Source organism: Rosa chinensis, chromosome 4 (assembly GCF_002994745.2).
Source record: "Rosa chinensis cultivar Old Blush chromosome 4, RchiOBHm-V2, whole genome shotgun sequence".
In the NCBI taxonomy this organism is placed as follows: Eukaryota; Viridiplantae; Streptophyta; class Magnoliopsida; order Rosales; family Rosaceae; genus Rosa; species Rosa chinensis.
Window position 1 is genome coordinate 58,443,881 of NC_037091.1, and position 55,377 is coordinate 58,499,257.

General features: G+C 37.2%; 5 protein-coding genes across 8 annotated transcripts; 4 read left to right on the forward strand and 1 right to left on the reverse strand.

The window, feature by feature from the left end:
• Positions 1-2,370: 2,370 nt before the first annotated feature.
• LOC112197797 (zinc finger protein BRUTUS) lies at positions 2,371-9,060 on the forward strand. 3 transcript variants are annotated; one of them, XM_024338651.2, is made up of 14 exons: positions 2,371-2,911; positions 3,149-3,358; positions 3,855-4,049; positions 4,132-4,451; positions 4,910-5,135; positions 5,308-5,476; positions 5,594-6,835; positions 6,971-7,163; positions 7,261-7,482; positions 7,583-7,720; positions 7,859-8,093; positions 8,189-8,248; positions 8,366-8,437; positions 8,528-9,060. In XM_024338651.2, exons 1-14 carry the CDS (start codon positions 2,621-2,623, stop codon positions 8,666-8,668), a joined length of 3,714 nt encoding a protein of 1,237 aa, XP_024194419.1. In that variant the 5' UTR covers positions 2,371-2,620; the 3' UTR covers positions 8,669-9,060. The 3 variants fall into 3 exon arrangements, with proteins under 3 accessions (XP_024194419.1, XP_024194420.1, XP_024194421.1); XM_024338652.2 differs by having other exon boundaries at positions 2,372-2,911; positions 6,986-7,163; XM_024338653.2 differs by having other exon boundaries at positions 2,748-2,942.
• A 2,096-nt stretch (positions 9,061-11,156) lies between these two features.
• On the forward strand, positions 11,157-15,664 carry LOC112199896 (chaperone protein dnaJ 15). The gene is made up of 11 exons (XM_024340875.2): positions 11,157-11,649; positions 11,899-12,022; positions 12,607-12,689; positions 12,763-12,874; positions 12,953-13,057; positions 13,185-13,235; positions 13,517-13,606; positions 13,744-13,852; positions 13,963-14,111; positions 14,192-14,245; positions 15,154-15,664. The coding sequence occupies exons 1-11, from the start codon at positions 11,519-11,521 to the stop codon at positions 15,394-15,396; spliced, it is 1,251 nt and encodes a 416-aa protein (XP_024196643.1). The 5' UTR covers positions 11,157-11,518; the 3' UTR covers positions 15,397-15,664.
• A 217-nt stretch (positions 15,665-15,881) lies between these two features.
• On the forward strand, positions 15,882-18,278 carry LOC112200105 (chaperone protein dnaJ 15). Of its 2 annotated transcripts, XM_040518855.1 has the most exons (11): positions 15,882-16,038; positions 16,139-16,196; positions 16,274-16,356; positions 16,439-16,550; positions 16,632-16,736; positions 16,826-16,879; positions 17,132-17,221; positions 17,297-17,387; positions 17,485-17,633; positions 17,755-17,808; positions 17,889-18,278. In XM_040518855.1, exons 2-11 carry the CDS (start codon positions 16,179-16,181, stop codon positions 17,949-17,951), a joined length of 819 nt encoding a protein of 272 aa, XP_040374789.1. In that variant the 5' UTR covers positions 15,882-16,038; positions 16,139-16,178; the 3' UTR covers positions 17,952-18,278. The 2 variants fall into 2 exon arrangements, with proteins under 2 accessions (XP_040374789.1, XP_024196890.1); XM_024341122.2 differs by having other exon boundaries at positions 15,882-16,196.
• A 16,483-nt stretch (positions 18,279-34,761) lies between these two features.
• LOC112198437 (zinc finger protein GIS3) lies at positions 34,762-35,922 on the forward strand. Its single transcript, XM_024339561.2, has one exon. The coding sequence runs from the start codon at positions 34,902-34,904 to the stop codon at positions 35,760-35,762; it is 861 nt and encodes a 286-aa protein (XP_024195329.2). The 5' UTR covers positions 34,762-34,901; the 3' UTR covers positions 35,763-35,922.
• Positions 35,923-44,261: 8,339 nt separating this feature from the next.
• LOC112197962 (cysteine--tRNA ligase 2, cytoplasmic) lies at positions 44,262-48,309 on the reverse strand. The gene is made up of 9 exons (XM_024338947.2): positions 48,061-48,309; positions 47,855-47,918; positions 46,902-47,063; positions 46,598-46,768; positions 46,233-46,514; positions 46,005-46,130; positions 45,302-45,535; positions 45,076-45,186; positions 44,262-44,986 (listed from the first exon to the last, which is right to left on the reverse strand). The coding sequence occupies exons 1-9, from the start codon at positions 48,219-48,221 to the stop codon at positions 44,765-44,767; spliced, it is 1,533 nt and encodes a 510-aa protein (XP_024194715.1). The 5' UTR covers positions 48,222-48,309; the 3' UTR covers positions 44,262-44,764.
• Between the last annotated feature and the right edge of the window lie 7,068 nt (positions 48,310-55,377).

A 55,377-nucleotide genomic window follows, 5' to 3' on the forward strand; every position in this document is an offset into this window, starting at 1 on the left:
ACAAACTCTGATGGGCCCACCACGTTTCTAAAACAACATATATAAATTTATGAAAGAGACATATGCAGATGCAGACTCTAACAGACCAAAACAACAAAGGGGTACTAATGGTAGGGATTTTGAAAAGACGGGTAGGTAGGAAAGAAAGTGAGAAAAAGTTGTGTAAAAGAGAACAAAAATAATACACTGGGGTGTATGAGAAGTATTTTCCCAAATTTGGGGTGTATGAGCATTAACCCTATATTAAACTAACAAATTGATAGTTTTCAAATCTCTTACAAACCATTTCAGTCAAAATTCGCATTCAAGCAAGTATGTAATACATAAAAGAAAAATTTTCATAGTTAGGCGAACTATTACTAACATGCTGGTGAGCTGTGATCTGTTAGTAAGTTATAACTTCAATATTGTAAATATCATAGATTCGATTCTCACCGACATATGTAAGAGTGGGGGTGGGCTAAGGGTTAAAAAAAAAAGGCGAACTATTTCAAACATAAGTCGAGTGAGTATACAGTTGTAGTGAAACCCGCCACTTCTTAAAGAGTAAAAAAAAAAAATTAATGTTATAGAATTAAAACCAACATAACTCAAATAATCATGATCGACAGATACAAACTAGGCACATCAAGCTATTGTCAATGGAGTCAATTAGGATAACAGGATTGCTGGCTAGAGCCCCACGTGGCCATGCCCACATATTTGAATTAGCTATATCTGTTGGAGAGAAAAAATCTCACATTATAAAACTAACAAAAGATAATATAACTTATAAATTGATGGATCGCACGACCTAATTGCACCGATATCTTTTGTGATTAAAACTCAACACCTAATAAGTGGTTGAGTTGGGACCAAATTAGTAAATGATAGGTCACGGGCCACGCTTGTCACTGTTTAACCACTTATCCCCAAACCCAATAGTTATTGCTATGACCTAGCCGCACTGCTAGGGTTTACTCGTTGGCCTATTGTCCTTGATAAAATTTCCAAACCTATGGCTGCTGCCTCAATTTTCTTCTTCTCCGGCGCGTCGTTTGTTAATCTGGGGCACGCTGCTGGTCGTGTTTTTATGTCTTTCTTTCTTATTTGTAGTTTTGGTGGAGGTTTGATGGATCCGAGTATGGATCTGACTTTGGGTCATGCTGATTTGGGTGTTGGAGGTACTGAGGACTACCAAATAGATCCTTGGAGGTGGAGGGGGTGTCTGCCCTCTGGTTTTCACGACGCTATCATTCTAGGGAGGCGGCCTTGGTTTTTGTCTTCTGATGCTTGTCTCGGAGACGAAGATGCTAAGGTTGGTTGCTGGGTTGTCGGCGGGAGAAGGCGATGCATAATCCATGACGGAAGTCAGCAGGTCAGTGGACATGGTGTCGACGGGGGTAGCTACAGGTTTCTGGCAGCTTCCATTGATGCACAATCTAGATCTGGATTCAACTGGGTCCTTTGGGCCTGCTGGGTTTTGAACTTCAGTTGGGTTTCACCGAAGAAGAAGAAGGTTGGGCATCCCAAAGGGAGCAAGCAGGATGTGAAAAAGCTGCGTAAATATAAGCGTCGGGGAAAAGCTTTGAGTTTTGACTCAAACCTTGAAGATTCTGATCCTGACAGGGTCCGTGAACAGGCTATAGTGCTAGAGGGGGCGAATGGGACTACTCATTCGTCAGCGTCTACTGCTGTGGAGGGATCGGTGGAATGTGATGGCTCACATTCTACCAATGTTTTAGTTTAATTCTGTTTTGGGTCGCAAAAATTAGTGCCTTAGTTGGAATCCTTTTATATAAGCTTCGAGGTTTCTTGGTTTTTGTTAGAATAAAGGTGCGTAAATTTACCAAAAGGTGGGTGTACTCGGGATTTTTTGGGATTTTATTATTCTAGAATAAGGTTTCATGAGGTTCTAAGGAACGATTATTTCTGTCGACTTCAAAGGGGTGTTTCGTTTTTGTATTGCTTGCTGAATTATAATGAAAGGGCTGACATATTTCCATAAAAAAAAAAATTAAAAAAAAACCACTTATCCCATTCATTCTTCAAATCAGTATGTAATATCTACGGTGTTAATTTAATCAGCTAACTAATAGATAATGGCTCACAGATAAAAGAAGAAGAAGAAGATAAATACCTACTGGTCACTTTCACTCATCACAATTCCCCGTAAAGGTCCACCTCGGCAGCCTGATACCGGATTCTTCGTGACTGAGTGGATGCTTTCGTCGTCGTAAAACGACAAAAATGACCGTGGTGGAGGCTACACATGCGTGGAAAGCACGTGTACTACTCATAAAGCCAGAGCCATTAGCCAAGCCGTGGTTAGTACACCGTGGTCAGCCACCGACACGTGGACAACTAGAAAATGCCCCTTCCCTTATCTAAAGCAAAGCAAAAAAAGGAAAGCAGAGCCTTTTGCCCCCCTCCCTCCCTCCTCGTAGAAGCACACACATACCACACTCCGCACAACCAAACAAACCTCCCTGCTTCGATAATGTAAATGTATCCATTTTGGTGACCAAACCAGATTGCCCCAAATAATCCTGCTCTCCCTTAGGGTTTATGGAAATCTGAATCTGAAATCACATTTCCAATTTGAGCACTCTCTTCTTCTTGTTTATATTTACATATAAATATGGCGGCACCATTTCCAGGCGGTGGAGGAGGTGTCGCGGTAATGGCTGGTCCGTTAACTCCGCTCGATCCGTCTCCGTCCAAGACTTGCCTGAAGCACTCGCCGCACAAGTCTCCGATTCTCATCTTCTTGCTGTTTCACAAGGCTATTCGCTCCGAGCTCGACGGCCTCCACTGTGCCGCCATGGCCTTCGCCACCGGCCGAGCCGCCGGCGCCGGAATCGAGCCGCTGCTGGAGCGCTACCACTTTCTTCGCGCCATCTATAAGCACCACTGCAATGCGGAGGACGAGGTGCGTTTCCGCTCTCAACATTGTACTGCTGGTAGTGTAATTCTGGCTTTTTCAAATTTGAACTTTTTACAGAATCTGATAACTGTAATTGATTTAGTGTTTTACTTACTTTCGATGCGATTTTTATTCTATTGTGAAGTATCAAATTGAAGTTTATGGATTGCATGAGTGTTATTGGCTTATGAATTATGCAAATTCTCTTTTTGGTTGTAAAGAGTTGTTGTTTGGGCACTGTAGGTCATTTTTCCAGCTCTGGATATTCGTGTGAAGAATGTGGCTCGAACTTACTCCCTCGAGCACGAGGGAGAGAGTGTTATTTTTGATCAGTTATTTGAGCTGCTAAACTCGAATATGCAAAATGAGGAAAGCTACCGGAGAGAGTTGGCTTCTTGTACTGGAGCTCTTCAAACATCAATTAGCCAGCATATGTTCAAGGAAGAGGAACAGGTATTGTTCGAATCACTCATGCATTGATCACTCTACACTGGTCACTCTTTTTTCTGTGAATGCTGAGTTAGATGCAGTCGATATTCAAATTTGATGGATTTTACGAGCATGGTTGATAAGACAAAAAAATATTTACAGCTCTCTCCAGAGTGATTTATTAAATGGCAATAAATTGAAATTTTGGGAGGTTCTGGCATTTTTTGTTTAGTTTTGTTGCAGTAATTATTCCAAGTCATTCCATTCAATCTTTATTGTACTTTATAACTAAGCGAATTCCACTTAGCTGTTCCTAGCTTACCAGAAAGTTAGTCAACTTAACACATTGGAATTTTTCTACTTGTGACACATTAATGCTTTTCTAAGTGGGCCAATTATTATGGTATGCTTCCAGCGTGTTAATAATTTAAAAGGGTTGCAGGAGAAGTTTTTCTTGGGTCGAGACTTTGGTTCCCCAATTGCAGTATCTGGACGTAAGTTTGTTCTTTGAATTTTGCAGGTCTTCCCATTGCTTATTGAGAAGTTTTCATGTGAAGAACAGGCATCGTTGGTCTGGCAGTTTCTGTGTAGTATTCCTGTTAACATGATGGCAGAATTTCTTCCCTGGCTCTCGTCTTCCATATCATGTGATGAACGTCAGGATATGCACAAGTACTTGAGCAAGGTAATACCAGAAGAGAAGCTTCTGCAGCAGGTGAGGGTTCCTTTTCATGGGTTATCATTTTAGGATGGTTATTTAGAAATATTACGTTGACATCAAGTTTTATCATGCGAAGGTTGTATTTTCCTGGATGGAAGGGGTAAAAGCTTCTGCTTGCAAAGATAAATCCAAGGGTCAATTTCAAGATTCTGGAAAGAAGGACCAGTGCACATGTCAGTCTTCCAAGACTTGTAAAAGGAAACGCATGGAGCTAAAATCTGAACATTCGAATTTAAATCCTATAGATGAAATGTTACTTTGGCATAATGCTATAAAAAGAGAATTGAACGACATAGCAGAGGCAGCCAGGAAGATACAACTTTCCGGTGATTTTTCTGATTTTTCAGCATTCAACAAGAGGTTGCAATTTATTGCAGAAGTTTGCATTTTTCATAGGTATGTTATTTACATATTTTCTTTCCTCTCCAAGTGTTTTCCTTTTAGCAGACATCGACATACTTCTAATTTGAGGTGTCTGATTCAAGTAATAGTATTCTCATCCTTGTGAATAGGAGCGATTAGAAGGGAATCAGTCTGTAAACTGCGTATACTGTGAATGCTTGGATCAATATTTTTTTTTTCATTAAATAAATGTTAAATTCAATGAATTATGTAAGTTCTCTTGTGTATGTTGTAGTATCTTTAATTTTTAACTGATTGATTCTCTGCCTTGCCTTTTCTTTGAGCCTTCCTGGGTTCTATGCAATCGGAGTATCTGTTTGGGCTTATATCTATGAAGGAGCACCAACTATAAATACTGAATGAAGATGTGTAGGAATAACATGCCATTTATACTGAGCATCTTATGATACCGTGCATCTTATGATGTGAATTTCTCTTGCCTCTGACTGCAGCATTGCTGAGGACAAAGTTATATTCCCTGCTCTGGATGCTGAACTCAATTTTGCTCAGGAGCATAAAGATGAAGAAATTCAGTTTGACGAGCTTAGGCGCCTCATGGAAAGCATCCAGAGGGCAGGAGCTGAATCATCTACTTCTGAATTTTATACGAATTTGTGCTCTCACGCTGATCAGATAATAGATAGCATACTGAAACACTTCCAGAGTGAGGAACTTCAGGTGAGTACTGATTCTATTTCCAATATGAGTAGGAGCTGAGCTTGCCTATGGTATAGGGTTTCTTGACATCATAAGAGGATATCTGTTAAAAGACATCATTTGGGACTGTTGGATTGTCATTCTGATCAACATTTATTCTGCTCAGAAGCCATCTTATTTCTTGCATTTCTAGGTGCTTCCACTTGCCCGAAAGCATTTTAGCCCCAGAAGACAACGAGAACTTCTGTATCAAAGCTTATGTATGATGCCATTGAAGCTGATTGAATGTGTCTTACCATGGTTGGTAGGATCACTTAGTGATGAAGAAGCAAGTTCCTTCCTTCAGAACATTTATATAGCAGGTTTATTATCTGTTAACTTATTATTATTGTCCTTGCTTTCAACAAACTGTGTGGTCTGCATACCATTTTCATTTCTCTTTTATATTTAGTCTGACTTGCAGAGTCATCTAAATGCAGCTCCAGCATCAGATTCAGCATTGGTCACTCTTTTTTCTGGTTGGGCATGCAAAGGTCGTTCTAAGAACATTTGCTTTTCTTCAAGTGCAATTGGTTGTTGTTCTGCAACAACATTGACTGAAAGTGAAAAAGTGAGTAGCGAGAAACCATTCTGTTCGTGCACCTCTATGTTTTCCACTAAGCAAAGGCCTCTGTGCATATCAACAGATGGAGAAGATGATAATCAAAGGCCATCCAAGTGTGAAAGTTTGGCGTCAACTGTGGAAACTATAGCAGGGCAGCCTATAGACAATGGAAATACCCTTCATATATCTTGCAATAACCAGACATGCTGTGTCCCGGGGTTGGGAGTAAATGACAGTAACTTGGGAGTGGGTTCTCTAGCTGCAGTAAAATCTCTTCGTGCCTTAACTTTTAATCCTTCAGCTCCTTCACTCAACTCTAGTCTTTTCAATTGGGAAACAGATTTCAGCTCTGAAGATACTAGTACTGGAACACGACCTATTGATAACATATTTAAATTCCATAAAGCTATACGTAAAGACTTGGAGTATTTAGATATTGAATCGGGAAAGCTTAATGATTGTAATGAGACTTTTATCAGGCATTTTTCTGGTAGGTTTCGTTTGTTATGGGGTCTATATAGAGCTCATAGTAATGCAGAGGATGATATTGTGTTCCCAGCGTTGGAATCGAAAGAGACTCTTCATAATGTTAGCCATTCTTACACACTGGATCACAAGCAGGAAGAGAAACTGTTTGAGGATATTTTTTCAGTTCTTTCTGAGCTTGCGCAACTTAGCGAGTTCATGAGCATTAGAAATATGTCTGCTGATTCAGGACGAAGTAATTATGATTCTTTCGAGCATAGTGATTCTTTGAGAAAGTACAATGAGCTAGCTACAAAGCTTCAGGGGATGTGCAAATCCATTAGAGTGACATTGGATCAACATGTTTTCCGTGAAGAACTCGAGTTGTGGCCATTGTTTGATAAACATTTTTCTGTGGAAGAACAAGATAAAATTGTTGGCAGGATAATTGGTACTACAGGTGCAGAGGTTCTCCAATCAATGCTGCCATGGGTAACTGCTGCTCTTACTCAGGAAGAACAGAATAAATTGATGGACACATGGAAGCAGGCGACCAAAAATACCATGTTCAGTGAATGGCTTGACGAATGGTGGGATGGAACTCGTGTTGAATCTTCACATACAGAGACACCAGAAACTTGTACTTCTGTAGGTCAGTATAATACTATTGTGACTGCTGCATTACATTGTTCCTTAAAAAGATTCCTTATCTATATATAGACTGTGTATATGTGACAAAGGTAGAGTTGTTGCTCTCGAGATCCATAACATTCTAATTGGGTAATAGATTTTTCATCTACAGTTTCAGATGCGGATGCATATGCTAGCTTGGAACAGAGTGATGAAACATTCAAACCTGGATGGAAAGATATATTTCGGATGAATCAGAATGAGCTTGAATCAGAAATAAGAAAGGTTGCTCGAGATTCAACTCTTGATCCAAGAAGAAAAGCATATCTTATTCAAAATCTAATGACTAGGTATGCTCATGTCTTAAGCATTTCTTGAACTTTTTCTTCTATGATTTAGATCAATGTTCCAATTTACTTGTTCTGATCATGTAATGGGTCATGGTAGTCGCTGGATAGCTTCTCAGCAGAAATCACCTCAAGCAGGTGCTGTTGAAGGTTCAAATGGTGAGGATTTGCTTGGATATGCACCGTCATTTCATGATTCAGAGAAAGAATTGTTTGGCTGTAAGCATTACAAAAGAAATTGTAAAGTCCGCGCCAGTTGCTGCGGAAAACTATTTACATGCAGGTTCTGCCATGATGAAGTGAGCGACCACTCAATGGATAGGTAGCTTCATGCTGTACTCTTGAATCGTTTCTATTGATAGGGCATGCTATGCTGATTATGAATTTATGAGTGGAAATTGACTGTTTATGCTGATATGCAGGAAGGCTACATCTGAAATGATGTGTATGCGCTGCTTGAAGATTCAGCCTGTGGGACCAGTCTGCACAACATCTTCCTGTGGTGGATTCTTGATGGCAAAGTACTACTGTAACATTTGCAAATTTTTTGATGATGAAAGGTACAACTTCGTCAGAACTTCCATTCTCCTTGTTTTCAGCATTTTGTTACCTAAGCTATATGAATGCCAACTTTGTTGGTGGGCAAATCTGGATTTGGTCAAAAAGATTGATTTCTAACCATATCTTGTTTCTATCAGGACGGTTTATCATTGTCCTTCCTGCAATTTATGCCGTGTTGGGAAGGGACTTGGTGTCGACTTCTTTCATTGCATGACATGCAATTGTTGCCTGGGGATAAAGTTACTAGACCACAAATGTAGGGAGAAGGGCCTAGAAATAAACTGTCCCATCTGCTGCGACTTTTTATTTACATCAAGTGCAACTGTGAGATCCCTTCCTTGTGGCCATTACATGCATTCAGCTTGCTTCCAGGTTTGTGCTTTTGTTCAAAAATGATCTACAAGTCAGGAACAGTAGGCGTGGTGAAAGATTGATATGTAATTCTGTTACCTTATTCATTGTCTCAGGCATACACTTGTAGTCACTACATTTGCCCAATCTGCAGCAAATCTTTGGGAGATATGGCGGTAATGATATATTGGAATTACCCACCCTACTTATTCCCTTGTGCACACCTGGTATCAGAATCTCTTTATGATGGTCAGTAGAAGTTTGATCCAATCTTTTATTCCTTCAACTTGTAGGTTTACTTTGGCATGCTTGATGCACTACTGGCTTCTGAGGAACTCCCAGAAGAATACAGGGATCGCTGTCAGGTAAACAAACTGTCCCGACTGCTTTTATCCCTGATTTTTTGTATCCTTATCTTCATTGACTGAGAAGTGATTATTTTTGGTTTTCTCCAGGACATTCTCTGCAATGACTGTGATAAGAAGGGGACAGCGCCGTTCCACTGGCTGTACCATAAGTGTGGCTCTTGTGGATCCTATAACACGAAGGTAATCAGGGTTGATTCGAGCAACCACTGCTTAACATCAGGCAACTAAGATGGCATTTCATATGGACTTCCCACTTTACCAGTTCTCAAGTTTCATCTGCCTATGTGTATATACAGTTTCCTTTAGGCACCACACTCCTTTGTAAATTGCACTCAGCCACGCACCCTGTACTATAGCTTATTCAGTTTTCCTAATTTTCATTTTCATACCCCTGAAAAAATAATGGAAGGTTTTATTACATTTCAGCGCGGGTATGATATATCGTCAAACCTTTGTAGTGTGTACTTCCTCTGATAAATGCAATGAGGTGTTGAGGTCATGAATTTGTATCTCTCCCGAGTCTAAAGAGGCTCCCGCGCTTATTTTTGGGATTGTAAACACACTTGGGATCCAATCGTGCCTTCGTGGCGTCACATTCGACAATAAATTGGGATTTTCTACTCTATATTGTCAAGCTGGTGGCTTTCAAAATTAGACCATTGTATCGAATAAGAAAGTATAAAAAGTAGGTGACAATCTTGAATGCATGGATATATAAGCTTGATTCCAAGTTTGGGATGAATTAAGCATCGCGGATCAGCTAAGTGATGAGTGAGGGTTTGCATCAGACTGTCATCCTTAAATCATACATGAAACCTTCCAAGATGACAAAAATAAAAAAATCAGGATGAGTTTCTTTTGTCTGGGGTGAGTCCTCATTTCTATTCAACTAACCTTCATTCTCAACATTCCTTTTTTACGTATTTAGTTTAGGTCTGGCAAATTGAACTAAACATAATTTTGAGTCACTATTTTTTTATTTAATATTTACATTTAAATAGGTGCGGCTATTTCTACCCTATCATTTTCTTTGTTCACCTAGTTGCTCATTACACCCAACTTATGTAACCCATTTCTATTTCCAAGAATATCCTTATATGACATATCCAATTAAAAGAGAATTTTTTTAATGAAAATCTCACATTTAATTTATGCCAATAAAAAAAAACTATAATATATTAAAGTTTCCTAACAAAATCATAATCTAATTTACTTCCATTTTTTTTAATTTTTTCTTTCTACTTCAATGTTCATCTATTTCAATCTATATCAAAATATTAGTTAGTTAACAACTATGAGCAATGAAGAAAATATTGAGATTTTTCTTGCGTGTTTTAAATTTTTACTTTCAGTGTTCACAAAAGGTATTGCAAAGATTTTGATGTAGTTAACACTAATGATTTTGTGAATTAAATAACGAATTCATGATGAAGAAGTAATAAAAAGACAAAAAATTAGTAATAAATGCAAATTTGGGTGGAGAAGATGAAGATTAATGTTATCCAATGAGAAATTAAATAATTTATTGGTTATTTATTTATTTTTCTTTTACAAATTTAGATTTTAGAAAATTAATGTACTTAGTAGTCATTTTACACTTGGATAATATAGTCTTTTAATAATTCAAATGCTTGTATGATGAACTAATAAAATGGTAGGGTGGTAATAGATGCACCCATTTTAAATCCACACCCCTAATCACTTAATACACATCCCTATTATTTTATATTTCAAATTAGATTTTGTAGGTGGATTGACCAAAACAGACATCTATGCATTAGAAAAAAAAAATAGTCATATTTTGCTTATATATTTATGTATAAATAGTTAGATAAACACAACAAATTTCTATACATGGCCTCCTAATTTAGTACAAGAATAAAGTTAGAAACTATCTAATTTAATTTTTTCTTAAATAAATTGTAATTAAATGAGGTTAGAAGCCATAATATTTAGAATTGCAAAATCAATGGTATTAAATGTTTTTAAAATGGATCGTTTTACTCCCATTTTTTTAGTTAATTTCCTTTTCTTTCTTTTGTCTAAGAGATACGATTAATCCATTTATTTTCTAATATAAAACATCACGGGTGAAAAAACTTTGTAATTGTTAATCTGTTTGGCCCATCTAATGACAATTTTGTAGTTCCACTATTGTAGAGAAATTAGTGATATAGTTTTGGTTAAATGTTCAACTCATAATTTTATACTTGATCAACCTCGTGTTTGGTGGATGAGAACTCAAATAATATAAAACCTATTTATATGCATCTATTTAAAGGGAACAATAATAAATTTTTATGGATTTTTGAATAAGTAACACAAGTAATCAATATGATCATTTACAAAACATCAATATACTAGAATATACTAATCATATTAAATAGTAGCCTTAATATGGTCAAATAATATGATATTTTATGATTTTTGAGATTTATGATATTTTAGATACTTTGGATTGTGTATTTAGTAGAATATTAAAATGAGAAATTAAATAGGTCGTGTATTAAGTATGTAGTGTGTATTTAAAACTTTATCCATTTCAAAAATAAATAAATTTCATTTAAAAAAAAATAATAATAATTTTTTCTCATACATTTTCCCCATTCCATTTCTCCAAAAAAAAAAATTCATTTACGGCTTTACCTAGAAGTCACGATCCCCACTGCGTTAAGAAGAACCCTTTAAGAAGGCAAAAAAAATAAAAATAAAAAAATAAATAAAAATTAAAAATGGAAAAGGAAAAGGAAAAAGAAAAAGAAGAGAGCGTTTTGGGATTTCAATCTCCAATTCCAGCTCAAGTCTCTGCGTAATTGAAACCCCTCAACCCTTTTTCCTTTTCCGATCAATTCCCCAATTTCGCCGATAGATTTCAAACCTTTCCGTCTCCTCCGACTTGTTTATTACAAATTTCTCATTGTATCACTCCTCTCCGTTTTCCGAGATTTGAAAAGGAGAGAGAGAGCGCGATCCAACGAAGCTTTGAATTCCGGTCCCTCGGTGATTACAGAGCAGGGATTGCTTTTGTAAAATAGAGAAGCTTCGTTTTGGGAGAGTGAGAAACAGAGAAAGAGAGAGATGGGCTCGGGTTCGAAACTGGAAGGCACATCAGCTTTGCCTATACGGCGAGACCCCTACGAAGTCTTGTGCGTTTCTAGGGATTCATCTGATCAGGAAATCAAAACCGCCTACCGGAAACTCGCTCTCAAGTAGGTTCAATTTCGGAGTTTTTTCGTCTTCGAAATTCATTCATTTCATTGTCTTAGGTAAATTAGTGGTTTGCTTTGTGTAAATTCTTGTTAGGTTTTGTTAATTGTTAGTGTTATGCTTTGGGAAGGCTAAGTTTCAAGTGAAATGGCCAGAAGTATGGTAGTCAATTTATTTAGTGGAGTAATTATGATGCTAGTCTTGGACATGGTTTCAGATGCAATATTGTTTTGAACCAAATTATGGATTAGGTATCATCCAGACAAGAATACGAACAATCCGGAAGCGGCAGAACAGTTCAAGGAGGTTGCGTTTTCGTATGGCATTTTATCTGACCCGGAGAAGAGGAGGCAGTATGACAATGCTGGATTTGAGGTGATTTTCTTCTTTTGTTCACTCTCGCAGTGTTTTGTTTTATAGCCGAGTTTGTATGTGCCTGCTCGAATGTAAGATTGTAAGTTGTTAGGTTTGGCTTGAATGAAGAATCATCTAGTTTATTGACTTGGAATCATATGTTATGGAGATACCTGGATTTATTCAAATAGACCTGGAGTGGCTAATTTAGAATCCAAACTGTAGTAGCATTCCACCATCTTATGGCCAAAGTATTGCATGTTACATTTGTGCTACTGCATAGACTATTGAAATGATTCTGTTTGGCTCAGGATATCTCTGTTATTACGACAATCAACCAGGCCAGGTGAGGCATCTTTACTTTCCTTAGATGGAAAATAGGAAGAAAAAAAAAATTGTATAAATGAGACCATCATCGGTGGTTAATATCCTAAATGTCCTAGTGCGTTGCTATTATGTTTATCAACCACTTTACAAATCACATGATCACACCCCAGAATCTTTGACTTGCCACCATCCCTCCTTGTTTAGGCATTACTATCCTTATCCATTTGTTTTATGTCCTGGAGCATTCCAATTGTTAACGGTTCTGTTTTGCTTTCCAGGCTATTGATGCTGAGGGCATGGACATGGAAATTGACTTGTCAAATCTTGGAACTGTCAATACAATGTTTGCAGCTCTATTCAGGTAATATTATTAGACAGAATTTTGTGGTTAGTATCATTTTGTCTTTTTGATAGTTTATATTATTTCTTTATAGCAAGTTGGGTGTCCCTATCAAGACTACAATTTCAGCTAATGTGCTTGAAGAAGCTCTAAATGGTACTGTTACAGTTAGACCTCTCCCAATTGGAACATCAGTTAGTGGAAAGGTGATTCTGGCTTTGTATCATAGTGCAACAGTACTAATTTTGGTGTATCACTTTTACTTATTTTGTGATTTTCTGCAGGTGGAGAAACAATGTGCCCACTTTTTTGGTGTAACAATCAATGAGCAACAAGCCGACGCAGGGATTGTAGTAAGAGTTACTTCAACTGCACAAAGCAAATTTAAGGTACATACATTTGCATAATGTTCTTCTAAAAAATTGACCCCTTTTTTAAACTATGAAGTATCCTTGTTGTTATTAATAATTACTAGTTCAATGCTAACATTTGCTATCTAATTGTTGTAATTTCCAGTTACTTTATTTTGAGCAAGATGCCAATGCTGGCTATGGTTTGGCCTTACAGGTACTGTATGATATTCTCTAATGATTCTTCATCTTACTTTATTATATAACTGTATGAGTGCTCTTATTTTCATATTCGACACCTTTTTCACATTTTTGAAATCAGGGAGTGAAATCCCCTGAAATTATTCAAATATAAAGATCAAACCTTCCTTGTGTTCTTTATAGAGTGATGATGATATACATGCAGACACATAGCTTTGATGGTTCTATTAATTACCAAACCTCTCTTGAACTACTTGCGAAAAGTTATTGCCTAACCAGCTTCTATTCCCTTTACAGGAAGATAGTGAAAAAACCGGCAAAATAACATCTGCAGGAATGTATTTTCTGCATTTTCAAGTATACAGAATGGATTCAACTTTGAATGCGGTATGCAAGTATTCTTAATATTTGTCTTTTTAAACTTTGTTCACCACTGTTTTTGGGTGGGGTTGAGGGAATGTTCTTTGAGTAGATTTCCAATTTTTGACCGAAAATGATGATGTATCCCTGTGGTGATGGTGTAGTTGGCTATGGCAAAGGATCCTGAAGCTGCTTTTTTTAAGAGGTTGGAAGGTCTTCAACCCTGCGAGGTCTCAGAGCTAAAAGCTGGCACACATATATTCGCTGTTTATGGTATGAACTTTAATTTGCTCCCTTTATTCTTTTGCTTCTTCCATGGCTTCCTAGTTCCTCCATGATACATTGCTTATCTTGATTACTAACATGCACTGTGATTTCTTCAGGAGATAATTTTTTCAAGACTGCTACGTATACAATTGAGGCACTTTGTGTGGGGTCATATGAGGATACGACACACAAGCTTAGAGAGATTGAGGCTCAAATATTAAGAAAGAGAAATGAGCTTCGCCAATTTGAGACCGAGTACAGGAAGGTATGGATCCTAACTTTTTTAGCTGGGCTTGTAATAGGATTTGGTCATATTGTTAATTATCTCGATTTTATCTTATGTAGGCATTGGCACGCTTTCAAGAAGTGACAAATAGATACACCCAGGAAAAGCAATCTGTAAGTTCTGTTTACTGCTCTCGTATTCAGTAACACGGTATAAACCTTGGATGCATATACCCACACTCATTAATTAATAAACAATTCCATGTAATGGTGTTCATGAGCTTTGATGTATTGTTATGTTATTTTCTTTTTCAAGTCTTGCTTCTAAATTTGATGATTTACAGTAGAAGGTATTTATTTCCTTTAACAAAAACATCCCTGAGTTTGACCCTCCATTGATTATGTGGGATATGAGTTTGGGGTCTCAATTTCGATATAAGCAACAACTCCCTAAACTGTGGGAAATGCCTAACAGCCTTTTGTCAATCCAATCAATCAAATACCAGCATTCATTTGACTTGCACTTGACATTCACGACAACAGAATCAAGAATCATATATTAGTGAATAAGTTGGCACAAAAGAAAAATGAAGGCTTTCATCGTCTGTGAACATGATTCATGTGTGGAAGCATAAAGCTAGCTATTTTGAAAGATATGTAGAGTGTGAACGGTCATGGGTGAAGGCAATGGCTTGGGGTCTTAGTAGAGGTGGGAAGAGGAGGATGGTAGTTTTTTGGAAAGGGCCTAATGGGTGAGGTGGAGTGTGCAGCATTAGTTGGCTTGAGCTCTTCTGCAGCAGTAATTCTAGGATGTGTGATGAACTCTGCAGACATAAAAGCTACTGGATGTTTCCTATAGTTAAGGTTGCATAAGTTGATGGACAACTTAGACACTAGGGTCGTAGTTCAGCGATCCAGGTTTAAACTGTGGAGGATTCTTCTTCTGCATTGCTGTTAGAATGTTAGATGATGGTAGATAGTGTAGTAGAGATATTCTTCTGTACTTTTTTATCGAAACATTTTATTATCTGAAGCTTCCCTTTTTTGTTTCATTAATTGGACATTGTGATTTTAATATGCAGGTAGATGAGCTGCTGAAACAACGAGACAGTATTCATTCATCTTTCACTGTCACCAGGACAGCCAACAATGCTGTGGGTAGTAGTGGTGTAAGCAATGGAAGTAGTAGTAGCAAAACTCTTGGCGAAGATTCAAAGGCAGAGAGCCCAATGGAGGATGGAGGCTCAGATGGGAAGGATAAGTCAGCTAAAAAGAAATGGTTCAATCTTAACCTCAAAGGATCGGCATCAGATAAAAAGCTTTGATTAGGGGTCTGGATAATCTTTTTTTTTTTTTCCTCATTATTTGAGACTTTTAATATATCCAATTTATGCAAATGCTTGCGCCTACTCGCACAGAGGCCTCTTGTATTTCTTTGAATTTTTTCTCTTATAGGTTACCCGCTGTATGTTTTTATATGCTTCCGTAAAACATGGCCATTAGAAAATGCATCTGTATAAATATCATGACACTCATGTTTGTCAGAGTTATCCTTCATTTTCTTGTAGCAATACAAACAAATTTAGTTTTGAAGCTGTTAAAATATGTCAGTTTTACTTTCGATCAGTGTCATGGATTTTTTTTCACTTGATAGTTGCTACTCATAATATTGTATCGAGCAACATGGCCCATTTAAACAAGCTCGACATTGAGCAATACAGACAGGCCCATGAGCAACGTGGCGGCCCAAATTGGATAAAGAACGATAAAAGCCCAACAATGGAGAGTAACGCGGGTAAAACGGAAACGGACTACTGATCTCCACCATCTCATCCCTAAAACCCTACGCGCCATAATCCTCAGAGGCAACTCACTCCTCACTTTTTCTCGGAGCTCAGTGACTCGCCGAAACTCTTCGGCCGGCACCGGAAACAGCCCCCAACGAAAGCGATTCATCAAAAGTAAAGGTTAAGTTCATCTTCTTCAACCCGTGGTAAAAACGACGTGTAAAGTCTGCATATGAATCACGAAATCGTTACAGTCCTTAAGATTTTGTTCTTGCTTTAGATTAAGGTTGAAGAAGTAGAAAGCAATTTCGGCACTGGATATGAAGACCGACGATATGGTAAAGGCATTTCCGTCCTTAATTTTTATTTTTGTTTTCTTTATTCTGGAGAATTTTAATTTTTTTTTTTTGGTGAGGCTATTGATGCAGAACGCAAGGATATAGAAGTTGATTTGTCGAAATTAGGAGCTGTCCATACAATGTTTGCAGCTTTATTCTGGTAATATATTAGATATAGTTTGATATGCTTTCTGTGTTTAGAGTCATTTCATGTTTTGATATTTCGTTTTATGTCTTTATAGCAAATTGGTTGCTCCTATAAAGACTATAATTTCCCGCAATGTACTCGAAGAAACTCAGGATGGTAATGCTGCCGTTAGACCTCTCCCACTTGGAACATCAGTTAGTGGAAAGGTAATTCAAGTTTTGTATTGGAATGCCGCAAGGTACTGATCCTGGGGTGCCTAATTTTGTGATTTCCGTGATTCTCTGCAGGTGAAGAAACAATGTGCCCACTATTTTGGTGTAACCATAAATGAGCAACAAGCCAAGTTGGGGATTGTGGTGCGAGTTACTTCGTTTGGAAGAAATAGATTTAAGGTGCATAATATTTGCTGCCATACTCAATTTTTCTGCCTTGTTGCTAGTGCAATACTGACATTCGCTCATCACATTGTTGTCATTTCCAGTTGCTTTATCTTGAGCAAGATGCCAATAATGCTGCTTATCACTTGGTCTCACAGGTACGATATATATCCTCCATGTCAATTCATTTGTATAACCTTGCAACTGGTCCATTTGCTTTAGAATTTGACACCTCTTTCATATGTTTGAAATTGGTTGGAGTTGTTACCTGCAGTTATTTGAAAACTATTGTTTGCATAACCAGCTTAGGTGTTAATTGGTATTGTGTTCTTTTTGTGAATATCAGTTATTTTCTGACATGTGACTTTTGCAAACTAGTCAATTTAATATTGATTGTCCTCCCTGTACAGGAAGATAGTAAGATGATATGCAATGTACCATCTGCAGGGATGTATTTTTTGCATTTTCAAGTATATAGAATGGATTCAACTTTGAACGCGGTATGCACATTTTTTATTTTTTTTATTTTGTTTACCACTTTCGTGGTGATTTAGTAGATTTACTGTTTATTGTAGGCTCCAGCTGCATTTTTTAAAAGTTTGGAAGGTGTTCACCCTTGTGAGGTCTCACAACTAAAAGCTGGTACTCATATATTCGCTGTTTATGGTACGAACAACTTTAATTTGAGTTCCTCCATGGCATAATATTGCTGCTTACCCATATCTCTTTTACTATCTTACACTACTTAGACTGATTTCTTCAGGAGATAATTTTTACAAGAAAACTCCCTATAAAATCGAGGCACTTTGTGCGGAGTCATCCAATGATAAAGCACATAGACTTAGAGAAGTAGAGGCTCAGATTTTAAAAAAGAGAGATGAACTTCACGAATTTGAGACACAGTTCAGGGAGGTATTCATCGTTGATCTTCGCGTGCTTTCTAGTTGTGGTCGGCTAAATTGATTTGGATTTTGTGACTCCTGATGTTTATTTTCTACAAGAGTTCACTTTATTTCATTAATATTCTCTGTAGGCTTTGGCAGACTTTCAAGAAGTGACAAACAGATACCCCCTCGAAAAACAATCTGTAAGTTTGAGTTCGACATGAAAATTCTGTATGCAAATAGTGTCTAATTATGAGCTTTGTTATTTGTACTTCCTGTTCAGGTAGATGAGCTGCTGAAACAACGAGACAATATCTATTCTTCTTACACTGTGAGGAACAATTAGAAAAGTCCTGGTGAAGATTCAAAGGTTGAGAAGCCAAGATCATGAAGATAAGTCATCGTAAAAGGCTTCAATCAGAAAGGGCAAAAAAAAAGGTTGAAAAACTGGGTAAACCATGCTGAAGTATAAATTGGCTAGTGCTTCACTAGATACCTAATTTTGTCTGTTGTCCCATTCAATGTTACCAGGTTGGGAAAGTAGGAGGACTGTAGTCTTTTCTTTTCTTTTTCTTTTTTTTTTTTTTCAGGAGAAGGAAAAAAATATTAGGTCCACAAAATTTTTGTATAGTTCGGTCACATATACATCTAAATAAATTGTTTTTGAAATTAATTTTTTTTTTCTTTCTGATACACACACCAGGAAAATTGTTCGTATATCTTCTCTAGCGACTCTGTTAATCTGTTTTGTACACAAGTCGGATTAGTTCGAAAACTGATCAGGTGACAAAAAAGGAATTAAGAGATTGGCGGGAGCCCAGTCATGGCTGGCCCTGTGCCATATAGAATGGCCTACTAGGCCTAGTTGTTGGAGAGTCTCCTCCTTGAAGCTTGATATAAAATTGCTCCAAATTCAATCAACTAATTAACAACCATAGAAAATGGTTGCTTCCTTAAAATATGGACCTGACCATCTTAGGTTATCTGCTTTGGGACTAGATTGCCAAACCATAACACCTCAGGAGGCATCTATTAAAAGCAAAGCTGGATTTTTGAACACTATTTTATGTCAACCCAAACTTTGTCTTGACCTGTGTTTGAAGTTTATGTATCCTTCATTTAGACAGATGAGAAACCACTTTGGACGTTCCCAAGGGATAAGTTCTTCGTGGCATTTTTATATCTTGGGGTTGGGTTTTTAAAAACCAAAGAGACGAGCAAATCATGTAGAATTTAGATTAGGAAATGCTAAAACTCCTTATCAAAGACAAAGTCCCACATGTGCCTAAAAATGGGTTCATATTATATGTAACTGACTAAAGTCCTAACTTATGCTAGATTGAAGATTCCCATGTTCAGGAACAGTAGGTTCTGAATCTTTTATCACATTTTCTTAACATGTGGTGGCCCCTAAGGTTGAGGCGGGGGAGAATTCAGTGCACCGACATGCACTTGCATCGATATAAATGGATTGTTAGATTATATTAAAGGGGCTGTGACCACTTACCCAATTATAACAAAAAAATTGCCCACTTGCTCCACTAAGAGTTTTTTACTCCCATCTACCCAATTTAAATGCAAATGACATTTTTACCCCCAAACTAATTTAAAAATTACAAAATTCTCTCTCTCTCTCTCTCTCTCTCTCTCTCTCTCTCTCTCTCTCTCTCTCTCTCTCTCTCTCTCTCTCTCTCTCTCTCTCTCTCTCTCTCTCTCTCTCTCTCTCTCTCTCTCCGCCGTTCCTTCACTCACAGTCAAGCAAGACCAAAACTGACCCGCCGGAGAAGTCAATTAACCCTTACAGCAACCGCAACGTCGTCACCACCGAGTTCTCGGGTTTCGATTATGAGCGGGATGTCGTCCGGGTTCTGGGGTTTGGGATCTGCAGTCGGTGTCGTCGCCGCAGGGTTGGGATCTGCGTCCGGCTTGATTTCTTTTTCTTTTTTTTGGGTAAATTTGGCAGAAGAATGAAAAAAAAAAAGTTTTATTGAGTAGTTATACATGTCTATTGTGGGGCAATAATAAGATTATTGAGAGGCAATAATATGAATATTGGGGGGCAATAATATGCATATAAATTGATCAATTGTGCTTGTAGTGTATTCATTTTGGTTTTGGGAGTTTATGCAATTCACTGGAGGGTAATAATATGATTATTTGAGGCAATAATATGAGTATTGGGGGGCAGTAATATGGTTACTGGGGGGCAATAATATGATTAGTGGGGGTTAATAATATGGTTACTGGGTATTATTAGGGAGCAATAAATTCAGACGCTGGAATCCGGTTAACAGTCCGGTCACCGGATTCCGGTCATCGTTTGTCGGATTCCGGTCACCGGTCGCTGGATTCTGGTCACCGGTCACAGGATTCCGATCACCGATGGCCAAAGTCCGCGGCAGACCACTGGCCACCGGAGCATAGCAAGGTGGAGGATGACTTTTCTTTCTAAGTGAGAAAAAAAGGAGAGGGCAAAAAAGACCAAAAAATAAATAAAAAGAATAAAAAAAAAAGAAGAATCAATTGGGTAAAGGGGAAATAATCTCTTAGAGTGTTTTGGGTAAATGGGGTTAAAAAACTGTTAGTGGAGCAAGTGGGCAAATTTTAAGCTAAAATTGGGTAAATGAGCATCTCCCGATTCTCCCCTACATTAAATACACTCTTAGGTTATTAATAAAAATATTAATTATAAATATTAAGGGTTGAGATCATCTTATAAGTGATGGGTCATTTGCACCATCGGTGCATAGAATAATTTCCAGGTTGAGGCAAATAAAACTCTTTTCATTCTCCTCTTCTTCTTCTCTTAGCAAAAATGTTGTAGCAAACCACATAATATATGTTAGTGCACTAATGTATCAACAAAAATATTTGATGTATTATATCAGACCTAGAATTTGGAGAACATAAGGTGAATAATAAAAATTAACCAAAAAACTTATACTCTAATTCGTAATTTATAATACTAAATATCAAATTACTTTATTTTTAAGGTGAAAAGAAAAAGAAAAGTAAAAAACTATAAATTAAAAGTATTTTTAGCAATGCTAGCCATTTTTGAGTCAAATTTGAGCTAAAATAGCTAAAAAGTTATTTTAGCTAGCCATTTTAGAATTACGTCTGCATCAATGCTCTCTATTTTAGCTAGTTTTGAATTTATATTATTTTTTAGATGAAGATTAAATAGTTTAAATGTATTTATAAATTACATAAAATAACTTAAAATGAATGTTTTAAATTACAGAGAGCCTCATCTCACTCTCTATATTTAGGAGCGAGATAGCTAAAAGTTATAATAGAGAGCCATTTAGGAGTCTGGTCCAGCTGCTAAAATAGATAAAAAGCTATACATGCTCTCCAAAATAGCTAAGGAGTCAAAATAGAGAGTCTGCTATAGATGCTCTAAGTAAGGTTTATGTTTTAACTCTTTGGAAACTAGATTTCTTTTAATTTGAGAGAAAAAGAAATTTCATTCAATTACGGAAATAATACATTCAAGGGGGATATAGAGTAAAACCCTAAAGAGATGGCAGTTACATACACCATGAGCAGGGGCTTCACTATAACCACAATACGCCCATTTTCAAGGCTACTTAAACCAAAGTTTCAAATTTCTCCAAAACTGCTGAAATTTCCGTAATTTTGAAGTATTGAAATGAAATTCATATGTTATATCATTTCCGTTAGGAGTTTCCCCAAATTTTCTGAATTTTCCGTACATTTCCACGAAATTTTTAATTTCTGAAATATCTACACAAAAAAATATATTTAAAAATTCACACCGAAATTTCTCTGAAATTTTTGTGAAATTTGTATGTCACGAACAATAAATTTTGGATTAAATATTGTTTACTCCCTATACTTATAGGGTTTCATCATTTCAGTCCCTGACCTTCGAATTTCACCTAAAAAGTCCATGAACTCTCAATTTCCTCCCAATTGGTCCATGCCGTCAAAATTTTCTGTTAAAATTGCCGAAAATGTCTCAAATGCCGTATACTTCATACAATGAAACACCGTATTGGGTAATTCCACAATATCTGATATATGGATTGAGTATGGGAAGAAATCAACACACATACAATACCCTTGTGATGAAATACCAAAATTATTTTCAAAATTCATGTATTTGGGAGCAGTATTGTATGATACTAAATGGAAGCAATTCAACGAGCTAGATCGAACCACATCATAATAGCTTTTATATTCCCCTCCCCCTCTCCTAGGTTCTAGCTATAAAAATAAAAAAATAAAAAAAGGTAAATCACATTCACATTATCAATATACAGCACATTTATAATTATACATAGATAAAAACATTAGTTTAGCAACCTATCTGCTACAATACTAGTTAATTACTTGTCTATATTAAATATCACAATTCTATAATAATGTATAATTTTACAGAGATTACATTGTAAATAGGTTTATTATAGATTAGTTTAGTCTACGTAAAAATTTCATTCAAAAATATCATTTTATAAATGCAATTAGTGTGATTTCTTTATTTTTTAACCGAAATTTCCACCGAAATCGAAACTTTCTCCGAAATTTCACTAAATTTGAAGTACCGAAACCGAAATTTGAATCCTTGACTACGTACATATACTAGAGATTCTCAGTAAAATCTCATAATCAATAGCATAAAAGACTACGTCCTTTTCTACACCGTGTCTCAAAAGTACCAAGACCACGTGCAAGGATCGCATGTCAATAGATTGACCACAAGAGTAAACCAAACATAAGTCTAATCATCCCCGGGGATAACGCCATAACCATGGCATCGCAACATGACCCAACCCCAGCTCAAAAGAGTGGGGACTTATTAACCCAAACAAAAAATAAAACTCTAATAAAAAATAAAAACCAGCCGTCGCCGTTGCTGCCCTCCTCTACCTTTCCCAAAGCTTCGACACTAACCTAAGAGCATTCACTGATGAACCAACAATTGCCCAACTAACCTCATCGTCTCCAGACTCTAAAAATGGTGGCCACCACACCCTTCCACTCACCCAACCATCAACCTTTTGCCATAGGGCCTGACCATCACCAACATACCATTGCCCCCATCCATGATGATTCAACCATGAACCCTAATATCCATTACCACTCTACCAACCATGGCCACCACGCATCATGTTTAGAGAAGCTCGAACCCTTTTCTCCTCCTCCACCGTCATACTCCGCAAACCGCCGTCATCACCAATCGGAAACAAAGGAGATCTCGTATGACCCCACGCCCAAGGCAACCACATCCCCGCCTGGTCACAACCACCATACTCTGACTAGGCAGAGAGTCTTTGTCAGCGTTGGGGAGCCGCCAGATGAGAGAAACCAATGCAAGAGAGAGACCCAAAGTTTTACTCCGACTTTTGTGGACCTCTTAAAAAATTAGCTAGTAACTGGTGGACTCTTTTGAAAACTAGATTTTTTTTTTTTTTTTTTGGTGAATCGAGCCCATAAAGTGAAAATTATATTAATCACAAGTCAGAATAAGCCGTTACATACCCTTCCATTGCCATTTATAGACAAACAAGAAGATAGTGGTAGTACCCACAGTGGTACATAAGAAATAGACCTCCTCATTGTACAATTAAATACGTAGATATAGCGGAATCCTTCTTTGGTACTACGCCAGAGACGCTAGAAGAACTAAGCCTAAAAATAGAAGGACCAGACCCTTCCAACCTAACTCTCAAAACAGATAATCTAGTCGCCTAGAGACCTCAATTGATGTACAACTAGAGACACTGAGAATTTAGCTGACAAAGACCAAGACCAAATGCTAAACTAGGTAGAAAAAAATTCACTAGACTGCCAAGAAAAGCTAAAAAGAGACTAGAAGAAAAGGAAAAATGTAGTACCCCGGAAATTGGTTATTATTTTCCGAGGATTTTCCATAATCTAAAATGTGGTTATAGGACGGTTTCGTGGCTGGTGGACGGAGCGGAAGTGTTTCGGACGAATTAATTATTCAAAAATATAGTTTTAGGGAGGTGAAAATGTTGACTTTTTATACGTTGGGATTCTCCGAAAACTTCCTTCACAAAAGTTGTAGAGCGCATTGATATGAGTTTGTGGACATGAGGAACGCGTCAATCGGAGTTCGTATGAAGAAGTTATCGCCATCGGAAAATTTTCCATTTTAGTATATATAGGGATTTTCCGAAAATTATTTCATAAATTCCAATTTTCCATTTTTGGAAACTTCCTTCTCTCCGTTCTCTCTCCTCCACACAACCCAGACCCAACGGAAACCCTCTGACCTGACTGGTTCTCTCACCTCCGGCCACCTACGGCGACGGGACAAGCCCAGACCGACTCAGACTAGCCTTCCGCGTCGCCCTGTGGTGGTGGTTTGCACGATGGTTCATCGGAAAGTGGATATCGGAGCGCCAACAGTTGAAGCGATTGGGACCCGACCGGAAATTCACTTTTCCTGCGACTTCTCGGTCGATCCTTCTCAGTTTTGGAATCTCCTCTTCCTCTTGATCATCCTCATACCCACCTTGAAGGAAGATTTTGTGTGTGGAGTGGAAGATCAAGGGTTGAAGATCAGTGGTGCACAGTGAATCTAGAGCTTGATCAGACGGCAACGATTGGCCGATCTTGCAAGTTTGATCTAGTACGATCTAGGCCGAACCAGACTTAGCTCCAGGTGCGTGGAGTGGATTGTGGCGATTTGTGCTTCTCTCGATTTGTGTGTGAAGACGCAGCGGGATTCAGAGGTGAGTAATCTCATAAGGTTCATTTACAAACGGAATACCCTTATCGTTTTGAGAGTTATTTATTAACTGCAAACTATAGTTGGTATTAGTAGGCATTCCTGAGAGGATGACTACGTGTGTGTGTATATATATATATATATATTTATGTGAAATATATATATAAATATATATATTTACTTGAAATATATATGTTTTAGTGGATTTGTGTTATGGCTTTTCAGAAAACAAATGATTTTGGAATTGTTGATTCGATTTGTTTTTAAAAGCATTGAGATTTTTGTATGAAAACGATATGCATGATTATGCTCTTTTATTGTTTTGTGTTATGGCTTTTCGGAAAACAATGATTATGGAAATGTTGATTTCGATTGTTTTGAAAATCGTTGAGATTTGTGTAACATTTTGAGTCATGTGCGACTTTTTTAATGTTTTATTCCAAGGGACTGAAAAGTTATAAGAATGAAGGTCTATGACCTTGGGTGGAATATCAGGTAATTACGTCTTTGGCCGGACGAGTGGTTACGAATTCAATTAGAGCTCTAGTCTGTCTGCCACAATTGTGATTCATGGGGTAACGGGACAAGGTTATTTCTAACTCATGAGATTACGTGTTTTTAGGGAACAATATGTGAGTTGCTTTCCTTATTAACGGTTTTTAAGGTAACAAGGTGCAAGTTGTTTTCTTTATTAACGATTTGATAGAAATCAAGTGTGAGTTGTTTTCTATGGTACGATTGATAGAAATCAAAGTGTGAATTGTTTTCTATGTTTCGTTTTAAAAGAAACTAAGGTGTAAGTTGTTTTCTTTTATTTCGATTTGAAAGGAAATTAAAGTGTGAGTTATTTTCCTTATTTCCTGTTTTAAGGAATCAAAGTGTGAGTTGTTTTCCTTATTTTTTGAGTGAGTTACTTCCTTAAGTTGCATTGCCATGACTTTGGATATTGTGATTTGGAAATCCGCTTTTGAGCATCAAATATGATTTCAACACATTATTTGAAGGTTTTGTTTTGGACTATGATCATGATTTTGAATGCTGAATTTATATATGATCATGTATTTCTGTTGCTGATTTTGAGTTACTCATATGGGCTTGCAAAAGCTTACTAGGTTTGTTGTATGGCAACCCGTGCACTATTCAAACGGTGTAGGGGTTAATCCTGTAGGTTAGAATAATTGTGGCTGAAGTTGGGGTAGCATACTTGCAGCTTAACAATAGGAAGTCAATTATGTAATCTTACTGTTATTTAGACTTCTGTTGTAGTAAGCTCTGAGGAGTATTTACGTTTTATTTTGTTGTTGGCAATTTAATTCGTAAGCATATGTAATATATGACTCTACAGAGCGGGTCAATATGTACATAGTGGATTCAGGGCATCGATATGTATTAAGTTGAAAGGGAAAAGTTTCTAGGTATCTGATATTGATGGCTGAACGATCACGTATATATAATTATGGGGTTGTATATCGATTTTTATTTGTATTAAAAATCAGGGGCGTGACAAAAAAAGACTAACAAGACCACAGGTCTAAGAGCAAGACCCATGAACCAAGCCCAACCACATGAGCCCGAGTGGAATCCCGACAACGAGCAGTTCTAGTGCGCTGCACCCTCTCTGTCACCTCTGGTAACAACGAAACCACCAACGCCGATGACCAAATATGGTAACCACTCCGTGAGTGCCCACCATCATCGACCAATCCAAAGCAAAGCGATGAAATCACCATCAACCTCGGATCCAGAAGCAATTGGCTACCTCCTGACCACCCCTACAGCCACCATCAATAACGAATCATGTCGCCCACTCCGCCTTCATCTAACCCACAACATTGTCGTCCTCCTTGACCCAACGAAGCTAGACCGCGGCCATGGAGACCAGTCTCAGCCAAGTCTAAAGAACCATGAAGCATGCACAGCCTAGGAACAGTTGTACGACATCAAGGGACGCCGCCTAGATGCCCATTCGATGACGACATCCCAAGGACGCGCCGCCGGACGAACTAGAATTCTCTAAGTGTTGAAAGCTCGTTGGGAGACTGGGGAGGCTAGGATTTTTCCTCTCATACTATCCTTGTTCTCAAACTCCTTTTAAAAACTAGATTTCAAAACCACTAAGCATAAAATAAATAAATAATAATTTTTTCTCCAAGACCATGATTTATACTTAAAGTTTCGAGACTATAGCACATAATTTTTGACCAAAATCTCATTTTTTTATACTTAAGTAATGATTTTTAAACACTTCTCGAACTAACAGAACCAAAAAAATCACGGTGCAATTTTTCTTTTATAATTTTTCAAAATTTGATAAAAAAATGTAATTCATAATATATATATATATACATATGGTTTTAGGTCTGGCTCTCAATGTATTGAGATGTTATTTTTTTGATTACATGTATTGATATGCTATTATAATAGAGAAAATTTCACAAATGGTTACTCAACTATGACTTATTCAACACTTTGGTCACTGAAGTTTCAAATATATCACTTTGGTCACTTAACTATTACATTATCAATCACTTAAGTCACTTTTATAATTTTTTTTCATTAAAAAAATTATAAAAAATACTCTTTGGGTGATTAATAATGTAATAGTTGAGTGATAAAAGTGATATATTTAAAACTTCAGTAACCAAAGTGTCGAATGAGTCATAATTAAGTGATCATGTGTGGAATTATCCCATTAAAATATAATGAGTTCTAAAATCATGCGTTGTATGAAGCTTGTCATCTCAATGTATCGCTATATTACTATTACTTGTTAGAATTCAACTGGTATTCTCGATATGTCAATACGTTACCGTAATTCAGAGAGGGTTGGAACTTGGGAGGAAAAATAGATTAAGAGTAGTGGTCAGATGAACAAGGTGGCAATCAAGACTTGGTAAAACCCTCTAGTGGCGTTGAACTTGTGTCACCAGCTGTGATTGTGCGGAATCTAATATTAGAGTTTTCAAATGCATTCTTTGTGTCATATCATGTGCAGGTGTCTACCAGCTGCTAGCTTATGTATGTTGTTTTTGGGTTACATGTTATTTGGGTTGTGTTTAGTCGTCAATGTGTCTTTCTCTCTCTCTCTCTCTCCCTTGATTTAGCAAAGCTAAGCACATTTATTTTGTCCCATTGATTGACCAAAGTCCCACTACTACTCCAAAACTCACTTCACGGACTTCCAATTGTTTATTTTTAGAACTTAATACCTTTGTTTATATATAAACATTCTAGACTGTGATCTAATTAGTAGCTCTAATTAAGTTTAGATTGATAATGGGGTATGTTTAGTTAAATAATTGAGAGAGAGGGAGGGAGAAAGAGAAAGGGTCACTTCACATGACTTAAAGCTAACTCCACCCAAGCCCTACGTCCTAATTGTTAATTGGGGAGAAAGAAGTAGGTAGTGTCACTCAGAATACATGGAGGGACTCATTGAGTCACCCCCATATTGTTTGTGATTTTGTTGCCCTAATTTTAAAAAAAAATTCCTTTAAACATATCCACAAAAAGGGATTTCCAACTTGAAAAACCAAACCAAAGCTTGGATCTAACACATTTTTTTTGGATCCTTCCAAAAGTAATGGATTGCCAAAAGAAACAAAAGGAGATTAGAAAGTTAATGGAGTTCTAACATGATCATATAGCAAGGAGGATCATGTCCCAAATACATAATATATTGGGTTTGATTATCTTCAACCAATAATTAAGCACCACTTGGTGGGCCATAATGGGGATTTGGGAAATCTTAAGACGATAATATTGGCATCACTTCAAAGTTCAATCAACTAGGAAAGTAAAGAAAGCATGATTAAGGCCCTAAAATAAGTGGTTTTATACCGAGATGGGGTGGAAACCATTACAACAAGCTAGAGACTATAGAGAATGAAAGGTTAATTAATCAGACAGTTGTTAATTAATCAAAAGGGTTAAGCAGCTACTCTAGAAGAAGCTCTATCTGATTGGACGCACAATTATAAACCCTCGCCTTTTTCATCGAGTCCTCGACTTGGTATGGATGTGAGTCCCACAAAGTGCGGTTCAGGTCCTACTGGAGTTGGTTCAAATAGTGAGGAACCAATGAGGCGCAGCCTCACATGCGTAACCCTCCATCAGTGGAAAAGACCTTGTGCTCATGTCACCCGTGTTACAACATTCAACATAAATACCTCTATCTATATATCTAAGGATTTTGAAGCCATTGCTCTAGTTTTCTCTCCCTCTTGGGCAGCATGTTTGATCCATGTTTCGACTTTTATATCCAAGTCTATATATTTTGGAGTCGATTGGATGCTAGTTTTGGTAGTTACCCACTCCCCTTAACCAAACAAATATTTTTTTTTTAGTGAAAATCGGTGAATGAATACACTTAATTTATTGACATTTCTAAATAAAATTTTCATAAATTTTTGCTCATATGACAATAGTGCGTGAGTATGGTCTGTAGGTTTTACTATTACAAGTGAGACTTCAACTATTCAACAAGCGCGAAGTGGGTTTGGCTCAAAAATATTCAATATTTTTGTACACCTAAAGTGTTACTGATGCTCTTATATATAGAAGATAATGTTGTCTTGAATTATAATAGTTTAAAAAAAAAATTTGAAGAATAATTTAAGGTAACAAAAAATGTGAAATCTACCTAATTTTGGCTAGAACATTGATTTAAGGAAGCTATTTTTATTGTAAAATTAATAACTTAATTTCCTCTAAATAAGAAAAAGTAAATAGAAAAACCTGAGAGGGAGACAATTCACCAAGTACAGAGTTTAATTTATTCAGCGACCACATACTGTTTCCCAACTAACAAGCTTATATGAACTCTTCAACCTTTATGGTACACACATAGACATGATCGAGAAGATCGATCACTTCAATACCTACATTTTTCTTTTTCTCTTTTTGAGTTGGACAACTCCATGAAATGAGCCCCATGCCCCCATGTATATAGTAGCTGATTAGCTTGCCTTTGCCTACCTTGCTCCCCTAATAGTCAAGATAAAGACCCTGAGATCAAAATCATTGGATCCAATTAAGACAGCAAATAAGGTACGTTGTTAGGTTAAGAGGATTAAATTAGTATATAATCCATCATTTCAAACTAGTTACTGCAGAGAGATCTGTAATCCCAAGTCCTAAATCTATGTGCCTCGTGAATTATTATTCCTGACCCCAAGAACTCATCTATGTTCCATGTTAGGAACTTTTTATATGAATTGAGACAACATTTTAGTTAGTTATGAATTAAGGTCTCGTTTGATTCGTAGAATTGAGAATTCAAAAAATGAAAATCATTAATTTTCTTTGTTTGGTAACCACAAACTCCGGAAATATTTTTTTGACAGAGGAGAAAGTAGGGAGAAAAATCATTCCACTCAGACCCCATGGGATTGATTTTCCCTTTCCATTTCCCAACATTTATTACAAAAATTTTGGACAACAATACCCTCTATTGCATAAAAAATTAGTGTACTTTTCAATTTTTATGATGTTTTTATTTTAAAATACATTAAAATACAAGGATATTATTGAAACATTGATATATTTTTACTTTTATTTCCTGCACCAATCAAACACCGGAAGAGAAATCAAATGGTTTTTCCTGAATACTTTCCCTGCTTTACCAAACAGAGGAAAGGAAACCTGACAGGAACTTTAGTTTCCCTTCCCCATGGGAAAGACAAGGGAATTAATTTCTCTTCTGCGAACCCAAAAGAGGCCTAAGGGTAACGGTACATGAGTGTTATTGTATGATTAAATATATAAACTTTGAAATGCTGAATAACCATCTCAGTAAATGAATAGTAACTATGTATTTATTTACAGTGTAAAAAAATAATCTGAACCACACAATTATTTAGGCAGCAATTTCTTTTGTTTTAATAGAAGTCTAATTAACTTTCATATTGGTGGTTCAACGGATATAAGTCCGATCAGCTTAAAATTTTTTGTTTTATGAAGTCACTAGTTTTCATTAATATAAAAGGGATATATGAATAGTAAGGAAGTACTAATAGCACTATCTTGTTTGCAGAAAATTTAGTGGTACGAAACCTGAAAGAAAAGAAAAATATACCAGGTCACAAATTGTACATAGAGCTTGAACATACTGATAGTATAGAGACAGTTCACAAGTCACAACGTACCATTCCATAATTGATGGGTAAAAAAAAAGGGGGGGGGAAATTGAAGAAAACTCATGTGATGAAATAACTATGATCGACAGCTTGACTTTTGTTTACCTAACATAGATATGTCATGTTTAAAATTAAGCTTAGTTAATTTGTATATGGAAGTAATGATGATTAATTACCAAATCAAACGGTCGAAAAGTTTGCAAGCTTTGAGTCTCCAAATGTGATGATCCACGTGATGATGGGGGATCCGATCGAGTAGATTTTTAGGATTGGGAAAATTTTGACTATTTAGCGAACAGAAAGAAACAGATGAGAAAGAGGAGACAGGGTGGGTCAGATTTGGAGTTTTGATGAAGACTTAGGGTTAACCAGAGGCTAAAGAAAAGAGCTTTTCGAAAACAATTTGATTAAACTAATTTAAATCTATTGGAAGTGGGAGATTACGAAGCCAAATGCGATCACTTCTGTTTCTTCTTCTCTCTCTCTCTTTCTCTCGTAGTTAGTAAGATTCGCAGAGATCTCTTCCTGAGAAAGTAAATCATTCATCCATTTGATTAATGTGGATTTCAACGTCAATCACGCAAACATCCCTAGCTAAATTAAACGTCGATTAATTAATCTAACCACTCATCATCAACACGTAATGGTAGGACCGAACAAGACACACCTGATCGAACACTTTAGACTTAGCTAGCTAAAGCTTAGCTTGAGTTGAGAGCTTCCCATGTTGACTTTAATCACAGAACTGCCATCATTACCGGTACTACTTCTACTGCTACTGCTTTAAAATTTGTTGAAGCTAAACGTTTGGAATTGTGGAGGCCATGCGTATCTGTAGCTAGATATGGAAGATAATTACGATGGTGACACCTTGGCCATGCAAACTGAGTTGGAAGCTTGACGGTAATAGATCTGGGGCCTCCCCGACCGAGAGAGCCAGCCATGAAAGATTTGCATGCATGGAGGTTTTGACTTTCCTCAGAAAAATCTCAATTCTATTGGTGGGTGGTGTCGGCTCCTGAGGTTTGAGCTCCAGATTCCAGAGCCATCTAGCAGATCACTGTGAGGGTAAAACTGGAAGTGCAAGGTATTGGAGATGGAGACACTGAAGAAGTGAATTGAATGTTCCAAGTTTTGGGTATTTTTAAATTTCTAGGCTTCTTTTCTCTAGCAGTTGAAGGAGCAGTTGGGGTCAGGGAAACAAAGAAAATAGTTGGGTTTAATGTAGCTTCATTTCCTAGGGTCTCGTTCCACCACTGCAACTGAGCTTTAAACTACTTGTGAGATTACGTATGTACCCACGTTTTGAAATCTGTAATCTCTCTTTAATTAGTTTCTACTCAATCAAAAACATTGGTGTGTGTATTAATTGATGAAAATTATTCTATGCACCGACGGTGTAAGTGATCCAACCCTTATAAAATAATCTCAACCCTTGATATTTATTATCAACTTTATTTTTAATAAACAAAAAGTGTATTTAATGCAATCTAACCATTCATTTATGTTGGTGCAAGTACACGGCGGTGCTCTGAATAATCTCTATTCATTTCTTTGTTTTTGTCTGCGAGTAAGTTACATCGATTATATTAGCAAGTTAGTAACACACTCATTCTGTCAGTATTTAAACTGAGATTTACAAGATTATCCAAGCAACGCCAGATTAATCTCCCACAGCAAATGCATGAACCCGAATGCCCCTCAAACCTGCTGGCCACAAACTAGTGGGAATTGATACTTAAACACTAAACATAGAGGTTTCATACTAGGCCGCTCGATCAATCTTACCATACCATGTGGCTAATTCATTTTCTATTTGTTTTGCAAATCAACTATTTATTACCATAAAGAGAAGAAAAGAGTACACTAAAATAGTGGCTAGAGATATTCAACAACTGTTTATTCAAAAATTAAATTTTACTGAATGTAAAATTATCAAAACCCTGCTTTATAAATCAAACGATCGAGAAGTACAAATGTATTTACTTATGGGCAATGATATAGGGCCTCAATAAGGCCTAAGATTTGTGGCCTCAAATCCTAGGTGTCATGCCATGTAAGTAAATAAAAATTTATTTTCAATTCCATATAATATATCTTGCCACATCATACTATTTCAACACCAACTTTACCCTTTTACATTTCCTTTTAGATGTTAGGAGGTGAATCAATTACATTAATGAATTTAATTAGGTGAAAAAAAAATATTAGCTATTAATTATATATTAATTTAAGGGATATGTCTACAGATTCTTTGATCAATATTTTTCTTCATTTAATTAAATTTTATCATTTAATTTTTCTTCCCAAATGGTATTAATATATTGAATTATGTGTCAAGAAATAGACGTTAACTTTTCTTTCCAAATATTGATTAATTTATCCACAAAAATATAGCATTAGTAAATTGAATTTGGGAAATACTTATGTCTAAATTAAGAGGTAAGAAAAAATTACACGTTAGCAACCATTAATTAACATCTACAATCTAAATATAAGGGAAAGACAAACAAAAAATAATAAATTCAGATCTAACTTTTAAACCCTAGCTACATAAAGAGAAAACAATGAACAAAAGAATAAATACAGTTATATGAATATGTATTTTTCACATTATATTTTCAAAATTTGCAGGAACCCAATAAAGGTTGAATTCATATACATGTGTTATACAAATCTGTTAATCGAATGTACGTGCAAATCTATTGACTGAATTTCATGAAATTTTTTCTACTCTTGATTGAAGAAAAAAAAATTGTTATCTAAATCTAAGCATGACTGTAATGAAAAAGAAATGAAAGAAAACCATTTTTTTTAGAAGAAAGCCAAAATAATTTTTGAGGTAGAAAACCAAAATAATTTAGAGTCATTAGATTTTGGAAGGATAAGATGGTCTTTTTCTCAAGAATTACGTGGCATGATTTGACAAATAAGTGATTTGTGTAGATGACATGGCATGACACCTAAGATTGAGGTCACAAATCTTAGGCCTCATTGAGGCCACAAATCATTTTCCTTTACTTATTTATAAAATAGAACACTATGCATTTAAAATTACGTTATAAAACTAAAACACTTGTTTTCACATATCTGACACTCGATTGCATGTCAACTAAACGTCAATGAAATGTAGACAATGATATTATATTTTTTTTCTTTAAAATAAAAAAATTTCAAATAAATGTCAATGAAACCTAGCTCCAATGAATATTACATTCTTTTTTCTTTTATAATTTTCTTAAAAACAAAAAAATTTTCAAATTTGTACTATTTACATATTCAAATTCTAAAGTGCAAGCTATACGTGTTTCACAACCACAACCACACAAATTCGGAAATTCCTACTGAAATTGTTCATATATGAGACAAATCTAACATATACGTAGTACGAGCTAGAGAAACATATGAGGGCACGTACTTTGTTCATTAGCTACGATGGGACCTAGCTATAACGTGTCGACTAATGAGCCTTGAAGTAGAGGTAGTACAGTGAGTGATAGATGATTCTTTAGCCAAAGGTTTCTAAATTTGATCAAACAGATTCTCTCAGCCCTGGTATTGGCCATCTTCCCTCAAAGTTTCCATGATTAATCGAAAGCAATTAAGCCACCGGCTGGCCCAGATACAAGTACTTGCTCAGACTTTTCTAACCTAATTTCTCTTTGTTATTGACTAATGAGAATGATGATGAGGTTTTAGTCCTCTAATTGAAAGGCTCATATCAGTCTCTGATGCTGCCCAACACCAAACCGTCCAGTTCACGAAAATGAAAACTAATCAAATCTTGTTGGCTAGTAGTTAACTAGCGCAGATGCTTTGCTTAGTGCTTGCTTGGTACACCCAATAAATATTACAAATTAACAAGCTAAGCCCCTGGAAGACAAACCCAATCATAATTCTAATTCTTATTCTATCTAATTCCAATTCAAAATTAAACAACACACTAGTTCCATGCTCAGCGCGCATCACATGCATCACATTCTTCTCCACTCAGAAATGACAAACCCTCCAAAAAAAACATAAACAATGCATTTACGGTACCTATTTTCTAATCCAATAATCTGATTTGGAAGAAAGCCTCCTCATGTTGATCAAAGGGCATTCCTGAAATTTGACATGCAGGCTGAGATCGAATAGGGCAAAGCAAGAGCGCGCAAGACAAGTGAAATCTGGGTTTGGGGCCCCGAGTGTGTTTCTCGGGTCCTGTGTTTCCCTAATATTTACAGTATTGCAACAACTCTCACTTTCTCCCACTCTTGGGATGTCCGCAACCGCAACCATCTCTCTCTCTCTCTCTCTCTCTGTAGCAAACATGCATACACATCCATAGTATACACACATCATCATCATCAAAGAAGTCAGTCAATTAGCTAGAGAGATCTCCCTCCCTCCCTCTTTCTCTCTCTCTAAATTATATATATAAATACACCAACACATGCAACAACTCCACTACATCCCTCATTTGAGTTATTTCTTCTCTCCCCTTCCCTTCTCTCTCTCTCTCTCTCTCTCTCCCCTCTTTTCTCTTCCCTCATCTGAAGCTCTCTGTGTTTCTAAGATGGCAGAGGCTGCAGAAAGAGAGCTCCAATATCAAATCAGACCAATCAATACCTCTAATAATACTAGTAGTGCTGCTACTTCTCCAACCACCACGCGCTTGAAGCTCTTTGGCTTCAATGTCAACCAGCACCAAGACGACGTCGACGAAGCCGTTGTGCTCGACTCCGCCAAGACCACTCCATCCGGATCGCCGGAATCCGGCGGATTTTCCACCGCCGGCGACCGGAAGTACGAGTGCCAGTACTGCTGCCGAGAATTCGCCAACTCTCAAGCGCTCGGCGGCCACCAAAACGCTCACAAGAAGGAGAGGCAGCAGCTCAAGCGGGCCCAGCTCCAGGCCAGCCGAAACGCCGCCGTTTCTTACGCTCGGAACCCCATAATCTCCGCCTTCGCGCCGCCGCACCACCTGCTGGCTCCGCCGGGGTCCGTGATGGTTCCGTCCACGTCTCCGGCGTCCCCGTCGTGGGTTTACGTGCCTCGCGCCGCGACGCCGTTCCAGGTGTCGCACGGCTGCGTGTTTCCAGCGGCGTCGGGTAATGGGAGGGGCGGAGGGAGCTTTGCCTACGGCGGAGGCGGCGGAGGGGAGTCGGCATTGACGATGATGGGGCCGCAAGTGCAGCAGGGCCACCGGGCCCATGGAAGAGCTGACGGGCCATCGTTGAGTAGGTTCACTAAGGGGGATGGTGGGCCCTGTTTGGACGATGGGCTGGGCTTGGACTTGCAACTCAGCCTCTGACTCCGCTCCTCCGGCATGAGAGAGAAAAACTTTGTCTCCATTATTAGATGCAGCTGGGAACGTAATGTTTATTTTAGTAGTCAGATCTTGTACATTTTCCAATTTTATTTATTTATTTCATTTTTAAGAAAGTAATTTCAGAGGCATACATTTTTGAGTACCTAACCCTCTTCATTTTTGTTTTTTTGTTTTCCTCGTCTGTGTGATTCTAGTAAGAGTAAGCATTTTCTACGTACATTCGAGGTTCTGAGCTTGAATCGCATTCTTGACATGACTAAATCTTTTGAAGTTTGAAACCTGGAATCCCATTTTACAAGTTAGAATGATGGAGGTGGGACCTGAAAATTTAGGGTCTAACAAATCGTCGGCAATGTGTTTTTAATGTGTACCTAACGTACCGAATACCTAGTCATGACTCAAGTAACAATAGGTAGTACATGAAGCGTTTGATTATTGTGTACGGGGGGAAATGAAAAGGAATAATCGTTTTCCAACTATTGCTTTTCACTCTGATTCTTGGAAAGGTGTAAAAACCAATGTGAAAATTGAAGATCTTTTGCGGCATCCTCTATTCCAATTCCAAATGATGATAGTCCTTTTCCTTGTTGGAATTTTGGGTTACAGAACATCCAAATGGTCATGCTACGCGACTTTTGAATCAATGGCATGTAAACCTCAATGGCATGTAAACCTCGAGATAATTAGTCTGAATGGCCAGGGATGATAAAGAAAATAGTTAAGGCAAATATCGATCAGGTGTCCATTCCATTTGATTATAACAAAAGAAGGAACAACTAAAGTGGTTTGAATATTAGCTCGAGCCCTACGTTAACTTTTAAACTCTTTGGATTAGTTTGAATTGTACTGGGTTAGGTCCGTTAATTAAGATCACAGTATATCAAAAGTATCGAGGATCAATGGATCATGATATAAGTGCGATACTCTCCATTATGACAAAATAAAGAAGGAACCAGGATACGTAGTCTGAATTATTTGTTTTTGTTGTCTACTATCAGATTCTGGTTGTTTAGCATATTGAATATAGTCATATATATACTGCAAACCACTTTTAAAATGTGAACATTAATTTATTCCATTAGTAAAGTAAAGGACGGGTATGAGATAGATCTCATGCGAATCAATCTGGTGTTGACTACTCGAGTGAGCAATAGAGTTTAAAGTAATAAGCTATGATTCATTATATAAAATCTTGATGAAGTTCACACCTGCCAATCTAACTGAAGTCCTCTGAATTTGTTAGACCTTTCTCTCTGTGTGTGTGTAAATGTGTATGTGTATATATGCCTAAAATCAGATTGGTCACTCTTTCTGAAAATCAATTACGATGATCCATATACTCTCAAATGACATTACCTGAGTCCCAAATTTGATTTTAGCTCGAAACATGACGTAAGCTGCTGAGTTGGAGCCGACATGGGGGGCCACAATGAGGTCAAAATGGACATTTCTAATTTTTCTATTTTTTTCTCTCTTTTTTTTTATAATTTTTTCTCTATATTCTCTCTCTCCCCCCAATCTGCTCTCTCCCTCTCTCTCCCCGATCTCTCTCTCTCTCTCTCTCTCTCTCTCACCCAGATGCTCTGATCCGCTGTCCCCTAGCCTCACTTGGTCCGGCTCTGACCCAACCCTCCCTTCCCTCCTTCTCAATTCCCACCTCAACTCCGTCCCCGCCGAGCCCTAAAAAAAAAAAAACCTAGTCGCTGCTACAACCGAATCGCAATTCAGCTTTAGGTTCTCCCTCCTGGGTAAGGATCGATCGCCGTCTTTGTTGATCAGTTAGTGATAATTTGATTTATGATTGCAATTTTGATCGCGATGAATTCCTAGGGTTTGGATCGGGTAAGTTGTTCCCTTTTGATCAGGGGAAAGGGGGAGTGTTGCAGTTTGGGGCTTTTCTAGTTTTTAGTGTATAGATTGTAAATTCTAATCTCGGGTTTGGGATTGATCATCTGGGTGTTTGAATCTAGGTGGTCACTAACCGAGTGTGTTGGAATCGGATTCGATTGAGTCTGTGAAGCTTAGGATTCAGACATATAAGGGATTATAAGAAGCAGAAGCTAGGAGGGAGGGAACTGGCTCGGAGCAATTCGATACTGAGGGAATATGGAGTGTCGGATGGGAATGTGATGCATTTGGTTCTTAGGCTGTCTAATCTTCAAGAGATTAATGTTCGAACTAATTGTGGGAAAGAGTTTACGTTCCATGTGGAGCGTAGGAAAGATGTTGGGTATGTAAAGCAGAAGATTGCAAAGAATAGTAAAGAGTTCGTTGATATAGAGGAGCAGGAAGTTGTATTGGATGGGAAGCGGCGATGTGTCAGACGGGGTGCTCGTAGAGAGGGGGAGGCGGCAGCGATCCTGACGGCGGATCGACGCATCTGGGAGAGAGAGAGAGAGAGAGAGAGAGAGAGAGAGAGAGAGAGAGAGAGAGAGAGAGAGAGAGAGAGAGAGAGAGAGAGAGAGAGAGAGAGAGAATATAGAGAAAAAAATTATTTAAAAAAGAGAGAAAAAATTAGAAAAATTTGAAATGTCCATTTTGTCCTCATTGTGGGCCCCCATGTCTGCTCCCACTCAGCAGCTGACGTCATGTTTCGAGCCAAATTTAAATTTTAGACTCGGGTGATGTCATTTGAGAGTATATGGACCATTGTAATCGATTTTCAGAAAGAGAGACCAATCTAATTTTAGGCCTAAAGTTCAGGGGAGTAAACTGAATTTAATCCATATATATATGTATATATATATATATATATATATATCTTGAAAAATTATTTAGGAACTCTTCGATGTTTTGAAGGAGTACTACTTTCTGGTTTTGAGTAGTGTCTTTCTCCTTTATATACATGATCGATGCCCCCTTGAGTCTGTTTTGTCTTAGACATGAAAGCTTGCCAACTATATGCTTTAGCATGAGGGTAAGACTATGGTATATTAATGTTTCTCATACATCAACTATTTTTACTATTTTGAAGACTCATTTTACCACTTTAATGACTCATTTTACCACTTGAGGACTAATGTCGTAACTAAGAAATTTTACCACTTTAAGGACTCATGTTACCACTTTTAGGACTAATATTACTATTTTGATGACTCATTTTACCACTTTAAGACAATCGTATGCATGTCATACGTTAACATATTGTAGAATTTTCCTTAGCATGAAACCAAGATGTTCTTCAATGCTTGGCAAAAGACAAGTTTGTGAACTGTGTATGATTCCAAATAAACTGATACAAATTATTGCAGAAAAATAATTCAGCTTTGTTATTTTATACAGAAATGTCATCTATTATTTCATGAGCTTTCGAACGAAAAACTCCGACTAAAACCGATTGATGTTTGATCAGTTGGTGCCCTTTTTCATCAATCACTCTTGATAGATCATCTTGATGATCGACTTGGTGGTGATTGAAATGTATGACCACTCAGCTGCAACTGATGGAGATCTCTCTAAATCAGTACTGGTTTGATTGGATAGTTAAACTAGCCGAAATAAACGCGGCTTCCTTAGGTTAAAGTCAAACACGTACAGACGTACTATTTTCAATGTCCCCTATTGTTAATATTTAAGAGATTAATTAATAGTTAACGAGGCTTCTAAGGTTTTGATATTGGAGGATAATTGGTTGCAACTAATTATGCAAAACAAATAGAGTAGTGATCGAGTTGTGCTGAGATATATAAACAAGTAGTAGCGAGCTAGGGTTAGTCTTAATTGTATTGTCTTGTGGGTAAAACCAGATTAAGCTTTGCGTGTTTGCACAAAAGCAAAAGATAATGCATGCCAAGCAAGCCATCTTATGCAAAATTGGTACCCTTTTTTGGTGCAAAATTTTGACAGTTCAGAATAATGTATCACAAAGTCGGTGCTTTTTGCACCATGAGCACCTAAAAATTAATTTTTATTTGGTGATAATTAACTTGATTATGGGAACTTGGGGAGAAGATTAGTTAACTTTAAAATGCATGCACCATATTATTCATGTGTATCTGACTTATTGCTCGAGGAAAATATCACAAATTCGGTGCTTTTTGCACCATGAGCACCTAAAAATTAATTTTTATTTGGTGATAATTAACTTGATTATGGGAACTTGGGGAGAAGATTAGTTAACTTTAAAATGCATGCACCATACTATTCATGTGTATCTTACTTATTGCTCGAGGAAAATTAGTTAAAATGATTGAGGTGGTATTCAATCTTTGATTCAGTAAGATCCGTAAAATCTTTATTATAATTTCTTACGACACGGAAAAAAAAAATTGATAGCGGAGAATTAACAATCGAGGTTATATTATACAAGTACAACTAAGCAAAACATGGATTTGATAATTCAGGGTTTTCCTTTACAATGTTGGATAGTAGTTTTGGCATGAAAGTTGAGGTGGTCTGAAGAAAATAAAGGGTAGTAACTAAGGTGTGCAAGAATATACAATCCTAGATTTGAGAAACTTATATGCACTTGAAAAGGGTTCATTCTTCTTAATTTAGAGCTTTTCCAATTAAGTATATAACCAAAAAAGCAATTTGGTGTACTTCATTTGCCACAAGCAATTATATATTATCTTCGAACTCGGTCCCAAAATTTTTAAGCTTCATCAATGGCATGAAACCGATTTGGACATCCACTTCACTCCACAAATCAATTCTCTTCTCTCAGTCTCTATAATTAGTCACCAGGTATATATAAGTATGCATATTAGGCAGAGTCACCCTCCACTTAAAACAAGTGATGAATGAGAGTTTAAGTACTATCGTCTCAGTTCCTAGTCACCATGATCCAATTAAGTTGAATTGGGATAGTTAAATATAGCACGCCTTCAAAATATGACAAAATGAAGCATTTTGATTAGTAATTAGCTTCCTGAAAGAAATCCCGGTACCAAGGAATCAATATGGTTTCTCAAAGCATGAGATTCCCATTTCTAAGTGATTGCGTGCTTCAACTATATATATGGTTGCATCTAATTGATCAATGACAAATGGTAGAGAAGATAGGCAGTCTTTTTCTTGTAATATATATTGTGACCTTTAAGTGAAACATATATATGGGTAGCTTGGGTTGGAAAATGACCTTCAATTACAACCAATCAAGTATCATCTCTGCGTGGGTTTTGCATTGCCACCATTATCTTACACGTTTATTAATGAAGTGGGAGTTGATGTTTCAACAATATATATCATATATATTGTTGCATTTGATGCTATCTAACCTTTCAGATTCTTTTATACTTTTGGAATTCAATTGGTAATTAGATATATCAGCTGCCCCATGTTAATCATATAGGTTAAGCAACAAGGGCAATCGCCTCACTAGACGAAAATTTCCTCATTTGCAACTTGGATTATCTTCTGATACGTACGTTGGTTGAAAAAAAAAATCTCAACAAACTCGGTTATCAGTTAAAAAGAAGTGGTAGCAAGCTGCTCTAGGAAGTGCCGAAAGAAGTAGACTACATAACCGGCCAGTTGTTTTCTCACCTCTCAAAATATTCTAAATCCAACATTGGCCACCTCTTATCATAAGCCAAAGTCCAGTACAAAATTAGGTAGCTAGCTAGCTAGCTTGATTTGATATATGCATGCATCTGTGTTTAATGTTCACATAACTGAGATGTGAACTATGGATTGTACTCCCAGACTATATATGACCTAGCTTAGCTTAACTTGTGGGACTCCAGGGCCCTGGATACATACAAGATACAACTGCCAATGATCTCCTTGTCGGACGCTAAGAACTTTTAAGGGAGCATATAATATATAATGATGAATCTAAGCTACAAAAGAACAAAATTTCAAAAGCCATTTCGTATCTTTAGGAGTTTAGGTAGATGGCTAGGCACTTTCACGTTCTGCCTTTTTCTTGAGGAGGTATGAGCTTCAATCTGAACACGAGGCATTCGTTCAATTCCTTTTGCTTTTGTACAGAGCCATGCATGTGCCCTAAGCCATACATGCTGCACAAACACACTTTGAATTACTATGTCCTACCGTGAATTACTTATCAATTTTTAGCGTTGTTGCCGGAAATTTAGAAATGCCACAAATTTCTCTATGGTCGACCCTACTTGGCACTTGGGTTTCATACCTTGCTAGCTAGCTACTAGCTAGCTATCAGTCTATCCCTATTAGAATTGAAAGCAATTATCACCTGCCTTTTCAAATGATGGTTTCTTCAGGGTTACTTATTCTCATTTCTGAGAGGGATTGATTTGGACTTTGTGTTCTAATCAGTTGCATACTTTTACAAACATAGGGCTTTTAGTCAACTGGGCCAAGTCGTTTCAACCTGAAAGATTAGACGGAAGTTGCTCGTGAAAACTCAGTCAAGATGAGTGTACTACATACAGTTACTAGCTAGCTGTTTCTTGTTGGCTCAGAATCAATGAACCATGAACTTGAGGGAAGCTTAAGGTTCTGGTATGGAGCTCATTTATTAGGTTTGTTCAAGATTAAAGGGTTTGTACTTCATGTCAGAGTTTAACCATGGCCCCTAGTCTTCAAGACTCCCTCAAAGGTAATGAATGGGTTGGTTGCGTTCTGATATTACGCGTAACGATCCAATGCCTCGTTCGAAAGTGTCAACTAAAGTTACTTCTGAAATCATTAACCTCTATATAACTATACGTACTCTAGATCTACTTGATGCATTGCGTAACAGCGATGTGGCATTCGATTTTGGGCATCACATATTAACATAAGAATGGTATGATCGTATGAGAGACCGAAGATTTATGCACACAATTTCTTTTTGAAAACGGCGCGCTTTACAATTATGGTTTGGTCTACGCCTCGGTACGGACCCAGCCCGACATAATATAAGCAAGGCCTGGGACTAAGCCTGAATTAAATGGGCAAGGCTCAAATCAAGTTTTTCAGTCTTAGGGACCGGAAAGGCCCAGACAGTAAATGAACAGGCTGGTCCTTCAAACTTTTCAGGCCCAAAAATCTAGTTTTTTTTTTAAACTTATTTTGCTGCCACTTTCATCATGTTTTTGATTTTCTGGATTTAATGCACAACCTAATCCATTATATAAATCACAAGCTAAGCTACAAAATGAAGAACATAACATTCAAACTTCAAAGCTCTCTTTCTTTTCATGCTTGTTGCACCACCTATCGGCTCACTATCATCACCGCCCTCAGACTGGCTAGAAGCCACCACCATCTCATTCCCACAAATGGCATCTTCGGGTTCCATTGCCAAACTGATGAAGAGAGGCTTCGGGTTCCACCTTAGGATTGAGGTTTCGAAATGGAAAACTGAAATTGCTGTTGGGTTTCGAGTTAGTGAAGAAGGCCAAAGGGGATTGCTCCTGGGTTTCTGGAAATTAGTGCTTTGAATTCAAAATCTGGAAATCGATTGAGGGCTTCAAGCTTTGGAAAATCGATTGAGGGCTTTGAAATTTAGGTTCGAGCTTCGAAGGGAAACTAGAAACCCTTCTTATCACTCCTAAGGAAATCCAAACCCTTCTAAAAAGAGTGAGAAACTGAGAAAGGGTCGGGGACTCGAGGTTCAAGGGTTGTGTTGAGTGTTAACAGCTAAGAGTTAAATGTTGACTGAAAGAGTCTTAACTTGAATCGAGCTTTTCTTCGGGCTTTTGGGCTTATGGATAACAAGGCCCAGGAACAGCCCATTAAAACTCAAACAGTACGGACTTTGTTTTTTTGTCTATTTTTCCTCTCAAAGCTCGGCCCAAACCGTCAAGGCTAAAATGCCTAGGCCTAGTTTGGTCCCGGTGATGAACTTTTCTTCTTTATCTTTTCAAAAACGTAATTGAGAGTAAGGGTGGGGATGTGAAGGGAGGGTAGACATGTGGGCAAGGCAAGTGAGGTTAGACAGAGAGGCCAAAGTTGGGTGTGCTCACGCCAATGCAAACAAGGCTATGATGCCCGTGTCTAGTGAGCCTAATGGTAAGCATGTCTACTGAGGCCAACAATGATCGATGTTGATCTAGTGAGGCTAACGGCGCCCATGTCCATGCAAGCGAGACTAACGGTCCATCTTCAAGTGAGGCTAAGCACACAACATCTTTCGGTATGCCTTTTCAACTCCATGGGAACTAACCCCAGAACTTGGAAAAAAAATATAAAAAATCTAGACCATGACTTCCCACCCAAAACTGAGTATAGTTTTCTGGCCAAAATTGTATGTTTTTAGTATCTCATCAAAAAATTTCTACCTCTAAATCATGATTTTTAAACAATTTTAGAACTAACATAACTCAAAAATCTCAAAAAATTTTTTTTACAATTTTTCAAATTAGAAAAACTGAAAAAATCATTGAAAAAAATCAGACTGAGATATTTGCAACTGAAAAAATCATTGATATGAATCAGATTGAGATATTTGCGACTGTCACTTAAAACAGCTCTCTTAAAAATCATGTTTCATCCATGAAGTTATGGCATAAGAGAAATTTTAATAAAAATGTGTAGACAAGATTTAAGACATTTAACATGTTTTGTGTCAAGTGCTAAACTTACATTACTTTTCATTAAAACATTTCCATGTCATAATCTCACAATACTATATCATGCAAACACCTGAACTTGAATAAACTGTTGTCTTACTAAAGTTCCCAACATGGCTAACTAGCTAGACTAAGAGGCTCTGTGAGTCGTTGCATCAAGGCAAAGCCTAGCTGAAGGAGAGTCCACTATTGCTGCTTCCAAACAAATGTTCAAGTCCCCTCAAGCCAATTCATTTCGGCCTCCCGCCAAGATCAAGTGTTTATTGTACACATCCTGAATCTGAAACGACCTTTTTCGTATTGTGCCTCCCTCCACTCTTACGAGTACAATTCCTTTTGTGATAATCTAGTCTCAGATTCTCACAATTGCAATTCTCAGTATACATCATGTGCAGACAGTAAACTTGCACTTTACAAGGCGATGAATATGAAAGATATCCACTATTATAATCTGATTTCAACAATAAAAGTGATACAAAACTGCAATGCAAAGGATGAGGATTCCTAATTTTGTTCTGGTTCTTTGGGGACACGAGGTCTCCAGATACTCTCATTGCCCACATCCATGATTTGAATACCCTTTTCCTCCATTTCGACTCTGATCTGATCGCTTTTTGCATAATCCTTGTTTTTCCTTGCTAATGTCCTGTCTGCAATTGTACGCAGCACGTCATCTTCAGAAAGTCCAGCCCTCTTCAACGCCTTAGCCTTCAATTGCTGCACTACCTGTCCATAGCAAAACCTTTTTGTTCATAACTTGAACTAAAGAGCATTCATCTTCATACATATAAAAAACAGGGGACAAGAAATATCACCTCAGAGTATGTAAGGGAGGATAGCAAACCCAAAATGTCAAGAACTTTTTTAACAGCTTTCACTGTTTCAACTAGTGACTTGTATAACTGCTGTTGCTTCGGATGCTTCTTCTGGAAAGTAGAAAATAAAGTGCCATCTATTATTACACACACACACACATAGAAGGGGGTAGAGAGAATATACAAAAGATAGTGAGGCATTCTGGAACTAGTAACAAATGTTTACCTTGAGTGGTTTCAAAGATGTGTTTATAAATCTCAAGGCATCTTGAAAAGCACCGGTCAATATGTTTGCAGAGTTCAAGTCATCAGACATTTTAGCCTCAAATTCCTTCTTTAACTTACTGATCAATACTTCAGCTTCTTGAGTAATTCTAACTGTTCTACCATTTTGTTCTGCACCTTCCTTTAGGGCCCCATCTTGAAATGGAGATAAAGCATCCTCACATTCTTGTAAAGTCTAACAATCACAAAGAGGCCAAAAGATACCAGAGATTGTACATAAGATTCATTTATAAGTGTCAACACAAATTCATTTTTGAGATTGTCTTTGCTTCTGTCCTAGCAAATATGAGGCACTGTTAAGTACTTGAAGTGTCGTGTAGATATTTTGCCAAAAACACTAGACAACATTAAACAAACAGCAGTTTCCAGACATCAAAACAAAACAAGCCTAATGATCTAGGGACTAACATCAACTCGGACAAAGGAATATCAACACAGAAAAGCAGTTTCAACACAAGGGTAAAGTAAGTTCTAAGTGTGTCTGGTGCATCATCCACTACAATTCACACAACAGAGTTATATCGAAATAATAACAATAAAAAAATTATAGAAAGTGCATGCCAGCCCATTGACTAGCTGAGGACTGAGGAACAAACTTCCAAATAAATATTATTCAAATTTAGAAAAGGGTCATGAGGTCATACATTATATATGTAATACACTGCATCCGATGCACCTTCCAGCTGGGAGACACTATAATTGAGAGGAGTTCTATAGTGTGCACTTAACAAGAAGTATCTCAAAGACAGGGGATGATACCGTTCAGTAATCTGCAACAAAATGGATTTTGCATATAATTATGATACAAGACAGCAATATGTAGAAGCTCTAAGATACATTTTAGCGAGATTGGAAAAAAAGTATCAGTTTACCTCACGAATTGTAAAAAAGTTTCCCAATGATTTTGACATTTTCTCATTATTATTAGTAACATGACCGTTGTGCAACCAATAACTGACACAGCCCTCCTGGTATGCAGCACCACTTTGAGCAATCTCATTTTCATGATGTGGAAAAATCAAGTCAATACCACCACCATGAATATCAAACTTGAACGTAAGATAATGAGCACTCATGGCACTGCATTCTATGTGCCACCCCGGCCTTCCTAGTCCCCAAGGGCTGTCCCAACTTGGCTCTCCAGGCTTTGCAGACTGAAAATATTTTGATATGTCAGAAGTTTGAGAAAATATTAATAAGAACTCTAACAACGAAGTAACCTGTGCAGGTTTCAGACCTTCCACAATGCAAAGTCTGCAGGATTGCGTTTTCTTGAATCAACAGAAACTCGTTCACCCGCCCTAATATGTTCCAACTTTTGTCCAGATAACTGCCCATAATTTGGGAATTTCTCAACAGCAAAGAATACATCTCCATCAACTACGTAGGCATAGTCATTGTTGATGATCTACATGATAAAAACAACTATTTAGAATGACATTCCAGTTCAAGTAAAGAAAAAATAACAAAGATGAATCAAAGAGAATAGGAAAGAGATTCCAAACTAAAAAAAAAAAGTGAAGCAAAAGTTGGCAGAGAACCTGTTTTATCATATCTATTATCTGTTCCATGTGATCAGAAACACGCGGCTGATAGGTTGGAGTGAGGCATTGGAGATCTCCCATGTCATTGAGATATTCTTGGCAAAAACGATTACTTACACTTAATGGATCTTCCCCAATCTCATTTGCTTTATTAATTATCTGAAATTTCCAGACATTAGCAACCTCTGCATCAGCATTTTTAAGTATACTAAAATAAAAAAGAAGAAAAATCAGGCAATAGGTAATCAATGTAAAAAAAAAAATTCAAATAATAAAATTACATAAGTTACAGGACATACTCTATCATATAAAACTATAATATATAGGACAAAAATGTGTCACAAGACTTGCATCATCTGCCACCGAGCAAGCTAAATGATCTTCACGTTATAAGTCGCCTAAATTAAAACTCATTCAAACAAATTTAAACCTGTTTCAACGTTAATCACAACAGCTAGTTTAAAGCAATATGAAGACAGAATGAACTCAAAATAGTTCAGAATTCATATTCCGGATTCAATTGTTTTTAAATAAACACCGTGACATGGAAAACACAAGATGACTAGAGTGAGAAACTTTATATATCAAAAGTTCAGTTGATGAGCTAGGAGCGTAACTCACTCGGACCAACAAATGACAACAGCCAGGCATGCGAGATACTTCAAATTTCCAAACCAATTGGCAGATAAAGAGAACTACCGTTTAACTAATTTCATGAGGATTCTGTCTTTATAGAATTCAATGACTACATTCTTCTTCTAATTTTCTAGATTATTACGCAGCTAGCACGGTTACCGTTTCGATTTCGACTTCTTGTCCACATTTATAGTATCATTCTCAAAACAATAAATATAACTTCCTATAAAGCAAGTATATATATATATATATATAAGAGAAGTGCAGAAAATAAAGAATGTAGTTCAAATCAGCAATTAGTTCACAAATCTCACCTTGTCATCAACATCGGTAAAGTTCCTCACGTATGTGACCTTATAACCCAGCTCCGTTAAGTATCTGTTCAGTTTGAATGTCACTGTTAACTAGTTATTCAATTCATCATATATATTCCAAGTAAGGACGATCACACATATATATATTCGAAGCATAATTGATCGGAGAAACACAAATTTGATGAAATTGAGCTTGTGTATTCTACCTGAAGAGGACATCAAAGTTGACGGCGGCGCGGGCGTGGCCGATGTGGCTGAAATCGTAGGCGGTGACGCCGCAGACGTACATACTGACCTCGCCGGGAACGTTGGGCTTGAAGACCTCCTTCTGCTGCGTCATCGAGTTGTAAACCCTAAATTCGGCCATTTTGGGACAACTCGGCTCTGTAAATTTGTCTGCTCAATTTCAGAACAAAACCTAACCCTAGAAATATGAGACGACGCTTTACTCTGGGATATTAATTGGGGCCCTTAAAGTTTACCGAACGGCTTTGGAGTTAGGAAAAAGAAAAAACGAAAAGTAACCTCATATTGGAAGGTAAAGCAAAACGAAAAGAGAAAGTGTTAATTACGGTCAGTAAAATTGGGGGGAAATTATTGACGGTCAAATTCTTTTGATGGGGAAGTTACGCGTACTAAGCCAAAAAACAATTAATGTGTTTGACAATGACTACTAACGTCTTTTAACCATTCAATACATCTAGTTTAGGACATGTGAATTTTCAAAACTTGAAAAATCAAACGATTGGACGAAGTGGTGTTAGCTCAGTGATTAGAGCACCCACTACCTAATGACGAAGTCATAGGTTCGAGTCACCATGAGGTATGAGTGAAATCATTTGATCATCTTTTTGAAAAAAAAAAAAAAAACGATTGACAACTTTCTATTTGTTAGTACATAATTCATTAGAACTTTCTTCAATAGTGTTTTGAAGATGAGTTACAATCAACTATGTGCACATTGTACAACGTGATGGCAGATAAATCATCTTTTGGATCAATTTGTAATTATCATTCTCTATCTAAATTTGAATGAGGAATGCTAGGTAGCTACCCCTTTTACTTTTTCCTTTCAACCTTCCCCACTCAACAAATGACACGTGGATTCCACTACCACTTTAAACTCAATATTTATTACATTGAATAACTAATTCTATTTTTTCCATGTCTACCCTTTACAATATTTTTATATATTTTTTTGCATTTATAACTTTTCCCTGGGTTTTTTGTTTCCTTTTCTGAGTTTATAAAATATGAATCGATAATTTTTGTTTTTCCAAAGAATCTCTAGTACCAACTCACAATAAAATTTCCATAAAATATATATATATATATATATATATATATATATTAAACTCGCAAATTGCGCCCCAAATTGTTTTGTTCTCTCCCTCTCTCTTAATTTTCTTCAGTTTCCTATCAATTTTGTTTTTAGATCTCCATTTCATAATCAGAGTTTTTAATTTGTCTTTTGTTGAAATATTTATCTGGTTTGATTTTGCACTTTTGCTTGATCCTTCTATTCTTTTCTGAGTTTAGTTTAGTTCTTTTTTCTTTTCAATTTTTTAAAAACAATTCGTTGTTGATCTTGTTCATATTTTACATTCAGCCCATAGTTTGCAAAAGATATTTCCGCCACCAAAGAAATGAAATTTAACGAAGATTAAAAAATGGGAATGAATTTCATAGTGGATGCTAGAGAAATAGAAAGAGAGAAAGAAAGATTTGATTGGATGAAGATTAAAAAAGGGGAATGGATTTCATAATGGAAGCTAGAGAAATAGAAAGAAATAAAGAAAGATGTGAGAGAAACCTATCTTCCCTGTAAGGAAGTTTGACCTAGATGAACCCAGAAAGAAAAAAACCACAACCCAGATTCTCAAAATAACAATTAAAAAAATGCCAAATTAGTGAAGAAAAAATAAATGCAAAATAAATTCAACATCCTACAAAGTCAAAGTAAAATATCGAAAGAAAAAAAATGTGAGACATTTATTAGAAGGGCAAACATGAAAAAAATAGAATTAGTTATTCAATGTAATAAATATTGAGTTTAAAGTGGTTGTGGAATCCACGTGTCATTTGTTGAGTGGGGAAGGTTGAAAGGGAAAGGTAGAAGGGGAAGGTAGCTAGCATTCCTCAATTTGAATTTAGTGTTGCACACAAGACCTAGTCTTGTTTGTCAAAGTGCTCAGATAAGGATTAATATTGGAAATATTGTAAATGATTGTATGAAAAATGTTAATTTTTAAACACTTTTTAAAATTGAATTAAAACTTGGATTATTTATTACTGGTTTTGTGAGAATGAGTCAATCAGTATAGGTAAGCTTAGTATGAAGTTGTCGACAGTGTATATAATATAACTAGCTTTTCTCCATGGGAAAGGATCCTCTCCTAAGCTAAGTTCTCACCTGAGCTACCTAAGCTTTAGAGGAGATGGTGACACATGGCTAGTACAGATCCAATGGTCTACAAATACTTCATTATTTCATTCTTTCCAATCTTACCCTTGTCTGCAACTTTTTCTCTCGAATTGAGACCCTCAACACCGTCTCTCTCATCTCATCTGTTCTTTGAAAACTTAAAACATTCTCTCTCACCTCTTTTCATCTTCTCTTTACCCGGCTTCGCATTATTGCATTGTCTGACAAGACCCACCCCGAATTCCACCCTGGAATCCGAAGTGGCCCTGCGGGACCCACCTTTAAAGGAGATTTACCAAAAATTTCGGCATAACCTCCCTTAAAAATGGATAACCCAAAATCCTACGGAAAACCAAAATTCACTTCTAATCATCCAACCATAACTCCTGGAGCCACCCTGCTCCCAAATTCAACCAAACCCATCTCAAAGTTAATAACATCATACATAAACTCCAAAAGGTAAAAGTTACTACAATCACCAAAGTTAGGTCATCGACCTTAAATATAATTCATACAAGTTTGGGTCACATATCCCTTAGTAATCAGAGCATTCTAGGAATATAAATAGACAAGGAGTGCAGTAGGTTAAACAGGTAACCTACAGAAGGTGATGGCGGAAGCAGGTGCGGTCACTATGGCTCACACTCGTACACCGAGCAACAATACTACAATCTGGGCATTTGAAACCGAAGGGCCCAGGGAAAAGTATATAAAAACGTTAGCGTGAGTGGACAAAAATAAATAATTGAAAGAAAAAGAGTTTTATACTTTTCCACATTTATATCCATAAAACTCCCGATGCATGCAATAAATAAGAAAACCCAACTAGCCCCGCTAGTCAAGAACAACAACAAAAGAATATGGGGAAAAATGGGTTCACCATACGGGAATGGAGCCCCTCAGGCTCTACCTACCCTCGACTGCCACTCACACATAGATTGTACGAGGAGGAGAACTAATAACCTCCACTACCACTCACACATAGATTGTGCGAGGAGGAGAATATCACCTCGACTACCACCCACGTGAGGAGGAGAAAGCTACCTCAACTGCCACTCACAAACACAAAGTAAGTGAGGAGGAGACCTGAGCACATGACCCGCGTATGGTGAGGAAGAAGATCGTCGAAAGCCAATAAATCTGTATAGTTTCCCCACATATCTCACGAAATAAGAATCCAAGTGTATAAAGACGTGACCCCGCACGCCAAGATCATCTCAAGTTCCAATATAAGTAGGGTATAAAGAAGTATAAAGTTTTGCTTCCTCGAATTCTTATTTCGTAAATCTCATAAAAAGCTCAAAGAGCTGAATATAAATATAAAATCAATAGTATAAATTTCCGAATCCGCATAAATCAAAATCCTCAAATCGAGCATAACGAATCTTAATTCAAAAGTTCAAACCAATAAAACATTCAATAATCCAAACCAAAGTAAAATGCTCGATAATTAAGTTGATAAATCAATAACTTAAAACTTGCGGAATTTAATTTGCATGCATCAATTAAAATCAAAGGTCCACTCACAATATGCGGTCAATCCTGACGTTGCTCGTGATTCTCCTCGTATGGAGACTCCTCTCGTCCTGTACGAATAACAATCATAAATATATATAATTCACAGGACCGAACTTTAACTTTACGATACTTATAATTGGAAATTCAAAACATCCCCCTTCCTAACATCCGACTCCTCAACCCTCTACAACATCCATCCTTAATACTCCAACATTAATCTTTCATCGATGTAATATCTAAAGTGGAACCGAAAGGAATTCGGCGATCGAACTCGCGAAAATCAATAATTAATCAATTAAACTCAATTCGTAATTCCTCCAATTTCCACCAAACTTCATACATTACATTCTACAATCGTTATAGGGTATATGGGATTAAAACTGCAATTAAAACACAGCTCTACGCACCACCACGCCGGCAACCACTTCCTCCGATGACCACCAAATTCCGGCACTAGCATCTACACAACAGGCCCAACAATTTTCCCAACTACAACATCATCCAATTTTACCTCGAAGTTGTCGAATCAAGCCGGTGAAGGAAAGCCCCGAAACTTCAAGAACCCTAGAAATGAAAAAATTGTCAATTCGACCTCTACAATGCAAATTGGAATGAACTACCTTAGGGGAAATAATCTCCATCAAAAACCAAACCTTCGATGTGAATCTGGTGGCCGGAGGTGGCCCGAATGGCCGGAAATCGGCAAAATCTCAAAACTGCAACTGGAGCAAACCTTGCTTCGATCCGGACTTTCACGGCCAAAACTCCAAAATCCTAGGTCACTAGTGTCAAGAGCAGGTTGAGGCGCCCCTGTGGTGACCGGTTGCACGCCGGATGATGGCCGGAAAGTGAAGAATCGAAGGGGAAGAGGAGAACCCGAAGGGAAAGGGAGAAGAATCGGGGGAGAGGAGAGAGAAAGAGGGGTGGGTTTCCGGTTTTGGAAACCTACCCGGGTAACTTTCCATATATATTCAAATTTTACCATGAACAGTAATTTTCGTAATTCACTCATAACTTTTGCATACGAACTCCGATTTTTACGTACCACATATGCACGCGCTCGGTTTAACGCCCTCTACAACTTTCATGAAGGAAATTTTCTCAAATTATTAACTCATAAAAAGTCAATTTTTTAACCACCCCCTAAACGTTAAAATTATAACCGCGAACGGTAACCATAAGGAATTTCATGCAACTCAGTAAAAAGGGTATCTCAGATATGGGGTGTAACATTGTCACTGTCTTCGCATCTCCGGCTTCTTTTGTCACAAATAGAGCTGTCATGGGGATCTTCTCAACTGAGCTCTGTTGGCTTATGATTGGAGCAATCATGGCTATCTTCTTAGGCTTGGTGTTCTAGGGATTGCCTAAAGCGGCTATGTAATTGGCCGGCATAGTAAACCCACAGTCTCTGGTTGTGGATCTAAGGACTTGGTAATTCGGGGCTTCTACTGCAATTTTTTTCAAATACCATGCCCATGTTGGAATTTGGGGTTATTTTTGTGCTTTGCTTGTAAATTTGAGAGAATGGGGATGAAAGCTGTGATTGTTGTGAGACCTGTTTGTATTGATCATTTTCTCGGAGAGGGGTTTCTCTCTTCTCTGCATACTCTGTGTCATTCTTTAGGGAAGTCAAGGATCAAACCAGGAATAGAGTTTCAAGCGCAAGCAAAAGGGGAGGAAGAAGTCGATTTTCGGAAGCAGCAAGTTGAAGGATGGATGAGTCACATATTGAGGGCCAAGTTTTGGAGACATCCAATTCAAGAATTTTCAGTTTCAAAGAGTCGAAGACTGCCATAAGAATTTTTGGCCAGACGGATTACTTTGTGAGGGAGGCTTTGGAAACGTTTTCAAGGGTTGGGTGGATGACGGTACACTTGTACCTTCAAATGTTGGCACTGGATTTATCATTGCTATCAATAGATGGAACCCAGAAGGCTTCCAAGGCCTTGAATAACAGTAGTGAGAAATAAAAAAATAGAAAAAGAAAAGCCAGGTTTGTTGTAGACCATTGGATCTAATACTGACCACGTGTCACCATCTCCTCTAAAACTTAGGTAGCTCAGGTGATAACTTAGCTGAGGAGAGGATCCTCTCCCTTTCTTCACACATGCAGACAAGTGTGTGTGTGTATATATATATATATATATTTTTTTTTTTTCTTCAGAAAATAAAAAAAGAAAATGGTTATTGCAGACAAAAGATAATTGGAGAGAAAAGTGGGTTATAGATTCTTTTTTTTGTTTAATTTTTTAATAGAAATAGATTTTATAAATGTCATCATTGTCCTTTTAATTTAATTAATTCTCAATTAATCTTCTACGATCATTTTTGTCAAATTTTTTTTTTTGTTAACAAACCCTCTTCTCTTAATAATAGTATAGATTTATTCAAAAATAATAATAGTATAGAACTATAGATTATAATTAAGAAAATATTAAAATAAAAAAATTGAGTGGTAGTGGTAGTAATGTGGGTGGGGGGTAGTAACGTATAATTGTCATTCAAAGGGGGGCTGAGCAGAAACTTTCTCCCTATTGGACCCTGCCATTCACGAGTTGTCACTATAAAGCCGTACGAGGCCCATGCCCAACTGCTCAATACAAATTATTGAATGCAAACTTGCAAAGGGTTAAAAAGTCTGCTCATTTCAAATTACAGGAATGGCCTTGCTCATTAGCTAACACTTTTTGTAAAAAAATAAAAATAAAAAGGGGAGTAAGGTACGAAATTTGCAAGAAAAAAAGTCGTAAAGAATGTTGTTGCATGAGCAAATGAAGTCCCAATAACTTTTTTCTTGCAATCGTTTTCTCTCTTCCCTGAGAGAAACCCTAAAAACCGGTTTTTCTTTCGTGAAAATTCGACCTCGTCAGGCGGCGACAGACAGGTGCTGGCCTCCGGCCTCACCGGCGTCTTGGGGTCTGCTACCGGATAGGTATTCGATCCAATATGGTTTCGAGGATTTCCTTGGATGGTTGCGTTCAATGTGGTCGCAGAAAGCCAGGGCTTGGTTTTTTTGGTCGCATCTCGACCGGCGATGTGATTGTGCTATGCAAGGCCGACGTCATGGATTCTGCTTCGATGGTGGGCAAAGGGTGAGGAGGTGGACCGGCGTGCTTCAGGTCGGCGTTTGCTATGGTGCGGTTTGGGTCGAAGTGGCAGGAGGTCGTGGCAGCTAGAGATGGCAATGGGGCGGGTTGGGGATGGGGATCACAATGCCATCCCCATCCCCGGGGTCATTCTCCATCCCCATCCCCACCCCAATCCCCAATAAAAATATATTGGGGATTCTCCGTCCCCATCCCCACTGAGGACTAAGCCTCCAAACCAGCCCCAAATCCCCAATAAAAATTTAATAAATAAAATAAATTTGTTCTCATATTGCCTTTTTTAAAATCAAAATCTACAATAAATAAAATTAAAACATGATTAAATTCATAAAACTTATGATAGTGAGTGCAAAAGTCAAAACACCATTAAAGTAAAAATATAGCCATTAAAGTAAAGTAGTAAATGTATATATTTGTGATTTATATTAAAAAAAATAAATTAATATATATAAATTAAATATATGTATATA

Coding starts and splice junctions, on each gene's coding strand:
- LOC112197797 (XM_024338651.2), top strand. CDS start 2,621: ATGGCGGCACCATTTCCAGGCGGTGGAGGAGGTGTCGCGGTAATGGCT. Junction 4,452..4,909: donor GAAGTTTGCATTTTTCATAG/GTATGTTATTTA, acceptor CTCTGACTGCAG/CATTGCTGAGGACAAAGTTA. Junction 7,164..7,260: donor ATTCAAAATCTAATGACTAG/GTATGCTCATGT, acceptor GGGTCATGGTAG/TCGCTGGATAGCTTCTCAGC.
- LOC112199896 (XM_024340875.2), top strand. CDS start 11,519: ATGGGCTCGGGTTCGAAACTGGAAGGCACATCAGCTTTGCCTATACGG. Junction 13,236..13,516: donor GCTATGGTTTGGCCTTACAG/GTACTGTATGAT, acceptor TTCCCTTTACAG/GAAGATAGTGAAAAAACCGG. Junction 13,607..13,743: donor TGGATTCAACTTTGAATGCG/GTATGCAAGTAT, acceptor GTGATGGTGTAG/TTGGCTATGGCAAAGGATCC.
- LOC112200105 (XM_024341122.2), top strand. Junction 16,737..16,825: donor TTGGAAGAAATAGATTTAAG/GTGCATAATATT, acceptor TGTCATTTCCAG/TTGCTTTATCTTGAGCAAGA. Junction 16,880..17,131: donor CTTATCACTTGGTCTCACAG/GTACGATATATA, acceptor CTCCCTGTACAG/GAAGATAGTAAGATGATATG.
- LOC112198437 (XM_024339561.2), top strand. CDS start 34,902: ATGCAACAACTCCACTACATCCCTCATTTGAGTTATTTCTTCTCTCCC.
- LOC112197962 (XM_024338947.2), bottom strand. CDS start 48,221: ATGGCCGAATTTAGGGTTTACAACTCGATGACGCAGCAGAAGGAGGTC. Junction 46,515..46,597: donor CAGACTTTGCATTGTGGAAG/GTCTGAAACCTG, acceptor AAATATTTTCAG/TCTGCAAAGCCTGGAGAGCC. Junction 46,131..46,232: donor ACTTTTTTACAATTCGTGAG/GTAAACTGATAC, acceptor ATTTTGTTGCAG/ATTACTGAACGGTATCATCC.